Genomic DNA, 72,089 nt, shown 5'->3' on the forward strand with positions numbered 1-72,089 from the left:
AACTTCTGAGATATTGGTAACACTTCAGAAATCACTAAAGCCACCCTTTCCATTGAACTGCTACCCAGCTGTAAACTCTGGCCAAGAGAGATGTGATTTGAAGGCCCTCAAGAATACCAGCGTGGTTCTTAATCATTAAAAAGTATAAAACCTACCAAAACCTCCTCTTCCATCTTAGTCTATAGGAAAATAAGCTGGGTACGTTCATATTTTTATTTTGTTTATCTGAATAGCTGCATCGTGTGTTTGGGAGCACAGAGAAAACACCAAAGGATGGCAGGTTTAAATATGAGTTCATATTGCATCTAAATACAGCCTGATATACTCCGTGAATGAGTAACTGGTTCTGTAGTAATTACACCTCTCTCTGTGTCTTCATTCACAAATAGAACTGCCTCTTCTGACACAAGTGTTGCACAGCACTACATGTCTAGAAAGTTGAGGTGATTTTCTTGGTGTAAATGAGAGACATGGAGTTTGTATGACACTACAGTGCACGTGGTGTTAGTTAAACGCATTTATGTGACAAATCCAAGTGGGTAACCAGGAAAAGGCCCCTTTTTAGGGCTTGGTTGTTCCACCTACTGCATGATTTCCTGAAAGCAGCAGCACCTCACACAGCTCTGCTGCCAGACGTGCAAATTCTTCTTCATAAGGTCACTCTGTCTTGCCATTGCCTGACACAACTGAAGGAAGAGGTGCCGTTTAGGAGCAGTATCTCTTCCAAAATTCAGTGGTTTTTAGCACAAGAAAGTGGAAGATCACAGCAATGGCACCCTCTGGTGACAAACAGTAACACAGTACACTGAGATAAATAATTCGGCCTGGAAAAGCACTCAAAGCTACTGCTGCATGTAAACTATTACATGGAAAGCATCCCTACAGCAAGCTGTGACACGCAGGAGGGTATTTTTAAGGACAAAGATAACAAGCCTTCAACCAGAGGCTACTTCACTGAAAAGGCAAGCTCTTCCAAATATGGCCATCTCTCCAGTACCAATGCACCTTCCTTTCATGGTTTCTAGTCTAATCTGATGTGCTTTAACCCTCAGATAGACAAAATATACATTGAAAACCAGTCCTCTTTGTGTATCATAGACAGCATTTCACATCCACATATGGTTAGGATTTCAGCATGGTGTCTGCAGTGCTACAACAGCTTTGGAGATGGTGAGGAGTGCTGCTGAGGGGTCTGGGAGCCAAGGCTGAACGGGCAAGGGCTGGGGAGTGGACAAAGAGCTGCTCCCCAGAAATCCTTCACCTGGTTCAGGACACAGTGTTGGAGCTGCTCTGCAGCACCGCCAGTCATCCCCACAGCTCCCTGCAGCACGAATGGCAGAGTCAGTGATGGCAGAAAGACTGAATGAATACATAAAAGCATTTCCCTTATCAGTGTCAAAGAATGAGACTGTTACAGAGTGGGAAAAACCTTAAACTAAGCAGAAGTATGAAATACAGGGAAATTAAAAGTAAAGAAAACAGTTGGTTTCCAGATTGCTCCTACAGTATCTAACAGAAGTCCAACTCTGCCAGGAGCTTCCGCAAAAAGTTGAGTGAAAATGGGTAAAAACAAAAAATCCAGGCTCATGAATCAGATTTCTTCTCTGATCTAAGGAACGGAACTTACGGCGTACCTTATCACTTACCACTTAAGAACTAAGTCAAACAAGTTATTTAACAAAAGAGAGCAAAGTAATGATAATCTCTCTTGAAACTCGGTAATTATGGGATTATTTAGTTTCCAACAAGTTCTGTTTCTTCTAATCTATACATATTAAAACTCTGGCACTAGAAGAGCTGAGTAGTTTTCTATCCATTCCTAAGCTGCCAGGTTACCTGAGGAGAACAGTGTGCAGAGCATATGAAATGAGATATTTAGAACCAGTGAAGCCACATTTGTTTGTAGTTTTACAGGTACGGCAATAGGTGTTTATTGTTCTATCAGAGTTCACTGGTGAGACTCAGGCCAAGCTTCATCAATGAACGGTTGACCAGAAAAACTGTGTACTTCATCTAATTATGGCCTAATCAGTGAAGCATGCAAGTCTTTGTAATTAGGAAGATTATTAATAGTGGGATATGCTACATGAGCAAAGGTGCCAGGAACTGGCTTGAGAAGTCTAGAGAAGGCTTTTGGTAAAACTTCACAGTGTTTTGAAAGAGACGACAGAAAACAAACTCAGTGCGTGGTTTCCTGTTGTGTATTTCAGTTTACAAGGGAAATGTGAAATACACTTTTTGTTTGTTTCACTGTGACAGATTTTGTGAAACACCAGGTACAGGTGACCCTTCCCGTGAAGGTTTTATTGCTCATCAGCCGCTCACACTGCATCTGTTAACAAGCTGGATTGACTTCACCAGATACACTTCTCTGTTTTAGGAAAAGGCATTATTCTCAGATAGACTTTGAACAAAGGTGCTGCTGCTTGCTTACCCGGGTGATCCATATCATCTCAGTTTGCTTTACTAAAACTAATACCTGACAAACTGAAGGATGTGCTGGTCAACATGAACTGAATGTAAACTGCCAAACCACTCAGTGCCAGCTACAAGCAACCAAATACCAGGATTACCTTGTTTTTAACCCTTTCAGGCCACCTGAGCAGAGCTGTCATTACCGCCAGCTCTGCATCCCTACTCTAGAGCATCACCAAACACTGTGTACCAGATAGCATTTCTTCAGCTCTTCCAGTAAACCTGTATGTTCAGCACTACTTCCACCACATCATTCTGCTGACCTACACTATGGTGTTACTGGGTTATATTAAAATGGTAACAAATGTTTAAGATTTTACACACTGTCATTTCATATTCTTGTCTTCCACATGGCTTCAAAGTCTACCAGAACCACACCCCCATTCTGTGTCCTTAACCCGCCATCCTGCACTGCACACTCAGCCGTTCACTGGGCAAAGCCGGAGCCGCTGTGCAGTGAAGTCTTTAGGAGTCGCTCCTGCAGTCAGCCCCCTCATTAGCAAACCACTTCCTATCAGAAGTGCCCTCAGGTTTTGAGAGCACATCAAAACTGCATCCACTTCAGAAACCGAGCTTTGATACCGTGCTTAATGACTTTCTAAAATTGTCATTTCCAAAGTATTTCACAAGCTTTCCTAAAGAAGAGCTGAAGTATGCCCATGCAGGAGCCAACCTCCCTAGCACTCCTTCTCCAGATGCCCAGTTGACGCATGATGTATGCAATTCCATTTTCTGGGATTTCATTTAATCCTATCATTTCCCCAGGACCATCTGGACACGTTATCAGATACGAACGGATCATACGATGGTAGCAGCTCTTCCTCTCGTCTCCTCCACGTCTGTCCCTCCTGCTGCTCCCAGGCCCCCTGGGTCCCCCCATTCCCAGACAGCTGGACCAGCCAAAACCACCACTGCTGTGCAACGTGCATCAAGCTACAGCTTCCCTGCTTCTCCTTGTACACAAAACATAGATACACTATCCTACAATCATAGGGGCATATTATCTCTTTTCCCTCAAATGAAGACAACACAGTTCTGCTCCAACTGTACCACCACTGTTCAAACAGGAAAAGTATTTCCCATCGGCACAAGTGAGATTTCTTAGCAGGAATACTTAGGAAGTGTGTTTTTACACCGGTATGTATCACAGAAAGGTTCATGTATTAAACCTCCCAACTCAGCACATCACGCTGAGTGACAGTTTGCTGACAGAGGTGCTGTGATCCATCCTCGCTGGCACCTCTAAGGAAGAGATGGCCAGGTCAAGACAGCAGTGAACGCTGCGAGATATGGTAAGAATTTAGGGCCTAATCAAATCTATGGAAATAAAAGCGTGGCTTTTGAAACCGGATCATCGATAAGTGAGGAAGAATTTTAGTACATCAAGTAAAACACTGAATTACAATGAGTTTCCATTATTTCAATTCACCCATAAGCATCTCAAACCTGCAAATATTTCAAGGTTCACAGAATCCTAATTTATGACTAAATTAATTCATAACAAATCTAGAAGTGCAGAAAACAGCCATACATGTTATGAATGGATTTGAATGGGAACAAAATCATATTATTAGAGCAATTTTTAGAAATTAAGCCTCCTCTCTGCTACTTAGAGATGTACTAAAAGTGACAGAATAGATGTGATATTGGAAGAAAAGTCCTAAGAATGGTCTGTTGTTTCTTGTCCTAAGTGCAGCGATATAAATGGTTACAGCATCCCTGTATTACTAAAATAAAAAATCACCTTTTGGAGCTGAACTACTGTTTTGTAACACAACAGCTGAACTGTGTCAGGAGAAAAAGCTTCAACGGGATTTTAAATAAATTCAGAGGTCCACGCATCACGAGTTCCCTCTAATATTGCTAGGCATAAATGGATAAAATCTCACGCCAAGAAGTGTCTGCTTTATGCCACTATCCTGCAAATCTGGAACCACACCGGAGAGCGCATTTCTCTTGAAGAACAGGTTCTTGTTGCTTCCTCTTCAGGACGAACACCCTGCAGCTATTGATCTGCCTCACTGTTTGCTATGGAGGAAACCACTGCTGGGCACAGGCGTGAGGAATTAATGATGGGTTTGCAAGAGTCCACGCTGCGGTGCTGAACCAGTGGGGCAACTGTCAATCTATATGGTAATGCCTCTCCAAACTTCATGAAACCAGCCATGTGAAGAAGCATTGATTTTTGAGCTAACCCGGATCTGTGAGAGAGCAAAACTGAAGTGCACTGAAGTTAACACCTCTGTACATAATCGTTGCTTCATACTCGCGTGATTTTTTTGTAAACAACCAAACACACAGAAAGCCTCATCCCAAAACCTTCCCAAGTCAAAATGAACTCCAGGTTTGTTCCTGGTGTGCTGTCTGATCGTGTCCTTCTTTATCTTATTAACGTCATCGTTAGAGAAATTCAATACGTTAGAGTATTCAAAATGGACTCACTGCACTGTATTTCCAATTACATCGTAATTCTCTTATTATGAGGAGGAAACGAAATGCAAGCAAACAGACTCATTCTGTTATCAATGTCTATGACCGTGAGCATGGAAGCAGCTCGTGAGTCAAAACAGGTGACAGGGAAATGGAGACCATCACCTGCAGAGAAGTAATTCCTGCTACAGAAATGCACCCCAGTCGTTCCATACTGCCTGCATTTCATTAGTCAGGTTTTTAGTTTGAAATCATGCACAGCAGCCTTATCAAAACTGCACTAAAGTCAAGAGAATTTGTCATATTTTCTGTGGATGGTACTATTTTGGTTTTTTTAAAAGAAAAATCAATCAGTCACTGATTCTTTTTAAAATACTGGCTTCCTTCTATGCACTATTATTACTAAATATACATTTCTTCTTTGGTTTTGATGAAGAAATGTATCCTGCTATGCCTAGGGAGAGGAAATATTACTTAGATTCAATTTAAATCAACAAAAAGAGACCGCTGTTAAAAACCATAATCGCCTGCACCTTTCTGAGCTTTTCCCATCAATATAAACCCGTACTTCTGGTTTGCAGTGTTTGCTTTGACAAGCGGTTCCTTGTGCTTCCAGTGCCTGGCACAACCGGGACAACCAAGTAAGTATGGGGAGGAGCCTCAATGAACACCTCAAAAAGCTCTCTTCTGGGAGCACCAACACGCACCAAGTTGAATTTATCACAAGTAATGTGTGCAGTGGGGAGCTGGCTTCATCAGCTGCCATCAGCTCCCAAAAGCTGCTCTGAGGCATCCCCAGGGAGGTTCCTCCTCAGCTCCTCACAACAGCAAGTACCAAAACCCTTCGTTCATATTCTCACCAAGTCAAGCTTGCACCTTCATCAGCCTATCAGATGGAGGACAAACGCCTGCACGTCCATTGTTACTATTTTTCCTCTTTAGTTTAATTTAAAAATAGGTGAGCACATAAAATTCCCTACTTAAAAAGATTTAGCTGATCCATGTGAAGAAAAGGAACCTGGGTTACATCCACTTGAGAGGACAGCGGGCTAAACGCAGTTTACTTTGTGAATCAACCAGTGCCTCGGGGTTTTGTCACAAATGCTTGCTGCACCATCTAAACTCTCATTTCCATGATTTTAATAAAGAGAGGTGCTTTGCCTCAGTCTGATGCACACCTTGGCTTTCTAAAAGACCACCAATGCTTACCATTAAGCAAATTAATTTCTTTTTTTGGTAACTTCAGAACATGAAAACACACCAACTGTGGTCATTACAAATCATCACTATTTTCACAGCTACTAGCATATTGCAAATTATTAATATTACTTCAAGCTGTGTATAAAAATCAGATATGAGAAACTATTTCTCTTAAGAAATTTCTTTCTGCTTCTCACCACGAAGTTTAATTTAGTGTACTACAAGCACGAGATTATTGCATGGAAGGTAAACTGTAAGATAAAACACAATAGGTATCATATTATATGATATAGATGTGGTAGAGTTTCCTGATATTGATGCTAAAAAAAACCCCCCGGCACACAGAAAAAAGCTTTAGTCAAACTGAGGAAGTGAGCAATTCACCTTCAAGAGTACACTCGTGTATTTGCAGGCATGGCCACACTCTCACAGCTGTGCATTAAGGACATACAGCAGAAAAAGCCCTACCGTTTTCCTCGTCTGACTTGTTGTCGTTGTCGGAGTCGGTGAGCGTGAGCGCAGAGTTTTCCCGGCTGGAGAGCCCCGAGCTGCGCCTGGACTTGATGCCCCGTCCCCAGAGGCGGATGGCGTGCTCTGGGGACATCCCCCCCTCGGGGTCCGAGTCCGCATCTGAGCCCGTGCTCAGGGAGTAGCCCTGGTGCAGGATCCCGATGTCCGAGCAGTAGCCGCTTCGGTGGGGAGAGGGCTCGCAGATTCCCAGTTCTGCCAGGGTGAAGTTTGTTCCTGGAAGGGCAATTGGAAAAAATAATTAAAATGCACAAGACAAAGGTAGGAAAGGTCTCTACATTTTAGGTTACTATTTTTGCCCCAAATAATTAATCATTAAAGGAAGGTGATTAATGACACGTGCTCATGACATGACCTGTTTGTTATGTATCTAACCCTGTATTTGTTGGACCAGACCATGAGCTCTGAAGTTGAGCATTTCATTACTCTAAAAGAGGATATTTTTCTTAAGAAACTCATTTTTCTCAAACACAAGTCTTCCATACAAATAGGATTTTTTAAATTTGAATTTTCATGCAGTTTCCTCTCTCACAGACAATAAACACTTATTTGGCAAAACAGCGTTTACGGGTCAGGATCACCTGAGAGGACGCAAACCTATCAGTGGTGTGACACAAAACCTCGCCACCAGGTTTGCACTTCTGTTTGCTGAGATTGGTGGTTTTGTACCTGCTACAGAGATCAAGACAGAGCTCATAACCATTGCAGTGCTTTTCTACCTTTTCTCAACATAGTCAAGAAGCAAACGTGCATCAACACCAGCTCAGGAGGTCACCAGGTTTGAAGGGAAAACTGAGGAGCAGTGTCCCAGCACGCACCCTGTAGTGGTTGGTAACAGCTCGTGGATGGGCTCATCCATTTTTAATGCAGATGCAGTCCTGCAGGGCTGTCAGAAAGCACAGCCTCGCTGGCTGATTCCTGCTTCTGCTTCCTACGTAACCAACAGGATGGTAAAAGAGTACAGGGAAATATGCACTGGTCTCTAAGGCTTTTAAAGGTTTGGAAAACCAGAGTGATTTTAGCTTCATTACATCGGGCTAAAAATGAAGAATGACTGAAGTCACTGGCAGCGTAACTGCCGATTATTTAATTCACAGGGAAACTGGATCTGTGCCCTGTGTTTCTAGAACAGTAGTTTTATTTGTGCAAAAGCAGTTTCTGTTTTCTCCTCTTCCTCTATATATTTATCAGAATAAAGTTATACAGAAGAAGTTCATACAGTAAATAAAAAACACACTTAAGTGTCTTCTAGTAATAAAAAAGTCAACAGGAATTATTATTTCTAAAGTATAAGAAATACCTTCACAGATTAGCCAGGAAAGATCACTCAGTATTAAATCTACCTGGTCCATCTGTCTGTATCTATTACTATTTATCCCAGTAATCAGACATTTTGTGGTTCAGTCAAAAGCAATGAACTGAACAGTCCTAAAACTGAGCTCCTCAAGTGCACTTCAGTCTAGAGAATTTTGCCTGGTTTTTAATAAGAGCTCTAGCACGACACTTAAATGAAACTAAATTACTTTTAAAGGAGATGTAAATTTTAATCATGTGCCATTTCAGTAGAAGACATTTTACAAATATAGCTTTGTTCTAGCCCTGTTAGCAAACTAACAGACTCATTAAAAAAGGTAAAAACCAACCCAAAATATTATATGTGACAAATGGAGTGACCTGAAGCCCACCAGCACCACAGAGTCTGACCTACACAGGTAGAGCGCACATTAACATCAGGTACATGTTAGAACTACCACGCTAGTCGTGAACTCGTCAGATCCCTCTGATTGGCATCCTGTACTGACATAGCAGTCTGACTACAATATTTAATGCAAAAAGCAATTTTCGGAGAAACTCTTCCTTCATTTGTCTGAGGAAAATGCCAATAGCAGTGGAAGGAAAATTCACCGTTCTCTGAATTCATTCATCCATTTCAGTTTTATTATCTGGGAACCTGGCATCTTCCACAAACATGGAGAAAAATACTTGAAAAGTGACCAAATGATAAAATGTGAGCAGCGGATCAGATCAACTCCGGAGCAGAAATGGGCTCAGCCGCTGAGCCTCTGGGAGAGGATTTGCTGTGCTGCTTCTCCAAAATCTCCTTACTGCCTCACCACAGAAAATCTCAGCCATCCTGATGACAGACATGAAATATTCCCTCTCTAGCAAAAACATGTTCTTCTCTAGTAGACTCCAAATTCATTTTATTTATTAATTTTCAGTGTTTGCTTCTGCAAAAGATTATTTGAGAGTGTTCTGTGAGACAGTATACAAGGGCAGAGCAACTTGTCCTTGAATAACCCCGTAAGGCCATTATTTGGAGATGTTTTTCACATCTATACACACACATATATAAAACCATTTTTTGAGATATATTTTATACCTAAATATTTAAACTGTATCTCTCTATATATATTATACTTCCTGATATCTTCATAGCCCTTAATTCACTGTAAAATCTGAGGAAAAGGAGATAGAAACACTATAGTTCTGTTCTCTAGACCTTTTCTTGATCTGGATCACATTCTTCTCCAGGTCATGCTTCCCTAAAATGAAACTGTCCACATCTCTTGAATAATGTATGAACTGCTTTCACTAATATCATCTCCTCTTATTTGCTCAGCCATTATTGCGCATTAAAGTATTAATGGCATTAGTAGACCGCTCTTGTAAATTCAGATAGAGAATAAATACAGTTCTGGATGCAGATAAATAATTTATCCAATAATTTGTAGCAGAAAGTACTCTACTATTACTTTGCAAATAAAGTACAGTTTCATGAGCAATGAGGAAACACCTAACTCGTTTCACATCCGCTCATACGGGCAGAAGGCTCCACACAGGACCTTGGTGACGCAGCCTTCCTGGCCCCGCAGCCCCTAGAAACCACAGCACCCATGAGCTGGAGCAAGGACACACAGACACTCTCTGGGCCGGGGTTGAGATCTGGTGTCTTCCTCAAGAGGTCTCACCCCCACAGCTCTTTAAGTGATCAGGAAACCAAGCAAATCCAGAGCTCCTAGAAGGAGAGCAGAGGAAGGAGGGCAGTGCCTGCTGCCTCCCGTGCCCTGGGAGTTCCTGTTGCACCGCTGTGCATTCACAGGGAGAAATGGGGTCCCTGAGCTGAAAAGCGCCACGGGCAGCAGCAGCTGAGGCAGCTGGATGGGATCACACAGCGTCACACAGCACTCTGTGCACAGGGGCTGCATGGGGTGGGCAGTAACTACACTGTACTGGAACTGAAAAATGGGACTGAAATGTGCTGACAAATTCCATCCCTGCACGTTCGAAACTTGAGGGTGTTTTCTTTCAGATTCTCCTAGCATCTACTACATTGCTGGTGACACTAAGTGAAAACAGATAAATGACATTACATCTTTATTGCTGGAAATGAAATAAACCCTTCTCTTGAAGAAGAAGGCAACTCACCTAGCTCGGAGGCACCACCAAGGCTTGATCAGAGGAAGCCACACATAAAAACAGCTTCAATTCAGAAAGACAGACGGGTCCTTGTCATAGGGGACTCACTTCTGAAGGGAGTGGAAAGTCCCATTTGCAGACCAGACCCACTTCTCAGGGAAGTCTGCTGCCTCCCAGGAGCCAGGGTCAAGGACATTCAGAGAAAGCTCCCTACCCCAGATAAACCCACTGACTGCTGCCATTGATGGTCTGTCAGGCAGGCAGAGATGAGACGACAGCAAGTAGTTTGAGAGCCATGAAGAGGGATTTCAAGGGCTTGGGATGGCTGGTTAAGGGACAGGGAGCACAAGTCGTGCTGTCCTCTATCCACCAGTTGCAGGGAGATCTGAGGCAACAAACAGAAAGAGCAGAGACTGCTGACACAGGCGGAGTGCCCAGGTGGCCAACGCCATCCTGGCTTGTGTCAGGAACAGCGTGGTCAGCAGGGGCAGGGCAATGATTGTGCGCCTGCACCCAGCACTGGTGAGGCTGCACCTTGAATCCTGGGGTCAGTTTTGTGCCTCTCACTACAAGAAGGACATTGAGGGGCTGGAGCGTGGCCAGAGCTGGGGAGGGGTCTGGAGCACACAGGTTATGAGGAATGGCTGAGGGAGCTGGGGTTGTTTAGTCTGGAGAAAAGGAGACTGAGGGGAGACCTTATCGCTCTCTACAGCTCCTGAAAGGAGGGGATAGAGAGGTGGTGTTGGTCTCTTCTTCCATGTAATCAGTGACAGGACAAGGGCAAATGGCCTCATGTTGCACCGGGGGAGGTTTAGATTGGATATGAGGAAAAATTTCTGTACTGCAAGAGTGGTAAAGCACTGGAAGGGGCTGGACAGGGCAGAGGTGGAGTCCCCATCCCTGGAGGGATTCAGGAAGCCGTGGATGTGGCACTTGAGAACATGGTTTAGTGGGCATGGTGGGGTTGGGTTTGGTTGGACTGGGTGATCTTGGAGGTCTCTTCCAACCGTAATGATTCTGTGATTCTGTAATAAGAACATACCACAAAAAAGGCACAAGGTTTTTTGCTTTTCCATACGCAGCAGAACTTACCAGCCTTCATCTGCAGCCCCTTCATCCCCACCTCAGAAATCACCAGACCATCTTCAGTAAAGAAAAGCAGTTAATACCAGCTGCTCCTCTAAGGTGTGTGTAATCTCTCATACAAAACCAGACCAGTACTTGTTCAGAAATGTACTATGATGTTATGTACTTGATCAGCATTGCCCATGATCTACATGCTGTAAATAGACTCTCAATAGAGTAGAAAAGTTATCTTCCTTTTAATTAACACATCAGTCCTACTACCTTTTGAGCACATTTCCTTTTACAGAAATTCACTACTGCAGTTATTTAGTACTTAAATGCTTACTAGAACTGTGTTTAATTCAACAATGTACAGTTCTACTCATTAGATCAGCTAAGACTAGGAAGCATTACCATAGAAGCAAAGGTTATTTTCATCTAACCTCTAGGCAGAGGTCTCATTTGGGTAATTACGAATTGCCCTTCGCTGCAAGATGCCTCAGAGGAAGAGACTTGAAGCCAGCAATGCACAGACATGACAAATTTGGCTTCGACACGAGATCAGCAGTTCAAAACTGGGTGAGTCTAAAATCAAAATGATAAACATCACTTACATCCTTTGCTACTGTAATCAATTACAAGAAGTAAGGGTAAGAATAATATATTCCATCCTTTCTCCAAATGTTGTTACCTTCATAGCTATAATGATTTTTGCTGGCACAAGCACCACAATTTAGCTCCAATCTGTGGTATTTGAAGAGGTCATTCTTTTTAACAAACTCTGATGCACGCTTAATTTTTCTCAATTCTTTATGCATTCATTTATTATAATGACAGGGAGAACAGATGATTACATTTTTTTAATCTACTTACTGTAGACATTTTTAACATTTACCCTTTTTACTCATCTTCCTTATCCAATAAACTACTGCCATCTTTTCAATCCTTCTTTGTGAAGAACTGTATTAATGTATGCCCTTGCTTTTATAAATGTTCCCTTCCCTCTTCCCCCCTTGATACATATATTCCATTTCTGTAGAAAGCACAGATTCAGAAGGAGAAGCCCAAGGAAAAGCTCAGCTCAGCTTCCACCATGACCTTTCCAAGGCAAGGGAAGGCCCTGCGGCCTGAGACCTGGTGCAAAGGAGCCAGGAGCCACGGCAGCCATGGGAGCCAGCAGCCTCCTCCAGGTTCCCGGGCCAGCTTGTCCTCCCCTCTGCAGCAGTCTCAGTGCTATTATTCCACAACTGGACTGTCCAACCCTACAACAACCCCATGTCCTCACTCTCGACCCATCTTTGCCTAATAGTCCTTGGGTAGTGTGGGAAGGGGCAGTGTCAGCTCCTGAGGAACAGACTCTCCACTATGAAACATTAAAAATACCAGAGAACGGACTCCTCAGAAATTAGGAATTACCAGTAACGACCAAGCTATACCTTGTGCTGGGTTTTAAACTCCAGCACTGGGGGTTAACAACAGAAAGGTCTCCTACACTTTTCTCTCACCATTACTAAGATTCACAGACCATTTATTTTCACTTAAGATCATTAGATTCCAGGTATTTCCAGTCAGGAAAGCTAAACATTTCCTATCGAAGTGAATGTGAACTTTAACCACCTCACGATGATAGATCTTGTTTCATAGAGCACATTTGTGTCAAAGGCATCAGGGAACGCTTCATGGATGTTCCTGAGGGAGGGACACCACAGAGCCACTGCTGCCATCTGACTGTGCCACCCCCCACAGGCCCACACACAGGATCACCACAGACTGGTGGGGTTGTCAGGGCCCTCTGGAGCTCCCCCCGTGCCACCCCTGCCAGAGCAGGATCACCAGAGCAGTCACACAGGAACACGGCCAGGGCTTTGGGTGTCTCCACACAAGGAGCCTCCACAACCTCTCTGGGCAGCCTGTGACATGCTCCATAACCCTCACACTGACAAAGTTTGGCCTCATCTTCAGCTTGAACCTCCTGTGCTCCAGCTTGGGACCATTGCCCCTTGTCCTGGCATTGGCCATCCCAGAGCAGAGCCTGGCTCCTTCCTCCTGACACTGCCCTTTCCAAATGGATCCCCAGGAATGAGGGCACCCCTCAGTCTCCTCTGCTCCAAGCTCCAGAGCCCCAGCTCCCTCAGCCGCTCCTCAGCAGGAGATGCTCCACTGCCTCAGTTACTCCCACGCATACACACCCCACACCGGTAACACTTAGTACAACGTAGAATATGCATGTGCATTGTGGTATTTTGTTACAAATGCTATCACAGTAGTCTGCACACAGAGCTTTTTAAAATTCAAAAGAAACGCAATGGCTTTCTTAAAAGTGAAACTGGCCGCCTCGGTGCCTTCTGCAGCAAACCAAGCAGAAGCAGCAAACAGAAATCCGTACACACATCACAACGCGTGGTTTGAATTTGAAATACATTTTCTAGCTTCTCTCATCAATGACAGCAAAATCCTTTAATTGTCTTTTTTATAATCCTCTTTCTGCCTTGCTTCTTTCTGCCTTGGAGATCCCCAAGTCTAATACCAGGATACAGATGTTTCTCTTTTTGACAATACGACTGTTCACAGTGTTAATACAGTAGAGTCATATCCACTTAAAAAATTATAAGGTTTATAAAACCAGGCATCTAATGAGATTTCACTCTAGCTCACAATATTGTATAATCTGCAGTTATGGGATCGTATTCTAGTTTTGTGTAAAATTTCCTCCTTCTGTGACTGGGGAGCTATTCTCTTTCTTTTTTTCCCCTCAACCGTCCTCATTCAGTCTTTATACACCAAATAGAGACTGCAATATTTTAAATGACTTCACACACTTGCTGTGACTGCTGAATGCAGTCTCTGAGATCATCTCAAACACTACTTTGTTTTTCTTCACTTCCTCATGAGGTAAGCTTTTAACATCCTCATTTACAGCTTTTAAACTCAGTAAAGGAGAAGAGAACAGCCTCTTCCCAGAGCACGCACTCATTTTGGCAGAACAAGTACCATCTAAAAATGGTATTTCTGGCATCACCTGATGGTGATGAACCTCTTCTCAATGAAATGCTGGTTTAGGACAAAGCACGCATTTGCTGTTTTCTCCTCAAATGCCAGTGTTGATTAAGGACAAAATCAGATTTGGGAGGACAAGAGGACGGAGCTAGGCGGAAAGCATGAGTATGTTATTTATTATCTACCCAACACAGCCCTGGCTAAAATGCAATACTTCAGGCCAACACTTTACTTTCTTAGGGTAAGAAACTCTTCCCGGTCTTTCATTTATTGTAAGCTTCACAACTTTCCCAAGCTCTGTATTGAAGTTCTGAGGTGTTATTATAGGAAATTTGTGTAAACTCAAGTATACATGACACACTAACATGCAAATAAGATCTTTCTTTCTCAAAGCAACTTTAGGCCTCTACATGTATCACTTTCTCTCTAATAAAATGTGTAATCTACCATTTAGAAGGCAATGACTGTTTTTTGATCAAAACCACATTAAAAATCTGAAGGGTTTTGTGTGCTAAACCTGCACCATGCATACTTGAATACTTGTATTTGCACAAGTACGTCCCGTGTCAGCAACGGCTTCCTGGGCAACCTCCAGCAGAAGGGAAAAAAACCTGCGTTATTTAGGGCTACCCAGTGTCCAGCAAGACCATGAGTACGGCCAGTAATCTGAAACAGCTCTGATTTGAGTTTCTGCACTTATGTTAAAGCGACAAGAAAACGTGAGAAATGTTCTATATTTAAAAATACAACAATTTCCTGTGTGAACAAGACTGGAAGCGTTTCTGTAGATGTGGTAATGGACATTTTCGCGTTCTGAAATCAGTTGTGCCATGTTACTCAGGCCAAAATACACTCACCAAAGTACCAAGTTCACAACTGGCTGTTGTGCGGGACCAGCACAAACCTACTTCCAGCTATTAAAAAGAAAGACTGAAAGCAACCCACAAAAACAGATTAGGATTATTCTCACTTTCTGCTGTTTGAAACAACGTCACCATTTTTCTAAAACACCACTTTAACAACAGGGCCGGTTCTTGCCCTTCCGTTGTCCTTTCCCTTCCATTCTGTGTAAGCTTTGAGTGACTGCTGGTACTGACTTCAATTTGGTTAATAACAGAATGGAGATGCAAATGTGCCAAGCAGTAAATTAAGCTCCAACCACCACTTCAGCATTGATCCTCTAAAGAGGTGATATCAAGATACTCAAAACTATTACTTTGTCAAATCTTCTATGTGCGGGGAAAATGTTGACCCTCATTTTTTACAACTGGTTTTCCACCAGCAGGTCAACTATACAACATCAGAACTGGTTGTAATGAAAAACATTTTACTCCCTAGTCCTTCTCCACTGCTTAATTCTGCATTAAAACCCCAAATCTTAGTGATGACCTCTTATCAGGAGAGAACCCAGTAAACACTACAAGGAACGCCAGACCATAACTCGGTTCACTTGAAGGAGAGTTCCCATGCGGGCTGTGCTAGCTGACTATTTTTAACATGCACATCATCTCACTCTGTAAGTGCCTTCGCTTGCCTCACAAGTGCCTCGCAGAGCAGGTGAAATGATAAATTCACGTATCACTGATAAAGGTCAAGTGCACCTAGGTGTCATATGATGCCTTTTTTATTATGTTTCTGGTTTTTTTCTTTGCAGACTCCAATTACAGAATGCTTTGGACTTAAAAAGAGGAAGATCAGATTGGATTATTAATTAATTCTCACATTAGTTCACACTTTTTAACCTACCAGACATTTGCAAAGAAGCATTTCAGGCTATCTCATGTATTTCATTTTTGGCTATATAGGAGTCCCAGGCAGTTTCCCACCTAAACTCAGGTTTGTCCTGAAGGAGTATGGAGTAGATAAGGCCAGCACTGAGGACCAGGGATGGAAAAACACCTCCTCTGTCCTGCGTGCAGGATGTCTGGGATGAGAGCGTGTCCATCCATCTTTTCCCATGATGTGAGCAGTGACAGGAACACCGTGGCTGTGTGGATGTCTCTTGCCCATGGCCTTTCCCTTACTGTCTTATCTGAAAAGACTCTGCTCTTAATTACCAGTGTGATAGAGCACAGGAGCTACGCTGGCCAGCAGCTTCAGATGGCTTAAGCTACCATGACAGGCTCTGGACACACAGATTTATCCATCACTTTCACACTGATGAACCCCTGATTCTGCTAAGCATATTAAAACTCGACAGGACATTTATTTAAATTACAGATTTGCAGTTCTTAAAGGCATTTGGTTGCTCTATTTTCTTTTTTGTCATTTCTTTAATGACTTCAGGACAGGGAACGGACATACATGTTGGGAAACTACCCTTGACTTAAGTACTCTTACAACGTTGGCCATGGAAACTGAACACAGTGTATGTTTTACTGTTTTGGTTTGTTTGTTTTTTAATATAGGTTGTTTGGGTTTTTTAACTGGGAATTTGGTAAACAACGTGCATTGGAATATAACCAAGGGCAATGCCATTTCAGCCCTCAACAGGAAGGCCAAAAGCAAGAACCCTAAACCCAACGTCGTCAACAACCCAAAAGCTTCCAGGGATTTCTGTACCGGAAAGTCAATAGAGAAATGTACTGCCAGGTAATCAGAGCGTAGAGCACTGATGAACTGGGGTCCTCTAAGTCATTTTAGGGATAGCTTTAAGAAGTCCCAATAGGGGACCCACAAATCAAGACATTCAATGTCAACCACGTTCTCTGTAGAGGGGAAAGATTTTAATTCTTTTACAGCAGAAATGATCTGCACAAAATCATACAATGGTAAGAAAGACGGCCTGGTACAGATCAAGACTGAACTACTCATAGTCGTGTTGATTCCAGCTCTTTATCTTTAACCTATTTAACAACGCTTGCCTCTTCAGAGCTGCACACAGCAAATGGATAATGCTGCCAAAATGGGTTTCCATTGCATGCTAATGCCGCTGCTCTTCTTATATCAGCTTTTAACACTTCTGTTATCAGCAAATTGCCCTTTTGGGAGGGGGAAAGGAACTCCACAGAAGTCTGCTTTTATGAATGCCTCAAGCCTTCAAAATTAACAGTGAGAATCTGGTGGTCACTGAGTACTCCCATCCCAAGAGCAGATGTGGCGCTGTATAGTTTCAGTATTAAGTACTGTCAAGCTTCCTTTCAAGCACAGAACTATTTATCTACTTAACACAGAACACAGCCAACTTTTGTAAGTTTCATAAATTACATTTATTTCAAAATGCTTGGCATTATTAATCCTTTTTATATTGTTAATATAAAGATTCTGCTCCAAGACCTCAAAAACCCAGAAAGTTTATTTTTTTCCTCTCTTTTTTGCATTGCATGCACTGATGAACCAGCCTGCTCAGCAAGCATTTAACAGATTAGACACTTGAACATGGTTTCAGGCAATGCTCTCTCATGTTTCTGCATATTGCCTGATAAACACTTCAAAGTAAACCGCTCATAAATATGAAATGAAAAGCCGAGAAGTCGTTATGCACAGCTTTGAGATACAAATCTCTTTATTCCCCTCTGAAGTGGGGTTTGATTGACATAATGAGTCATAGATCCTGTCCAGGGACACACTGCCTTATCCCCTTTTCCTCAGGAGATGGGGAGTCTTTAAAGAAATCCACTTCAGAACTTTCTGACAGACAGCCACCACAAAGTTGAACACTGCACAGTTTTATTATTTTGTATTAATACCTGCTTTAACAACTGTGACATATGTCAAAGATTGATTCCAAAGCCATGAACAGACCTCAGCACTAAACCTTCCACACGAGACCAAGCCAAGACGTGTGTTGGACCGAGGTACCACTGCCATGGCATGCAGGCCTTGGAGCCGCCATGGCCGGCAGGCTGGGGGAGCCAGGGAGGGCCCTGAGCTGCGGCCTGCGCCCGGCCACGGCAGGGACTCGCACATCCCCAGGGCCCTGCTCGCTTGCTCAGGCCCAGCCATTCCAGCAGAGCATCACGAGGGCATAGCAGAGCCCTTCTTGCCTGGGCTGGTCCCCTCTTCAGCCCCACGTGCTCCCCTTGGTGTCTGCACAAGCAGCTCCTGACCACAACCACACCACAGCATCTGCGGCACCCAGCCCTCGCTGCCCACCTCTCCCTGCCTGACACGGCCCACCTTGGGCACAGGGGGTGGCCAGAGGGCACTGTCATCCTGAGGGCCCCCACAGTGCTATGTCAGTTCTCGTCAGCAGGTGTATTGCTCAGGTACAGAGCCCTGAGGTCCTTTCCTATACTTCACAGGTCTGTGCTGTTTAGGACACTAAAACTTCCATGTGAGAAGGAGCAGTTCAAATCACCCAGCCTGAAAAACCCTGAAATGCTAATTTAGATATTGCTGTTTATAAATGATAACCACATGAAAATGAGAAAAACTATGGCACGTGTACTTGTTGGCCATTGCTACTCCACACACATCTATTCCATCAAAAGTTGAGCTTTAAGCCACCGTGGTGAAACTGCTCATCAACAGCACCAAAACCAAAATTATGGTGCAATAAACTGCTACCCTACAGTGTTATGTTCACAACCTGTATTTGCAGTGCTTGTGGAGGTTTTTAGAATGAATCCAGCAAATACCTGCCTAAACCAAGATACAACTCCTGGCCCTTCATTAGCTAGCCACACTGTATGCACTAAATTATACACTGCCATTGATTTTTCTTAGTCACTACTCCCTGTGAAATCACCACACATAAAGGACGAAAGATCCACCACGCACAACTTCGCCTTGTTAATGGTAGCACTATTATTAACGTTAGACATGAGCCATTCACGTCATTTATACAAAAATACCTACGTCATTAAGACTTAAAAAGCAACCGTAAAAAAATAGTTTAATTTGTGGCGTTCAGAATGCACTCCAAAATTAATTTATTTTGCCAATAAAAATGAAAATTTTTATCTATTAAAATTATACTTATCAATAAAAAAGCATACAGTTAAACAATGAAATTGAGAGAAAGCTAAATACTAAAAGAACATAATTTTACATGTAAATAACAAAACATTCAAGCCTAGTTCCGCAGCAAAAGGTTGAAAGGGAGATTTCAAAGCTTCAGATGATGAAAAAGCCACAGTCTGGTATCACCATCCGGCTACAGTGAGGCACTGCTGCCTCTGCTGAGTCCTCAGTGACTGAGATCACCCAGACATTATCTTTCCCTCTGGAACATCGATTGTTAAACCCTTTACTGCTGATGCTTCTTGGTTGCCCACGTTGATCCTGCACTACAGACTGCGAGCACTTTTCCTTCACTGCTGGACATGATCACTCATCTTAAGAGTCAACAGTCGGCACTGGCTCTTCTAATCTTCTAATAAGCAATACATATTTACATCAAAATGCAAATACAGAAATTGCAACAATGCTGAGCAAAATGGGGAAGTGCTGAAAAAACCAAAAGCTAAATCAAAGCTTATGACTATAAACAGGCAGTCTCCAATTTTCCAGTCTTTGATTATGGATTGCCTTTTCTATGTAAATTTAAAATCTTTGGCCCAAATTGCAGCTGTCTGTAACTGTTTTAAGTATTTGTGAGGAATCATTATCATACATACAATTAAAGAATTAAGGGCGTCTATCTTGGCATATACGTGAAAAAACTGTTATGCACAAGTCTTAATTTTAACACTTGTATTATTCCAGGCTACTGCTGATAAATGGACACAATGAAAAGCAAATGAGGCATCTGCAATACACTGAATTCCTGAAAGTCTTCACAAGATCTTCTGCAGCACTCACAATTCATATGCGATTTAATTAATAATAGACATGAGTAAAATCGGATATTTCAATAAGAACTGGATCCTAAAATAAACAAGCCGTTTCAATGTCAGAAATAAAGCGTGTTTCCATAAGCTCGTGTTATTTTAAGAAGTTAAACCCCTGTTACAAGACGTGAAGCATCCTGACAGGACTTCAGGAGCAGCCGCACGGTGCTGAGGTGACAGCAGCCGTCGGTCAGTGCCCTCGGCATCCCCAAACCCCGCTGCCTCCCTGGAGAGCTGTGGCTGCTGCTTGACCCACCGAAAGCAAGAGCTTCCCTCCCCGGATCTGTCAGCCCTCTGGCTTCACCCATTCACTCGCTAACAGAAATACACTGCTAAAGCAAGCCTTTAACTCTGTTCCTTTAGAGACTGCTAGGTTCTTGAACCTCTACTATGACTATCCACAGAGGCTCCAAAACAGTCACATAAATAGCTATTGATTATCAAATTGCAGCTAGAAATCTGGTAAGAGCCACTGACTTTTCTTCTTTTCACATTTCCCCCAAGAACAACCTTTCCTTACTGCACCACAGCTACATTTAACATAGAAACCATCATCCCCCTCTACTCCTATGCAGTTATCTTTACGCTGGATGCCTGTTCAACAAACCATCACCTTTCCATTTCTTGTCCATGCTTTCCAGGTTCAACATCAACACAACAGCGCAAAAAACAGCTTAGTGTTGGTGCTAAAGGAACATGATTTCCATTAAAAACTGCAGGAATTAGACAACAAGAGGAGCGCTTCCCTTTCGAAGCGGCTGGTAGTGCAGACATCCACTGTCAGCACGCAGCTTAGTCCAGAGAAATGAGCAAGAACATTTCCAACTTGTGCATATGTTTGTATTTACAAATAAATTCTTCCCACTCATGCCAGTAGTGAAAAAATAATTAAATTAGCTAAAAAGTTCTGATCAATAGTAAAACATTTAGCAATGTTGCAACTCAGAGGTTATTTGAAGGCTGGCAACCAATTGGAAGAATATGTTTTCGAAGTCAAACTAAAAAATAAAAGCTACATAACTATATACACACGGTTGCCATTTTCAACAAAGCAACATACATCTATATCCATACCTATACTATACCTATGTATTTTCTAGAAATCAATTATTGGTAAACAATTATTTTTAATTAAAACTGCTCACTGGGATGAGCTACAAGGCCCAGTTTGTGCCTTGGGCAGCCACAACCCGAGCTCCCCATCACCTAAGGATGCCTGCAGAAAGGCTGCGTTCCAGTGATGGAAAGGCTGGACCCTCCCACAAAGCATGCACTGCACTCTGCATTTAGTCCTCTGAGAGCTTTCAGGAGGAAAAGACTATAGTTATTACTAGCATCATTATTATTAATGAAAAACACACATGTAAAATTAGGTTTCGAACACAATGTTTTATAGCCCCTATTTATCCCTGTGGACACGCGCCATAATGGCTTTAACAGACCTTTAACGCTCTCTGACTAATTAATCTTTACACCCAGGACCAGCATTGAGTTTTATTCAGGAAGGAGCAGCAAATAGCATCTGTGGATTGGGCCTGCAAGGTCCAGTGCATGAATAAATTGCGAGGCTACAGGAGAGATGGCGTTGAACAGCTCCTCTCCTCCCTCAGCACTCCAACCACTGCCTACACCAGCCAAGCTTCTCTTCACAAACTCCTGACATATAGCTTATTTTATTTCCTACAGTCTTTTCAACCTTACAGAGATTTGGTCTTCCAAATGCATTGACAGCGATAGAGAAAAATATCACAGGGACTAGATATCACTTTAAAACAGGACTGCATTTCTGACACAACCAAGTACGCACCAGCAAATTCAGCTTTCCTATGGAGAGCACAAACGAACTGTACAAATTAATAGGACCCAGCAATTCATCAGGAAAAGCTTTAGGCTTCCATTTCAAACTCCAACATCTTCCAAATATGAAAATATTCTGCAAAAAGAAACCACTAAGAGGAAATACACCATGCAATTTCTTAATAGAATAAATTCAACCTTAACTCCTCTCAAAAGATTTTTAAAGGTACCAGACAGTGCAGACTCCTGTCATTACCCTCCACGTTACAGACAGGAAACTGAGCTCTTCCATGAGTGCTTACCTGAAGATGTAGGATTATCAGCCAAAGAACAACAACAACTCAAACCCTGCATTTTAACTTGATGTTTAAAGCACGTTTGGTTAGATCATTCTCAAGGAGGAGTATTTATTGTTGACACTGAGCTGTGCCTTGGATTTCAGACAAACAGAAAATTGTCTTGTTTCAGGTTTTTAATGAATGCAATGCAAGATTTACATTGCTTATGAGCCAGCCTGGAAGTCTTAGTCCCTTCATTTTTTTGCTAAACACTGTAAACATCACACATGGAACTGCAAATAATACTGGCACAAGCAGTGCGAGTTCTTCTTCCTTTCCTTTGGTTTTACTGCTCATCTCCAAGGTGTGAGGGTCCTCGCTCAGCCTCTACTACTGCATCTCTCGAAGCCTGCCTTTCCCATCTCTTGGACTGTCTTTTACTCTCCCCATCCCAGCAGTGTCAGACTTCTTTATTAAATAAATTATATTAATAAAGCTGTCAAACTGCTTGAACACGAGTAATTCTAATGTTAATAAAACCCAGTAAAACCACGTCTTTGACTTCACCTTCATATTTTTAAATTCTATTTTGTAATAACAAATAAAACACACTAAGCTTTATTTTTCTAAATTATTATTACATTTCTGTGATGGATAAAGGCAATATGCATTTGCCAGAAACACAAGAAAATTAGATGAAGTTGGGAGACACGGAATTAACTGAAGTGAAATTCTCCCCTGTGATGGATGGCTTGAAGTCTCTCTAACCAGAGGAGTTTGCTTAGAATCAAAATAATTTCCGATTACTCAAGAATCCATGCAACACAGACAATAGATAAGGAAGGAAAACAGCAACAGTGAAAATATTAGATAAAATAAATAAGAATGGATTACTAATCTAAGTGCACAGATTTTTTTTCCCGCTCACAATGTTATTCATGCCCCTAAGCAACTCACTTCCTCTCATGCACTTTGTCTGTAAAATGGGAATGAACCAACGTAATTCATCCCAATGGTATAAACGTGAGTTAGAGCAAGACAAAAATAACAAAACCCAAACACCTCATAATTATTTAAACAGGATTTTATACATCAGAATGACAAATACAATCTTAGCTTTTGCTCTCTTCAAGAAAAAACCTTATCAATCACCTAAAATGTAGACATTTTTCACTTTCAAATGTTCAACTCTTGTCTTCCTCCAGTTTATATCATTTTCAGCTCCGTAAAAGATGAAGTAGATGCATTTCAAGTTGCTTCCCTTGACTTTAAATCTTGGATAACTCTGCTCATCTACCACCTTTCACCACAAATTAACGTGCGTATCAAGACAAGTTCGTTATCATTTAGAGGCCTGTTAAGAAGATGAAAAAAGAGCTGCACCTTAAAGTGCTCTGGATTATTTACTGGTTAATAAAATCATTACTGAATGATTTCAGAGCTCACAATCATCAGTTTGCTTTTCTTCCTTTCTAATCAAGAAGCTCTGAGACTAAATTTTACACTCTAATAAATGGCTCCTTGTTGGAAAGTACCATCATATTTGCTTTCTGAAGGTAAGAATGATGTCTCTATAAAATAAATAATAAAGACAATTAGATAGAGAAAACTCTGATATGAATGCATTTTGGTGCCTCTAAATACAGTACTTTTGGGAGCCACAGGTGAAGAATTACTCTTAGCATGTAAGAGTCCTAATACAGAGGAAAATGTCATCTTCATCTTACAGATTTATATAAAATTGCTATTATTAATACATTTCAAATGTTCATACACTACCTAGGAGAACAGTATTTTACATTCTTCTGGAACAAATCACAGAATCACAGAATATACAAGCATAACCCAGCTTAGCACATGCACGACAGGAAGCTTCCCTGCACATTATTGAGGTGACAGCTCCTCACGTGCAGGTCAGTCCCCAACCTACACTGGTCCATGGGGTTGTTCCTCCCCAGATGCAGACCCTAAAAAGTGACATTTGCTTTCCCGAGTCCTCAGGCACCTCTCCTGTTGCCCACAACTTAGCAAAGATGATGGAGAGTGGCCTAGCAATGACTCCCCCAGCTCCCTCAGCACCCCTGGGTGCATCCCATCAGGGCCCAGGGATTTATGGATGTCCAGACTGCTGAACTGATCCCTAACCCAGTCCTCCTCAACCAAGGCAAACTCCTCCTTTACCCTGACTTCCTCAGGGGCCTCAGGGCTCTGGGGCTTCTGAATCTGCAGCTCATTAGCTCTTGTTAAATCAGAAACTCACAAGCTGAAGCAGAAAGGAAGCAATGCTAAATACAGTTCAGTGGCATCACCTTCAGGTTAATAAAGGCACCCACTCACATTTTGGCCATCTCTAAGCATCAGCTGTGCCACACACACTAAGCACAAGAGCAGAGGGAGAATCAGAAGTACGATCACCCGTTGGCCATCATCAGAACATTGTACATCATCATCAACACAAACCTACTTCCCACCATCACTCATGGCCTGTTCTGGGCTTGGTCCATGGACACCCCTGGGACACCATCCCCCTTGTCCCTCCTGATATTCCAGCTAACACTTCCCAGTGGCAGAGCACACAACCCATTTCCCCATCCCAGCATGGTGACAGGCTCAGGTAGCAGCAGAGGGGGTGCAGGTACCGGGGTACGGCAGCAGCTGCCCGTGCTGCTGAACGTCCAGACAGGGCTGATGAGCTCCCAGGCACTGCCAACGCCTGCTGCTGCACTGCTGGCTCCCATAGGTCCAGCCAAATGTTGGCCACAGCAATTCTGCTCTGCAGAAGCAAACCCCAACCTTGCACCAGCCCCACCAGGCGATGCTCCCCAGCCGTACACGGCAATGCCCGCTGATACCATCTCACATCAGCCTTTCCTTTTGCCTCCTTCCAGGTTAGTTTGCCAAGCTGTATTTCCAGTTCTCTCCACGTCTGGAGTGGCCGCTTTATTGATAAGACTTTGCAGATAACAGCTAGCTCCCAAAATTGTGCTAATGCTTTCTCCTCTTGATGCTTCTGCCCAGAGATCGCACTCTAAAGCCCATGCCAGTATCTTCCTTCCTTTATCCCTCTCTCAACATTGCTCCTGTCCAACTCTACTCATCTTTATCTTGGTAACTCTCATCCATATCAAACCTCACATCTCAAAATTCACCTTGCCTTTTCAGCATTGAAGATACCAACACTTCATTTAGCTTCACTGGAAAATCTTTTTCTGGGATCTTAAAAGCATTTATTTACCACTATCATCCCGCACAGGTTAGGAGTCCCTAAGAAAGGACAACCAACATTAGGAAATCATGTAATTGGTTGGTGAATGCAGAGAAAAAAGAGAAATCACAAATGCATCCAAAATATTTTGCCAAGAATCAAAAGCTTCTTGCAAATAATTCCTTGAACGAAAAAAGAAGTAGAGAATTCGACACACTCCACCACCTGCACATCCCAAAATACCTACAGATTTCTGCAGAAACAGAAAACTTCAAGCATAACAGTCTCCTTGACAGGGAGACAAGGAGCCACTTTGCACAAGTGCCCTCTCTTCCCCCATCTGCATTTCAGATTGCGCTGGGTGTTAATCCACAGCCTGGAGCCATCAGAAATGGGAGCCAGTGCACACAGAGACTTTGTTGAGGGGAGCAGGAGGAAGGGAAAGGAGAGGTGCACACGGCACAGGGGCACACAGCACAGGGACACACACAGAGTACAGGTGTGCACACGGCACAGGGGTGCACACGGCACAGGGACACACACACAGTACAGAGGTGCACACGGCACAGGGGCACACACACAGCACAGGTGTGCACATGGCACAGGGGTACACACACAGTACAGGTGTGCACACACAGCACAGGTGTGCACACGGCACAGGTCTCCTGTAGCGCTGGCTGCTCACACCGCTCACAGATTGCCCTCAGATTTTGGGGTGAACTCTGTGGCTGCCAAGGATCATGTGCAGAATCGAACCACAACACTCTCCTCAGAGATGCTGACAACAGAAAATATCTTTTAATAGTAAGGCTGTAGGAAGATAAAGTGTGTGCAGATTGAGCTCAACTTCACCCAGTCTTGAAAGCTGAAGTGAAAAGGCCTTTAGCTGGGTCATCTCTGCCAGGAAGAATCTCTCCCACACGCACAAACCACAAGAGAAGTACTTATTTTAAACATCTCATTACATATTCTTTTAAAACAAACAATGTGGCATTTTTTCAGGCATATTGCATAAGTACACTTATACTCTAAGTAAACTGTACTGCTGCACTTAATGTAGCTTTTCAATATATTAAGTATAATACTTACTTTAAAAAGGCACACTTGACATTCACTGATGCTACCAATAACCACGGGCTTCCTTGCTAAACAATCCAGAGACATAGATTTTAATTCCTATTCTGAAAAATAACAGCATAAACATGACCAGGGACTTCATTTATTCAACTGTTTTGTGGCAATTTACTGTGCATTTTGGTAACAGCATTTTCTGATACGCTACCGCATCTTCTCCATTGCAGAGCATTATTTAAGTCACATGAGGAGGATCTGAGGTAAATCTCTAACAACCTGAGCCATTTGTTTAATGTCTGCACATTCCTCTGTGCATGCAGAAGCCTTTCCCATGCCTGACAAATACACTAACTACTGTAATTTCTGTTATCTGGAGGATATAAAACAAAAGAGGGAGAAAAGGAGTATCAGCTACAGCTTAAATAATAAGGATACAAATATAGTGATACTGGGGTAATTAAAATACTCTTAAAATAGTGTTCAAATCCAATATATGCTAGGGAAACCATAATTTTGAGGAAAAAAGTGGAATCTAAATTAAATTCCTGTCCTCCCAATCCACTACTCCACAGCTGAGCAAACGGACACTTTAGGTTCAAGAACTGAACCAGTACTATTAGTTAACACTGGTATATTTTACAACACAATATTACAAATTACCTCTCGATTTTGGGTTTCTTTAATCTGCCAAGTCATTCCACTTATTCCAAACTGTTCCAATGCACAACCAGCTCACCTCGTTCTATAGAAAATCCTCACCTTTTGGAGTGCCAAAGTTTCTGTTTTACAAATACCACATCTGTATGGAAGGAGTATAGGATGCCACACTTCTGAATTTTTTTTGGTGTACCCTGAGTTCCTCAGCAGTACAAGAGATACTGAGGGAAAACTGGATAAACCCTATGCAAGTTGCAGAAATAACGAGGAAACACAGGTCAGCAGAAACCCAAAACTTCAAGGGAATGTGATGGATGTGGGCTGCTTTGCCTGGATCAGTGATGTCCACAAAAAACCACCTCGTAGGAAACCCCATGTGGGACAGATATACTTGGATCAAGGTGTAAAATCATTAAGCTGTCAAAGAATGGAAGGAAGAAGATTAATTTAAGAGACTGAATTTAGAATGGAGAAGACTGTCAGGCAATAACAGCTTCTAAGAGTTGCAAAGCCGACACATAAACAAAGAGCAAAGCTGACACCTCTGATAACCACAAAGCCTGCTTATTCCAAATATACCTCAATTAGAGTCATTCTGGATTGCACAAAACAAAAGGACGCGTGCAGGGCAGCGCAGTGTGGCACTGCTCACCTCAGTGCCCTGCTGGTGCCCCCACACGTCCCCGAGCATCCCCAGCCAAACGCTGTGGGAAGGGAAGGGCACTGCATGGCTCCCTGCACCCAGAACACAGCAAACAGGTCCTGGCAGCTTCCTGTGCTCTGAAGCTGAACGTCCTGATGGAAGTTGGGTATTTTCTTTAAGGGCCATTGGGAGAACCTGTGCAAAGCCATCTCTCAAAGGCAAACACTTGTGGGGAGCGGATTTTCTTAAGAAGACGGTAAAATATGAAGCCAGCACCTCACCTGCATGGCTTTGCTGCAATGGCCCCAGAACAGCCAACACACAGCAACAGTAGCTTCGTTACAGCTTGTTAATGGTAAAAACAAACACAAAGGTTCATTTTACTTAAGAAAGGGGAGAGAAACGGGCAAACACAGACGAGAGATTGTTGTGCTGCGTTAACGAGAGCGAACCACACAACTGAAGTACTGAAGACATCCAAACCCACAATCTGCTGTGTACACTGATTTCAGAGAGCAAACACCACTGCGTTTGTCTGCGCTGTGTTCTGGTTGAATCGACCACATTTAAACACTCCTGCTTAGGTACAAAGGCACAGGATTTTAGCCCTCTATCAATACAAAATAATATGTATTTCCCTCAAATTTCATGTTCTTTCTTCTAATTAGACTGCTGCTAGATGTGTAAGCAGTCTTATAAACACTTTAACCTTACTTTAATTTTCCATTATGAAAATTATAACTGTTCATTAACTTCGGAAGACGCAGCACTACAGCTGCGATACATCATTCCTCATATTATTAACAACCTACTTTATACGTTCAGTGCTTGAAGCAGATATTGGTAATAACGCTTAAGTGTTTTGTTTTTGTGTTTGTAAGAATTTAGAAGAAAAAGAATTAAAGGAGCACAGATGCATAAATTGCTGTCTGTACTCAACACTTATTCACTGTCATGATCTTAAATTCAGTGCCAAAATAGTGCACTAAATCTAGCAGACGTGTTAGAAACTAAAACCCAAACCCCCAAACAAGAAACTCTCTCACATTACCCTCCCACCTTTCCAGCTCCTTGGTAACATCAGATAGTCAAGAGTGACATCCAGATCATCACCTTTCGTGCAGTAAACTCTTAAAATATTGTGAATAGTTTCATCAAATGCAATAGTTTCCCACAGAGACTAAGCACCATCTTAGCTTTGCTTCAGTACTTAGGGATGGAAAAACTCCACGAGACAATTGAGTAACGCTATGAAATTAAGTGGAATATTAGTTATAAAAACTAATAAATAAAATAAAATCAGTAAAACTAATTGCAGGGCTGACTGACAGGGCTTTAAACTGGATATGAAGGGGGCCAGGGATAACGCTGTGTGACAAGCGGCAGGATGACACCGCAGGTTTGTAGGGATGGGTGACAGTAAGGGCCTTCTGCACCTCAACACCATTTCAGATACTCAAAATTAAACTTGTTTCTAGCCAGCAGTCACCAGAGGACTTGCTAATTTCTATGTGAAAACTGATCAAATGCCATTCTACCTTTCTCACATGGAGCACTGGAAAAAATGCTACTGGAGTTGGATATTGGTTTCCATTTCCTTAGCATTAGCCATTTCTGAAGTCTGGTGGGTAATTCCTCTCTCCATTTTCTGGACTTGCTTAAATTCAGCTAAAATGAAATATTCTACTTTACTTTTCACTACACTCAGAAGAAATAAAAAACTGAGTTTTGTGTGGGGTTTTCTTGTGTTTCACCGTGCAAGTTTTCAGCACCAAATTTTAACAAGGTTCTACAGCACACACACACAAACATCTGAGACTCATTCTATATCATGGGTAAGAAACAGCATTCGTCAGAGAGGCTTCTCTCCAAAAGGTTTTAAAGATACCTTCTGACTCTGAATTAAACAGGGTGCAGGGATTGCCACCAGTGGAGGAGCAGGAATCACAAACAGCCATAACCCAAATATTCTATGGAAATGTAAGCAAGTAATTACAAATAAAACTGCTTACATCCATGCAACTTGTTTGGCAGCAGTGGTGTACCATAAGGAAAGCTGCTACAATTCATAACAGCATCTTGTAATAAAACAGCTTTATGCATCCCTCTCAAACTGTTCAGTGCTCGGATCTCATCAGATGGCTGAGTAAGCATTACGCTTTGGGACAGTAAATCTCTGCTTCCAATATGGTCCACATTCACAGACGGGTACTTCTGCATTCGCTGTACGGCACTTCCAGCTAAGCACTCATATAAAACACAGCAATATATAAAAATATCTGCACGCTATTTTGTACAGTCAGCTATCCAGCTCTGCAAAGATTCAGGAACCTTGAAGGACCAGCAGCTTAAGAGGGACTGACTGTTACCTGAAAAAAACTCATGTCAGGTTTGGATTTGGAAGTTAATGAGCAACTGGCCAGCAGACCAGACAGGGTGGAACTCACAACCCTGAACTCTGAGTCCAGAGACAAACAATACAGAACAAAAAGAAGAAACGAAAAATGCTGGGCCCTGCTTGCCCAATGATTCTTGCTTCTCATTTTCTTTTCTGTTAATCTGAATTCCCATTTATAAGCTTGAAGTGAATTGGTCACAGCACTTTGACCCAACTCCAAAACAGCCATGGTTCTCAAGGCAAGAAAATGAGGTTTGAGTGATGGGTTTTTGTTTGCTTGTTTGTTTGAAAGTTTCCTTATGTTTCTCTTCCTAAGTTAACTGTGTGTATTTGGGTATGGCCACAACATCAGAAAAGCTTCTAAAAACAAAGTCATCCATTTGAGTTATTAAGAGAAGAAACAGGAGCAAGAAAACCAATATAACCAGAGTAACCATCCCCACAGCCCAACAAGGTGTGCACTGAGCGTGCAATGGGTTCCCGAGCTCCCACCAGAAACAGAACAGTACTCACTACTGCAAATTCTGGACTGATTCTCTGGTACGTGCCTAGGGTGCAGGGTCAAAGATGACCAATTCAAACCCAGATCAAGCATAAAAGCTTTCTAAATCTGAAATGTTCATGGCACTATGTGTATTAGAAAAGTATCTGAACCTCTTCCTTTCATCAGTTTGAGAACACTCACAAGTAATCTGTCTCTTTTCCAAACTCTTCTTGCTGGAAAATACGCCCTAAAAAATACTTGCGTTAAACCACAGATCCTGCAGAAGTTAAGAACCAGAGAAGGTGGAGTATCTGCAGAATTTGCACAAGTCAGTAACTTCTGTTAGTTGGATTAATCAAGAAATACTCTTATTTAGAGTATTTTATTTTAAAAAGAAAAATACTGTCTCATCTGCTAGGCGTACATTATCTCATTTAATGACGAATTTTAATGAGAAAGAGCATCTACGTGGACATGCTTAAACATCAGAAACCTCTTAGAAGAGGGTGTGCATGTGTGGGTATGAGAAAATGGAGAAGGAATTCTAGGATCAGAAATTCTTATTTTCAGTATCCGAAGTCTCAGACTTCTATTACATGGCTGAGAAAAAAAATTAGGGAAAAAAGTACACCAAGAATAGGTTTTCCTCAGCATCCAGCAAGGCGCTGGCACTGCCGGGCGAGCCATCACCACTGCTCTGTTCTGAAGAACAAGATCTTGTTGCTTGATACAAATTTGTAACTACAGAGCACAGGGAGTGTAATTCCTATTAATTTGGAAGTACTTTAGAAAAGGCGTTTGCATTGGAATGGTTACTAAGCCTATTCTAGGGTAGACCTATGTTTTTTAAAAAACGTCTTTAATTCACACTGTGCGCTAAATATACGAGTTGATAACGTCTACTTTTTAGAAGTTACCCTTTCACATCTACCTTCCATGTTCATGTAACTTTGGACATGGTTAAAAAAAACAGAACCTGGTTTAACTTAATAATCAACGAATGAGGAGTCCAAGTACAGCAGCAGTAAAAAAAAGCAGAAATTCTTTTAGAAAGACAAATAACTGTTTTGAAAAAAGGGAATGTAAAGCTACACATACCTATAGATTTGCATTGGAAATCCCACATTTTGATTCTCTAATTCAAGCTGTAAACAAATGCTGATTTTTAATAATGATCACTAGAGAGAAACTTCCAAGAATAGAATTCTTTTCCCCGAGAGAAATCGTGTGTGTACACAGAATCTGCTTATTATGTCTGTTTGTTGTTTATTGTAAAAATACGTATTAATATTAGAATAGTGCTGTGTTTTTCAGCACTGGTTATATTAATTATTACTGGAGCCCTCTGTCAGAATCATAGCTTCTCCACATCAAGTTTCAGAAGATGATATTTTATTAAAATCCGACTACATCTTTATTATGTTCACCTAGGACAAGATTCCTGGTCGAACTTTAATTGATTACATTAAATATTTAGCTTGCCAGTTGATTACACCCTTCCCATAGCAATGACATTTCAGAGATGTCCGCAGGCTGCATTGCAATGGGCTGGAACATGACTTCTGTCGCTGAGGAGGGCCCGAACCAGCCAAGGGGCTGATCGAGCAGGTCAGCCAGGCCAACAGGCAGGAGAGCAAGAGTGACCCCTCCAGTGAAAGTGTCCACGTCAGCCGGGCTGATTTCTCAGTAGTCCAACCACCACCAGCAAGCTCTGAATACATGAAGATACGACAAGGTGAAACGCCAAGAAAGGAGGATGGAAGGGGAATGAAAGGGAAGTGGAAAGTGAGAGATTATCATGGTTGAGTCACCATCCATGGAGGTATTTAAAAGATGGGTAGACAGAATCCCAGACTGGTTTGGGTTGGAAGGGACCTCACAGCCCCCCCAGTCCAACCCCCATGTGCAGGGACACCTCCACCAGCCCAGGCTGCTCAAACCCCGTCCAACCTGGCCTTGGGCACTGCCAGGGAGGGGGCACCCACAGCTTCTCTGGGCACCCTGGGCCAGGGCCTCACCACCTCACAGGGAAGAATTTCTGCCCAATATCCAGTCTAAATCTGCCCTTTCCAGTTTAAAACCATTCCCCCTCATTCTGTCGCTACCTGCCCTTGTAAAAATTCCCTCTCCAGATGAGGTGCTTAGAGGTGGTTTAGTAGCAGACAGGTTACTGGTTTTTCTGTGAGGGGTTTTTGGTTCTGTTTTTGTAAGCTGGGGAGGGCTATGGAGATAGCCCTGTAAGAAGCTGCTAGAGAAGCTCCCACGGCTCCATTGTCAGACCCAGGGAGCTGAGATTCCACAAGGTTTCCCTGAAAAGCCACTTGTAAAAAGATTTCCTTCTGGTTTTGTGTTACTGTAACTCAGCTCTAAGATACACCAAGTTTTAGTTTCATTCCCATTTACCAGCAGGTCTTAATATCACAGCTCAAAAGGCCACTTAACTGATGCTAGGGTACAGACAAGATGAGGCATGTCAAATTTGGGGTTAGACTTTCTTACAGTTTCCTTTCCTAAAAGTGTATTTGGGGAAGTATGTTCTAAAGTTTTGTACTTTTATTTATTTGCTAGTCTAGTAACGCTGCTCCATTATTAACAGCATCAACACAGATAACAGCACAGATAAAAAGTGCTTTCATGTTTTCAAATCACAAAACAAGAACCACCATATGATTTTTCATTATTTGGGGAGGGAGAAGGTAGGGGAGGGAGTTTTTCTTCAACATCTTTGTTTTACTAAATAAGGTATATGTATTAAAACATGTGTCTTTATTTCTCACTAATGCCAAGCTTTATAGAGAAAATAAACTAAATGCAGCTGTCTCACCTTAATTAACAGATGTTTTATACTGGGATGAGGTGTCTCTCAGGTAACCTTTAAAACCAAAGTGAATTTCGACTCAGCAGCAGTGCCAGCTCCCTGTGCATACAGGATATAACAGGAAATCTGCCCTGAGGCCTTTCCCCCCTCAAGGCACCCCAGATCTGACCCCATGTTGAGGGCTTCCTCCTCAAGCTTCTGCCTCCTGCCTGCACCTTGGACGCTGTTTGACTGTGCAAGGGGATGGACATAGCAAAAGGCACTGCAGAATGGCACTCAAAACCTAACATGACAAAGCAAAACTGAGAATGTGCTCCAACACCAACCAGAATAACAGGAAAAGGTTTTTTAAATGTCTTTAATACAAATCTATATATAGAACATTCCATTTTCAAAAGGTCACCTGTTCTGGAAGGAAATATTAAAACTAAAGTAAAAACTGCGTAAAACCCAGTTGGATTTGGATCACTAATTTGAGCCTAGAAGTTCAGCATGGCTTGTGTGTGGTGGCAGGGTGACCACAACCCCATTTAGTGCTGCTGGGAACACCAGCCCAAGAGCCCGTGACAGCCACCGTCCCCTCCGTGCAGCAGCGCATCCATCACCACCAAGCACACGGTACCCACCACCACAACTTCAATCCGAACACGCTTCATCCCTCTCGTGACGTGTTCTCGCTGCAGCGTGGCTCCTCAAACGTGTCCCAGTACATTATCTGGTGACAGATTTATGATGGGAAGGACAAGACGAGAAAACAACATTCGTTCTTCTCAGCAACCAGAGCTGCCTTAGCCTAGGCTCTAAAAAATGAAATGTATATTCATCCAGCTGGATTTCATTGCTCTGGGTTTGGGGTTTTGGAGGGGCTTTTTATTGATTTTTTCTTTTTTCTTCAAGAAACCTATTGAATATATATGGAGAAAAGATATAGTGTGAAATAGCCAGGAGAAAATGAGCAGTAGGGCACAGAAACAGAAACTCATATGAAAGAAAACTGAGTGCATTACACTTCCCAAGTGCCCCTCTCTGAGGATTTTACCGCAATAACTTAATTTCCTATTTGCTGTTAATAAAAATACTGGACAATCTTAAGGGACACTCTAAGGGATTTATTATAATCATTGTCACTACTTCTTTCTAACTTCTGTTAATATACCTATAGTGTTAAACAGGATACAACATGCCCACATTTTTAAGTACAGAAGAATAAAAAATGGAATTTGAGCTGACATACAGAGAGATACTGGCCATTGTCCTTTACTGGAATTATTTCACCATATGAAAAGAGATGATGTGACAAAGCAATTCAGCTGTGGTCAAATAATCATCAACATATTTCAGAAGACTGTTGGGTCCAGTTTAATATGCTTGCGGTTTTTAGACTTAATTTTAATAATTTCAGTCATATACTCCAGTTGTTCTAACGTTTCACAGCAGAGATTTACTGCTAGACCTGACCTGAAGTGAGTCAATTCGCTGTAACTATTGGTTAATAAATTCTGCATCAGCTGAAGGCAGGCGTTTGGCTGAGGCCAGGGACACAAAACCCATGAGCTGTGAATGCCAGGTTTGCAATCACCCCTTGAAATCCAGTTTACAGCTCCTAACAGCTCAGAGTTTGTTAAAGCTCGATCTGGTTCTGCCACGTTGTGTCACCAGAAAGAAGTTACTGTAACAAAAATCTGATAAAGATTGAAAATTTGTTCTCCTTGGGGGAAGAGCATATGGCACATACAGAAAACCTTGTATTAACAGAAGACTGTAAAATATTCCAGATATTCAGAACTATTGTTAACCTTTTGATATGTACTACCCAAAGTAGAAAAGTTTCTATTCATCTTAAAATACAGCATTCAAAAAGGACTCCTCAATGTGAAACAAAACCCGTAAAGTTTGAATGCTCCCTCAGATCCACTGGACTGTGTTTTTCAGATCCACTGACTAACGAATATCAGGTACTGAATTACCAATCTGTTTTGTCTACGTTAGGGAAAATCTAAGACACATCAATAGCTCAAGCATGCACTGGACCTGTCATTTTAGCCATGAATCTGAACAAATGTTTTGAAGACCATCAGAAAATAAGCTTGACACAAAGATACCAAACCTATTCTGAATGGCTTTGGACAAATATTATTATCGACATGGTAAAAACAGACCTTAAAGGGGAACTTTATTACTTAGAAAACCTACAGGTAAGCATCTCAGGAAAAGCAGAGTAGAAATAACACCAGAGCACAGCACTTCAGGTCACCCACAGCCACATCATCCCATGGCTTTATCCCTAAACTCCCAAATACTGCACCAAAAGTGGCGTCTCGGACACAGAGGAACTGTCTTTGGTAGGTGCATTTGCTAACGATCAGCACAAAAAGCTCATTTCAAACCACGCAAACAATGACTCAGTGCTTAAGTTGTATTCTCAGAGCTAAACTCCCCCATCGCTCATTTTTCTACCCAATGCTTTATTCGCAGCAGCTCAGAGCTGTGTTTCCAGCTCAGAGATCTGTCTTTTCCTGAAGAACGAGACAACCCATCCATAACAGGACACGGAAAGCCGAAAGCAAACCACGGAGATGTGTTTCAGACCTGTGAGCTCTGAATACAGCTTTTGTTATTAGCATTTCACTGCTGAATCACCATAAACAAAAATGGCCTTACCTTTAACAGATTTTCAAACCTGAGCAATGTATGATCAGGCAGCAGCTAAAAACGAAGCGTGGAGCAGCTCCAGCGCCATGGCTGAACCAGACACTTCTCACTAAGCCAAATGCATCTAGCTTTGCTAACAGAAGAGACAAAACACTGAGGAAAATACATCTACAATTGCTTAAAATACGTCAAGCTTTTTATAAAAGAAGAATAAAACATTCTCTAAAGACTATTTATTTTAAGGATGTTTATTTCCTACAGAATTTCATCCCATCAAAACACCCACTCAAATTTCGAATACATTTACATGCATAAATTCCTAGATGACTGCAGCTGGAAACCACACGCATAGGATGTAATGAACAGCATTTCCTACTGTATGAACCACATTTTTATCCATATAATATTAATGTAGAAAGTGAAAACATGTTCCAAGTCTTAATCCAGATCTACTTGCTGCATTATCTGAAGTTTCATGACCGCAGAGGAACTTTACAACCAGAAAGATCTGAGCTTTCAAATACGAAGAATTATTTTCTAAACAAATTTGCTATCTCAACTTTGCAAAAGCAGGAAAATAAGGAGTTACTGCTCATATTATTTAACAAAAAATGTATTTTGGCTCTCTAAAATAAACTTTATTCATCTAGATATAACAACAGAGACTAGCGTGGGGGAGAAGTAATAATCATAGTAATAAAACCAAATCTTCGGAGCATGGCAATTCAGTTACCAGCAAGTTACACTCCCCTTCACAAAGAGGGCAGACAAGAAGACATGAGGAGCAGGAGGAGGATGAACAGTTGTCAAACCAGCAATCAAGAGAAAAAGAACATGCTCAGGAAATGCCGAACAACGACCTGCAAACTCCAGTGAGGCACTCGAGCTGGAGCACCAATCACCCAGATAGGGAACAGCAATATTCAGATGACTCCTGCATGCAAAGGCTGAGCAAACCCCAGAGAAAACGGCTGCACTTTGATGCGTTATCTCCCCGTAAATATCTGCAAGCAAAGAAAGACCCTACCAGAACAGAGATTACCCCAGCAAACAGAACCAGATGTTGGACAGACCAGGCACAGCGTAAACCCTTCCAAATGTCTGTACGCAAATGTGAGAGAAACAAGGGATTAGACAAGGGTTGAATTGGTGGTGCTAATTAATAGATACTTTGATTTAAAGGTGAAGACAGACACCAACTGTTGGCAGAAAGCTTTGAACAAGTTGCATGACATGATAGCAAGGATAAAAAAAATGACCTCTCAGTGAGTGATCTCCACAGAAAAGTGTGATAACTTAGAATTTCCTGAGTTGCAATATTAGAAATGTGTGGTTGAGAACTATCATATGCCATTAACAAGCACATATATAAACCAGTAGAGTCCTAGCAATTAAAGATGTACCAGATAATTCACCTTCCACTGAGAGGGGAAAAAGAGCTATACAGTTATGTCTCACAACTGCCTGCATCTTGCTTGACATAAACCACATCTGATTCTTCAACTGAAACTAAATCAAGTAATTTATTTGTTAAAACATATCCAACTGCTGACTGAGTGACAATTTAACTGGGCTGTTTGGTCAAGTTAACCAGATGATTAAACACTGTTCCTGAGAAGCAGTGCTCATGGTCTCAACTCACAGACGTATGATTTATTGAGACAATAAATACCTGAGAGTAAAACTAGGTGTGTGTGTGCTGCAAAGGCATAATCACATTTTCTCAACTATAAAGACTGAGACTGTTAATTCATTAATTTATTGGACATAACAGGTATTTAAAGCAAGGAACATTTCATAGAAGAGATTATTTCATCCTGCTTCACACAGGCAGGTTATTTCACACATTGTTTCTAGGATCTTGATGCTGCAGTAACGTACTAGAGCCAATTAAAAAGGTAATTAGATGGGTTTCCTCCTTCCAGTTTTTCTGAGGTGAAGGGGAAGCAGTAAGGGGTGAGCAGTGGCAAAATGAAGTCAGCAGAAACAGCGTTCCCATTCCCACACCGCAATCACACAGCAGCCAAGAACAGGAAGGAATTCCCAGGCACCCGACTGACCACGACCACACCTTGGCCATGCGGCGTGTTACCATCACAGGGCTCTACTCTGCAGCAGAGGCACTCTGCTAAAGACAGACGAGTTCAGGTGAAAATGTTGTTGTTATTTCTAGAATGAACCCTGGAACAGGAACACAAAGTCAGCACACTGCCCAGCCCTGAGAACCACGACAAATAAAGTGCGTGGGTAAGGGTCACTGGTGTTGGTGTTTATCGGGTGCTTTGAACAGCAGAGCCTGGTTTGCCTCAATTACACACAGTGAATGTTGTCCGTATCAGAAATCTGAGAAGAGGAAGAACTTTCTAATTGAACACAGAAGTATTCAATTAATGGTAAAATCGCATCCATCCTCCGACAGTTCTCTTATTATACTCCTTATAACGCTGGTATACTTTAGCAGAGATTGTTTACTGTACAAGAAATCAGTCCTGACTCTACACGTACCTTGTCTGGGAAACTCATCCGACTCCCTGTGAACCAGGTCCGAAACGCGGTTCCCGTAGTGCATCCTGGTGTCGTGGTCGTACGCCTTCAGCGTCTCGCTGGAGCTGTACGACTTCTGCGTGGGCACCCTGCAGTCCTCGCTGTCCAGGGAGGAGCTGGTGTAGCGACACTCCTTCCCGCACCGGCCCCGCGTCAGAGAGCGGTGCCTTCTGTCCTTTATATCCATTGCTCCCAGCCAGGCAGGACGTGCTCAGCAAAGCTGCTCTTGTATTTGATGTCAGTCACTGTCACCTATAAACAGGAAAGGATAACACAAGAGTGAGCCACGCTGCTACAACATTTTGTTTCATTCTGCTTTCCTTGACTTATCCTTGAAGAACAAAGCGGCACCGATCGAGAAGAAAGAGAAGACCCACATGATGCATTCTTAGAAAATGAAATAATTGACCTGAATGGGCGGGGGGAAGAAAACCAAGTGCTGTAAGAGAATTGTATTCTATCCACGTGATCATCTCACTGAAGAGTTTAAAAAATAACGGTAAAACAAAAGCAGAGTTATCTTTTGATTTCTGAACGAGCACTGACAACGGCGCAGAGCTGACAGAGCAGCGCCTGTTCCCGTTATGCAACGGCACAAAGAAACAGGCTCCAAGCAGCCGCAATCATCGCTGTGTCTCCTGCAGGAGGGCTTGCCATTAAGACTGAAGAGTGCAGGAGAGTTGCAGAGAGGAGCCCGCTCCTGTGCAGCATTAATGCACTGCAAAGGTGTGTGTTACCCGTTAACAACGTGGTTACGAGCAGCAGCAACTGACTTCACTGCCTCCAGATAACAGTGCAAGGTTGGACCAGGCCCCTCCAGGGGTCCTGTCCAGCTCTGCCACTGCTGCATTTTCACAGCTCTCTGGAGGCACTTTGGGAACTGGCTGCTCCTGTGCACCACAGACCATGACCATGGCTCTTCTTCATGATCCCTCGCCATGACCAGTTCATCCAGCTTGGCAGTTGGAGCTCTCCAACATGGTGTAAACACCTTCTTGCTCACTGGACTAGAAAGAGAGATCTTTATGGCCTCCATCGCTGGGACACCTTTACTGTGGCACAGACACTTCAATACACACCCAGTTAGCATGCATAACCTCCAAAATGAAAGGTACCGTAGAAAGCAAGAAACACACCAAGCAGGAGCACCCTGGGGTATGCTGGGGTACACTTATTTCACGTTGGTATTGTATAGATCCCTTTCTCTCATGGCATCCCATGCCCAGGTCTGTACAAGTCCTGAGAAATCCTCACGATCACACTTTCTGCTGGAAATTACATCTTGCCCCACAGAAAATACCCAGATTTGCTAATGAGCAGACATGAGAAGAAAAGCTCTGCTTTTCTATACACGGCTAAGGAGGTGAAAGGATATTGGTGGCACATTTGGCTGGGAAAGTTGGAGAAGCCTTTCCTGCTGTCCCCTCTCGGTGCAGGTGCCAACCTGAAAGCCCCCCCAGCAGGAGGGGGCAGGTCCTGCACCCCAGTCCAAACCACCCGGGCAGGAGCTGCCATGTCCTTCACTGCTGCAGTTCACACCCACAGGAGAGGGCACAGCATCAGTGTAAGTATGGGCTGGACCACTGCTTTCTGGTGGAATAGCTGCTGTCCTAGGAGAGGATACGTGTGCTGGGCCAGAGGAGCCGGTGAACTTGAGAAAAGGCTTCTTGGCTTCATTGAGACTCTGACATTTAGACTTGTTGTGTGTAGTTTTTTTCCTGTCTATACTTTAAAGAGGAATGTTAGGTAACCAGGAGGAACCAGCTGCTCTCAGTCTCCCACAGGTGCTCTGCAATCTGTGAGCGAGAACAAGTGCAAACATGCTTACTTTCTTCTCCTTTTTCCTCTTATTTTTAACTGTGATGGCACATTTCAGAGGAGGGGGGGAGAAAACCACTAAACAATACACACAGAAAAACCAAACCAAACCAAAACCAGAAAACATTCAGCACTGACTGGACTGACAGGAGAAAAAAATCTCGTAGATTCTTCTCTCAATGTCATCTCTGCCTTGGGGATTTCTGCAACAAAAAGAGTCGGGCAAAAGCCGTTTCATAGCCCTGCCAGCAAACCACTCCTAAAATCCAGACACCAGTATCACCACACATGGCTTAAAACACGGTGACGTAAACTGGTCACACACTGCTAGAAAACTTTTCCCACAGTTGTTGTAAGCAGCTGAAATGCTGCTTCGCCTTCACGTTACCCCTTCCCCGTCAGACACCAACATCTTTATGTGCTGGATTCCTGGAAAGGCAAAGCGCGACAGCTTTGCTTAAGTGCGAATAACGGTGAGATTCAGTTTGAGTCTGAAATTCCCCATGTTCTTCGACTTATCTGTCTCAAGGGCACTCCATGAATGGTTTATTTTGAGGAACTGACCTAAATAGGGACTGATTTAATAATTCCTTTTGTTTCAAAGGATTTCACTAAGACCGCTCATACTGACCCACTTATAACACACAGAAGTACAAACTAACAACTGATTTACACTGCTTTTCCCATCTGTCATTGTTTTAAATCCTTACAAAGCACAAACAGCACCTCACTTTGGGAACTGGGCACTTCTGGTGTGCAGAAGGCAAGTTTCAGAGGTGCAGGGTCCCCCCGGCTCCAGTCCTGTCCCCCATAATAAAGCAAAAGCAAAGTAAAATCAGTACGTGGCATGGGGGAGGACTCCAGATGAACGTTAAGGGCTCCGCTAAAACTCTATTTAAATGTGAAGCTGACTCGTGCACTGATCTTGCGTTCTGTGCTTATTTCTTGCGTTCTGTGCTTATTGCCCCCTCCGCTGTTGGGGTGCACGTGGCCATGGGCGCTGCCCCTCACAGCACAACGCGGCGATCACCGTGAGTTCAAGGGGAAACAAAGCTCCTCACATTCACTTTGTGCCCCCAAACACCCCAGCACAACTGCATCAAAGCATTCACAACACTGGGTACAATCTCAGAAATTTAAGAGCAGCAGCAGGACACCACGTACCAACCTGTTCATTAAAAGCCTGCACTCCTTTTCATCATCCACAATTGGCAATAAGCTCGTGACTTACAGATCCAAATGCTGTTCGTTATTTTATGCAAAGATTAATCTTGAAATGAGAAAGTTCAGTAATTCAGCACAGTACAAGTTTTCGGGGAATAAATAAAAGGGTTATTTAAGTCCTGTATTTTTTGCTGATTTTTATATTTGTGAAGAAATGAATCTCCACTTCCGGATCACCTTTGCCTTTTCAAAAACGCAATAAATACAATGCAATTTCTTAATGAAATACTACTACAGTACGTCTGCTTTGTTGCATGAAATGATGTTGATGACGAGTATGGCCAAAAATCAAAGTGCATTTGGACAGTCAGGTGTAGCAACGCAACCTCACTCTCCATTGATAACTCTGTCTGCTGAGTTTTTATAGCTTCTCTTTTCTCTCCAAATACTGAATTTCCCTTTTACTGTAGCTACTCTATGTCTTGCACTGAAAATTAGTCATGTTTAGTGTAAGATGTGAAATAGTTCATTCAGAACAGTGTTGATGAATGATTCAAGTTGAAGTAATAGAAGCCATACAGTGCTCACAGACACTTGTCCTGTGCTCTACTGCAGAGGGGGAAAAAGCTTCTTTTCTTTTCTTCTAAAAATAAATAAGTAAATAAAGTAAATAAAAGCTATAGGAAGTATTTTCAGACTAAGGGCAGTCAAAATCCTAAGCACAACAACAAAATCAAACACCGTGCCAACATTTATATCACATGTGTATTTTTTTCCACACAGCTTTATTTCCTGACTGTCCTGTGAGATTTCTGTACCCCAGGACGTTCTCACAAACCCCAGCGCTGAAAACTGCTCCCTGCACCACTACCTGGCTATGGACAAGGGCTTTGTGCTTGTGCAGGCAGCCAGGACTGCAACCAGAAAGAGAACACACGGTTTGTTAAAGCAGAACCAGTTCTAACACCATAACAAATACACTACCTTGGTATCCTGGTACCACTCAATAATACCTGTAACTGCTGTCCTGGGTCCAAAATGCACTAACAGACCAACCTCTGTATCTGACAGAACGCTGACCAAAATGATGAACTCCTAAGTATGCTGAAGATGCCTTAAAAAGGGAAATCTAAAGAGCTGGAAGGTCAGGTTTTTCTACCAAGACTCAATTCCCTTTAAAAATAAATAAGATTTCACATAGAATTGAGTTTATCTGACACAAATCGATAACATCATTAAAATCAATCAGTTAACCAATCCGATCATTATTACAGGTCTTGTAGGAACACAGTTGTGCTGAATATGACACGCACTGGTCGAAAGGTAGTTCGGAAGGTTTTTAGGCATTACTGGAGTGCTTTTAAAACATGTGCAGCCACTTACAGAAGTATTCGGGTGCTTCCCCCGGTGTGAAAGGGGTGTTTTTTCACAGCATTAGCTTTTTGAGTCTTTTCAGGCCAATTTCAAAGAATGTCTGGCGCACAGACTTTAAACTGAATTCACTTCTCATTCAGCATTTGACGGAGCTAATGCTCAATTGTTTCTAGAGAGTTTACAGAGGAAAATATTTATCTTCCCATTCAACAAACATTTAACTAAAATTATGTTTTGCTTTGTTTTCCCACTGAGGATTGAATCTGACACTGTAACACAGAAAAGCAGCCTGCGCTCGTTGATGTGATTTTAATTATTGCAGTCACAGTTCTCCTTGTTTTGAAGTAGGAAGAATTTAATAAAGCCTAAATTTGGGGCTCTGGTGCTAATGCCAAGAGGAGAGGATTTCTTCCAACAAATCCTGTTTCGTGGTCTGAGCAATGCAAAGAATTCCTGACAGGTGAGTTAACGCCAGCAGCGTGCGGGTGTGAGCCCAAACTGGAGACAACCACATCTGCTTTCCAGAGCCCGGTTATAGCTGTAAGTACCGTTAACGAGAAGGCCACAGTTACTGTTTCTTTTTCAAATGCTGTAAATCTGAAGTTTTCTTTGGTACCAAAAACTCCTTTCTGTTTAACAGTGCAAGGTTAATAAACACTTTGCAAATAAGGCCATGATCTACAGCACAGACCTTCAGAGCCAGCTTTACCTGTACCGCTTGGCCACGTGAGACTGAGCACGCTCGAAAACGGCACGGACGTCATTCTGGTAACAGAAAGCCTCAAAAAAGAAAAGGCAGTGGAGGAGTCTCACATAACCTGGAGGGGTGGGCCAGCCAACCGCCAGAGATCCCTCCCTCAATGCCTCAATGCAATTCTCTGCTTTTTATCTCCAAAATCGTGTGTTCTTTTACAAGACCACTATGAGGAACTGTCTGCAATTCCCTGTGTATGCAGATGATGAGGGGAAATGCAAAACAAGAGGTAAGATGTGGACCCCTAATTTGTAGAGAAATTTGGAATCAGTTGCCTTATGGATCTTCCAAGGAGACAAGGACCAGCATGGAGACAACTGGTGAATATTCACATGCAAGCTTTAGCTTAGAGTTTTGTCGAGTCCAAAGGTTTTGCTCTTGATTTCCCCTTACATGTGATATACACAAACGGCCAAGGGCAGCACACACTCGTTTAATTACAGAAGAAGATGGGAGAGTAAGTTCTGCAAGCAGGCCAGAAGGAAAGGGAAACCACGCAGCGATTTGTAAGGGACCAATGCAATGGCATGGGTCTTGTTCACGTCTGTAACCGTGCACTGCATGCATTTGGGTATTTATTTATTTCTGCAAATGTTCTGGGTGCTCTTTGTAAAAAACCTTCAAGTCGGTTGTTACTGGATGGATGTTATCTCTGAACAGATAGGAATACTCTCTTCAGATTATTTTCAGAAGCTATGGGAGGCTTTAAAACCTCCAAAGGCAATTAGAGCAGAGTTTTTCAAACTCACACCTGACTGAGATGGAAAGGTCTGTGTACATCAAATATTAAAACCAAACTCACTATAAATAACCTCTAACTGAAGCGCAGCCCCAGCGACAACTAACTTTTCTTTTTCCTTTTTCTCTCATTTTTGCCCCTTGACACTGCAGTGTGAAAACAGCAAAAGAAAAGATGGAATGTGCATCTATAGCGTGACCTAAAATTTTCCAGTTCTCCTGAATTGAATTGTGAATTGTCCAGTGAAGGAAAGGAACCGGTGTGTACGTGGTCATTGCCTTCACATTGCAGGTCAAACAACATGGACCAGAAAACACAGCAGTGTCATCTACAATGTAGTCCTGATGCACGATTTTTAATAAGATATTTGATTTGTAATACTATAGAAATAAGCCTGTTCCATATCTCTTGTGAAATATTTGTAAAATACATCATGGATTAAGAGGTGGCCCTAACTACCTGAGCACCACTTGATATTTGCTTCATGTTAACAGACATCCTCTTGAGTAGCTGTGCTTGAATGTGTTACAAAGAATAAAGGGAAACACTGTTTAGCAGTGTTTGTCAAACCCTGAATAATTCCGTAATTGGTGACAGCCGGCAGATTTTGATAGTATCTCACATTGATTTTTGTGTTTAAAGATGACAATCATTCCAGCATTATCTGCAGTGTGAGCACTGGAACCCAACTTCCTAATTAGAATGAAAAACTGCTCCAGCTGCACCTCCAGTAGGTCACACTAAGTCAATAATCTTAATAACAATTAATTTTAAAAACTCTGCAAGGTAATATTGGAAGTTATTCTGGCACGTCTATTGATTAACACTTGGTACTGCACCCTAGAAAGGACTCATTAAACACAGCATCAATCTAAGTGCAATACTTCGGTGTTTCTTTATTTTTTTCTTTTACTTACTATAAAGTGAAATAAACAGAAGAAAGCACTAGAAGATTATTAAGGTAAAGCAGCTTTTTGACTGGATGCGTTAACTCCACACTACACTTGAGACGAATACAAGGGATGACGTCCCACGCTAAAGGCTGCGTGACGGAGAGCTGGCACCTCCCTTGTCTGTCAGCATGGAAAACCTCAGCAAACCTCCCAGATTTCCTAATATAAGACACCGAGTTGCTGCCACATACAGGAACAGTCGTGTCTTGATCACTGTGACCCTGAGTACTGACACTTCACCGATATTTTTATTTGTAGGAACATGGAAAACGGGGTATGGGCACTAAAAACATGAGATTTCTTAATTTTCTGTTTTCTGCTTCATTTTGGAAGTGCATCGCTAATTGAAAATGCAACATTTTATTTTGAGAGCTGTTAAAATAGCAACATTTATTCACACAGCATCTACCAAGACAAACTTGGAAACCATTACTATGAGCTATAATATTATATCTATTTAACAAAAAAGCTTTTGCTACTCTTGTTTCCATCTGTCTGAATTATAAAGCTTTTCACGTCAGTATTTGAGGTTTGCCATGCAGGAAACGTCTTTTTTCAGCGCAGACATTTGTACTCTAAGAGCTCGTAAGAGGGTTCAACAGAAATAACAGTGAGTAACAGCCGGGGAGCGATGCAGCTGCAGCCGTGCGAGCACACCCGGACCGGGAGCTGATGCTAGGTGGCACTACTGCGTAATTAAACCCCAGGATCGCTTCCCTCTATCTGATCCACTTCAGGCATTTCTCAAAACAACCACCTTGAACGTTTGGAATCATAATTTAAACAACAAACACATCTCTCTTTTCCCTTTAGTTGTACCTCCTGAGAACTACGCTCCCTATACACACAAGGTTTCAGAACTCAACCTCCTATGCATAACCTGTGCACAGCAGCAGCGCAGAGCGGGACCCAGCCCTTGTGTCCGTGCTGCTCTGTGCCCCCCGACCCCTGCTCCTGCACTGCCCCGTTCCTGTCTGTGCGGTTCTGCCCTCGCCCGTCCCCACGGGTCAGCCCCAGGCACCCCCTGTGGGTCAGCCCCAGTCACCCGGTGATCCAGGGATACGCTCCTGAAGCCCGTTTTAGTCTCAAGACGTGTTTGATTGAAGAGCTCACTTGTAATCATTTGATCCCCTTAAATGCTACTGCTTTTAACCAGTTGCGTGCTCACCACAGAGCAGCCACAATTACCTGTGGCCACCACGGGCGAGGAAGGGTTACACACACTTTCCTACACAGAATTTGAGGAACGTGTCTCCCTCTGTACAATGTTCATTTCCAGAAGGAAAACCCATTCAGTTCCCACAGTCACCGCAGGCAGAACTCAAAACACCTTCCCAAGCAAGGCGAGTCAGACTGTTCAGAGAGAGCACTGACAGAAGGGTGCTGGGGAAGGTCTGGCTGTTGCGACTCCAGCAATTACAGTAACGCACAACGTCAGTTAGACTCAGCTTGTTCAACAGTGAGCACTGCTTAAATGTTATGCAATGAATGTAAATAATACAGTGAGGATTTCTTCTTCATTTAAACGCACAACCAAATTGGGATACAGAGGAGCTCTTGCTATAATATTAATACAAGAACCACGTATTTGTTTTTACTGTGAAACAGACTGTGGACAACCTGAAAGTCACCGATGTATGAAGAGGCACCAAATCTCTTCCCAGACTTTACTAACGATGCACATACATTTACAGTGCTCATTACAGAGTATCAGCAGAGATGGACAGCGTCCCAGCTCAATATAAAAAGCAGAGCAGTCCATTACCAGGTCTCAAAATCACCGCATTGAGACAGACGAAAGCAGAGGACGTGTGGCTGCCGCCTTGCTAGAACTGAACCTGGCCAGGAGCCCTCCAGCCCACTCACAAACTCACCCGATCAGCTGCCTGCCCAGGGAAGCAGTTTGCTGGTCTAACTGACCTGACCATTTATTTCTAGGTTAACTGGATGTTCTAGGACTCATAGGACATTTCCCTTTCTTTCCTGTTTTGACCATCACTCCACATTACTATTAAAAAATTCTGCTTATTTTGAAGTTTTCAAGTGTGGCACATGGACACTCTGGTGCCCACACAGACCTAATGAATCCCCCACAGGCACAGAGCCCAAGTGCTTCCGATGCTCAAACCGGTTTGTGATTGTACAGCACAGAGTGAAGCACCCAGCTGTGCTGCTGGGATGCAGTGAGGAGAACCGACCATGACAACACCCATCCGTGACAACAAAACAACCTGCAGAAACGTCAGACAGCAGAGAGCGCGGGTCTGTTGTGGTGTGTGGTATTACCATCTACAGGGAAGAACGCCGATTTCTGACACGGCAGTTCATCACCAGGTAACTTCAATGCCTGAATTCTTCTAAGGCACAGGAGGAAACTCGCTCAGGAGCAGACCCCAGCGGTTTGTACACATCCACAGCTGCTGGGGAGCTGGTCCATCCTGTAACGCCAGGCTGTGCCCCCCAGAGCAGTTTCCCAAAGCACTTTTATCCCCTCTCTGGTCAGACAGCAGCGGTGCCCCTGGGGCTCTGCACAGACAAGGGCTCTGCGTTTCGGTCCAGCATCTCCAGCACCGTGATCCTGGCACACAGAGAACTGAGCCGAGGGACGCTGAACTCCCCAGACCCTCTGAAGGGAAAGCAACTCTGCTTTCTTCCTCCCACCCAGCAGCTTCTCTAGATCCTTCCCACCCAGCAGCTTTTCTAGATCCTTCCCACCGAATTGCAATCAATTCTGGTTTTTTTTAGCAAAAGGTTAAACCCTTTCTGGAAATGCCAGCAAGCCAATGCACTGTGGTTTTTTCCACAATGTAACAGTTCCTAATTGACTGCTTCTGTAGTAATTGCTCTATTTATAGTGATTATTTGCATGAGAGAAGTGATTGACATCATCTGGTATTAATGACAGAAGGGGTTTATTTCACATCCACGACCTGAAGTTCTTACAGAAATGATTTTCCCTTGCGGAAGATGCTGATGTTCTACATCTTAGGAGTAAACGTGGAATTAAATGCCAGCCTTGTCTTCTGTACATTAAGTGTCTAATAAATGTTGCTGTTCTTTCAGAATTACTTTTACGGTCTTCTCTGTCTGTAATGGTCTAAAAGTGACGGAGCAGCCGGGATCTCTGCCTCCTAAGCATCCCTGTTTGTAAAGCTGTTTGTTCTGTAGGTATTTGAGCACTGTATGTACTGCACATTCCTTCATTTTGATGGACAATGCTCTGATGTGCTGTTGAGCAATAGCATTTGGTGACCATAGAATAAACCCATTGGCAAAGGAACGAGGGATGGGTGGAAGCTCCTCCTTCTGCTAAGCTCTGGTGCCCCAGCACTGGGAAATGTAGCAGGGGAATTAAAAAAGGAAAACCTACAGAGGAATTGCAGCCGTTTTCAGGTCTGTCCTGCAGGAAAAGGAAAGCTGACAAAACTGATCAGAGTGTTTCAGACTGTAACCAAGTCAGCTCCACCTCTCGCAGCAGTTCACCGAGGTCAGTGAGACTGAGCTTCCTTTGCAAGAAAGCAAAACATCCACAGAAGGATTATAAACTTGCAGTGTAATGCAGGTCTTCATTAAAACGACAATAAAGACCAGGGCCTTTGAATTATTGTATTCCTTTTCCATGCCTGGGTCCTAGAACTGCAGCTTATAGATATTTGTACTGTGAATGGTACCACAAAGCCACATTTTACAGGAAGGACTGAAAATACTGCCTGTCCTGCACTCATCTGACAAATTAACTTTTAAGAGGTGAGAATTTTAATGTGATCACAATTAATCCCTGGCAACACCTTCTTCTTAGCAGAGCCCACACCAATAAGCAAAAGGAAATGCTTTTTAAAATTTATTTTAATACAACACACTTGTTCTTCCATACCGCAAAAGGCACTTACATTATTGTTAAATAAATCATTTAAATAAATAAAAGTCAAAGACAGGCATCTGCACTCGTGTGGCACTATCTTCTTAATGCCATCACAAATCAAAATTTTCCATTTTGGGTTGCTATACTGGGATGTTACAGCAGGGATTGATAAGACTTGTACAAAGCTTAACATCTTAATTCAGGGCTTAGCTGCACATTTTTCAAGCTACTTAGAAAGCTGTAACACCTCTGTTGCTCACAGCAAACCTTTGAAATTTATCAAGGAGATAGCCTAAGGGTTAACAAAACCATGCTTTTTCCCTATAAGGGTTTATTCCGTTTCAGCAGAGCTTTAGGACAGAATTTCGCGTCCCCCTCTCCACTGCCTCCTCTTGGCTGCACACAGCAGCGGCCAGCACCAGGGGATCAAGGACAATTTTGGATCAACATCCTGGAGATGGGTCCCTTCTGATGCCCCTGAGGCCCTCGGGTGCAGAGGGCACAGACGGATGGAGGTGCAGGACAGACTGACAGAGCTGCCCCCTCCTCTGGATGTGCGCTGGGAGCCGAGCACCTCGCGGCGCACCAACACAACCCATTGCAATGCACCAACACAACCCACTGGCCGCTGTGGTCTTCAGCTGTCTGCTAGCATCCTTCAAGGCCACACCATAACATTACAGCTCTCTACTGGAAATTTATTGTCCAAATCATAAGAGCAAAGATCAGGTATAAAGCAAACCAGTTAAAGCAGTGCTTTAAGTAATTAAACACACATCACGACCCTAACCAAGTGTTCATCCTGGAGAACCAGAAGCAGACCAGATAACGTTTTGTCTGTGAGTACTGGCAAGCCATGAAGAGAAACCTTTGCTTCCCTCTTCCTCCACACATTTTCTATTTTTTTTCTAAAGGCAATTTTCATCTGTTACCCCGTATGGAACCAACATCCATTATACGAAAAGACAGCGTCTTAATAGAAATGACTTCTTATACAAGTCTATTTAATAAAAATTCATTGTTTTAATCTAGTAAGTGTAATATTAATGAAAACTAAATGGTGTCTCTTTATTACTCAGTTACTGATGCTCCTCTGCAGCTTACAGAGCCAGTTCTCTTAAAGCTGAATATACTTTGAATCACAAGAAAAAACTCAATGGCGTTTTCTAATGCAACCCAAAATGGGTAGGCCAGTACCACCACAGGCTGTACTGCTCTGTACTGCTGAAACATTCCATTTATCCTACACAAAAAACTCAGATACAAAAACTACACTCTCATCGCTAGCATGCTTAACAGTTGTATTATTGCTTAATAAAAATCAATATACCTTAGAGTGACCAAGCAACTTACATGTTGAATGGGTACGCTTTATATGACAGTTTTAGAGAACATTTCACTCAATCTGAGTGTTCTGAAAAGAACTAAAGACAATGGAAATGACCACAAACAAACAGCTGTTGGGATCCTGCATGAGGCGTTTTTTTCTTACATTGTACTTCAAAACATGCAATCACAGAGCAGTTTGGTCAGCGGGATCCTGCTCCAGTGCACCAGTCCAGAGCAGAGAACAACAGGCGATGCAGGTACACTACTGCAGCGTACACCCATTGGAAATGACAGATCTCAATAAATGAAGAGCTGATCGCTTGTGGCTGTTGAGAAAAGACTGAGAACGCAATTCAGATTTTTCATAGATCAATGAAGACTTCACCTGCACTGACATCCACTGAAACAACCTCCTCCGCTGAGCGGGAGCTCCAGGTTTCTCCGCTAACGGAGACTCCTCGTTCCAACCAACGCCTCCCCCGGCAGGAGCAGCTCGGCTCCTCTGATCTCCCATCCGAACTCTGTTCTGAAGATCAAACCATTCTTTGGATTTCTTCCAGAGCAGAGTCCCACAGATCTCCCAGTGCTCCTCAGACCCCCAGCCCTGCATCTTGCAAATGCACTGAATGAGACCAAACTCTAATTTGCACCTTTAAGAGCTTCCCCACTGGAAGCCCGTGTCCAGCAGCGCACCCGAGTAACTCAAAGAACATTCTTCCTAACAAATTTATTTATTCGATCAAGCCCACAAAGGACTGCTTTCATTCCTCCCAACGGCTCCCAGCACTCACTGAGGGTTAACCGCCTCAGAAACACGCCACGTCGCCCCATTTTCAGTCTCTGCCCGCCCTCATCATTGGGCCGCGCTCCCTGGTTAGGAAAAGGTTTGTTGCTACTTAACAAATTTATCTCTTGCCCTCAACCTTTGTGTACAACGCGAGTGACACCAGGACACAGAGGAGAAAAGAAGAAACAATGAATTAATGATCCAGACGTGGCCCTAGACACTGTCGTGAAACTACCCTGAGACACTGTACCTCTGAATGCTGTTTCATTCGGTAAGAGACTGGAAAATGGAAGCAAAGTCACTGAAACGCACTTGATAAAAAACAGAGTGCAGGCCTCTCCTGCACGTGTCACAACTACTGATGCAAAAAAGGCCACAGTCTTGGGACGAAAAGCAACAGTTCTGCAGGGGGCAGAGAGCAGGGGGCACCTCCCAGACCCAACATCCCACCAGCACTTCTCAATGCTGAAGCTTCCCACCCATCCAAGTGGTATTTAACTTGCTGGTGGAAACAGAAGGTGGCTGAAGTCCTCTTTTAAACATGGTTTTGTAAGGGATTTTCTGATTTCTCTCGTCTTTCCCTGTCAAGGCCTATTCCTGCCAAGTCCAGCGGCCAACGTATGAGAGGGGAGGAGAGGCCTTTGGGAGGTGTCGCCACGGTGCAGCCCAGAGCTCGGCTACTTCCGTAACAGGAAGGGTTTTTCCCTGCCCTCTCTGCCAGCTGATGTAAAGAGAGCAACACCAATACCTCTTTACGTTTCATACCACACACATCAGTCTTTTCTGGGTTACGAACAGCAATTTAATGCTTACATTTGTTTAGGAGCCTTTCCTTCCCTAACTCCTTTATTTTCCTTCAGCTCTGGTACCATCTCAAATTGCCCATTATCTGCAAAGCCTGCACCAGATTAGGGCGGCACTCACCAATTTGTGATGGTTATCCTTAGATTTCCTAAACTGCACAGAATCAAAGGAAGCCACACTTCTCTGGTTGTATTGAGTGCATAGGGAGAGCTGACTTCGATTCCTTTCCCGACAGCCTGAGGAGGAGGAAAGCAGGATTTATGTTCCCTCTGCAGGGAACTGCCGTGCTCAATGGCTGACAGAAACGTCTCGGACCTCTTCCCGCTGCCACCGGGCTGTGGTGGAGTTGTAAACGTCTGAGGATACAAGCAGGAGAAGTCACAATAACAGCTGTCATTAGACCAAATCATAGATTTTTTTATGAAAGAAACAACCGAAAACACCCAACCAAAAAACCCCACAAATGCTTTGGCAAACAGGCTGTGATTTTTAACAAATTCCACATTCCTCTTGCAACTAAGAAGCTGTCACTGAAACTTCATCCGCATGTCCCACAGTAATGCATAATGCTCTTCCACTTCCCGCTATCAGTTTACAGGAACGCACATTTTCTTTCATGTGCAGGCCAAACCTTGACATCTGTAAGCGCTCAGAATGGAGATCTCACCGAAATCCAACACCAGAAGCGTGCGTGCCCCTCCAGACGCATTGCTGGCAGTCAAACCTGGGGCTGCTGACACCTGCACTACGCGACAGAGCAATCACTGCGGTGCATGACTACAGACACTACCCACACTAAAGTAATATCATCCATTACAACCACAATTCATGGAGCTCCACGAAATGCCAGCTCAAGATTATCCGAGTGCCATTTTACATTCTAATATTTACAAGCCAACGTTTCACCAAACGAGAAGGATATGCTCAGTAGTACCACGTTTACTTCCTGTGGAAGCACTGGCTAAAGCACTCCTAACTCTCATGTTAAGACAATAGTTGAAGGGTGCTGATAGTTTTAACCTACACCCTTTTATTCAGAAATACTTCTATTCCTGCATCTCGGTCCTTTGCTTTAAATCAGGGCTGTATCGATTAACTGTGAGACCGAACGTCCCTCTGTGGTGCTGAGTCGGGTACCCACCATGGAATTAGGACAGTTAAACACTGCAATCGATCCTCGCATTGTGGAGCCACAGCTGCTGTGGCAAGCAGCTCCTCTAAGCTATTAATTTTATTATTAGCACACCTGGAGACATTGTTTCCCTGAGGGAAAAGCAATTCAATTGTGTGCGCCGCACCGACGAGTGGCACACGATCAATGAGGCAGCCGGGACCACAAGCGTCCTCGTGAGCCTGGGTCGGTGTGACAAAGTGGTTTGTAAAGCAGTGGCGATACAAAGGAAAATTGCTTCATGTTTTATGCACCTTGCTGTAAGCACACAGAGCTCGCAGGTTCCCGTGCTGGCACCTCCAAGCCTTTTCGGAGCTGTTCACCAGTCTCGGTGTTTCAAGGTATCTTTGCTATAGCCTCTGTATTAATGGCTGATCATCCTTTTCCTGACCACAGCACCACTGTGCCTCTGAGGCAGCAACGCGTCACCCTCTCTTCAAAAACAACAGCAACAGTTGTTCAACGTAGAGAAAGACCAATCACAAGTTTCTGAATGTCTGGTTTTAATTCATGTTAGCAATGAAAAGACACAAAGCCCAGCAGGACTGGCAGCAAAGCATCAGCTACAGCTGACTTTCTTACCACTAAAAATAATTAATGTGTCTCGAAAAATCTGGTCCAGCAGTACCTGAAATTTACTCAATATTTAAACTTAAGAGTCAGCAGAAGTTAACAGGAAAGGAGGATAAGGGACAACTCAGGTACTGCAGCCATATATAAGTGATGCACAAACATTTCCACATTAAAAAAGAGACTCACTAGAGGAACCAAACCTCTCATGAACATTTGCTGAAGACAACGCTGCATCTGCTTGAAACTGTACAGCTCCAGCACCCCTTGCAAACCTTACAGGAGCTTTGGGTCATCACTGGTTCCTCCTGAACAGCCTCTGCAGCTAGAGCAAGGTCTTTGTTGGGATTGGTTGTAAAGACAACACGGCAACAAAATCATTTAGCATTTAAGAGTTCCTGAAAATCATCAGGTCAAGCTGGCCCCAGACCACTGTCCAACTGATGCTTATTTGACCCCGGTTTGATCTGACAAGGTGACATTTCTGAAGCCAAATGCAGTCCCTACAAACCATCAGAAGGTGTGCTACACTTTGGAGAGCAGGAGGAGAAACCAAAACAAGAATTCACTTCTGGGACAATCCAGAGTTGTTTTTAACAAACAAACTCATACGTTTGCTTTCAAGATGCTGCTCTACCATCTATAAATGTGGCCAACTGTCTTATTTTCAAAACTAAACCATTGTTGAGCAGCAATTGGATGCTGCTCTACCATCTATAAATGTAGCCAACTGTCTTACTTTCAAAACTAAACCATTGTTGAGCAGCAATTTAACAGCAGATTCTACCATTTTTCACAGTTATTTTTCATAGTTATTCAAAAACCGTCACTGTCTGAAAATGCCCCTCTTGCTCTTCCCCCAAAGCACAAAAACCCTCCAGACTTGTTGACTCCACAGGCATCCCCACTCCAGTTAGAATAAAACCACCTTTCTGTTCTAACTACCACATCTGAACTAGGATTTTGTTTCTGCTGTACAACCCGCACAGAGGAATCAATCAGGAACTTCCTCAAACACAGAATTGTTAATTCTTAAGTTCCCTTTTTCCTCCTCCCATTAGCATTAGGCAGAATGTAATCTAAGAGGATGGACACACAGCTACTGAGCCTCTTGCCCTCCTGCCTGCTTGGACTGGTGTTGGTAGGTCTGACTGGCAGCCGGTCATCAACACTCTTCTATCAAAGACTTCCTGACGTGTTCTGGGGCCCTTTTCAGCATCAGGCTAAATGCCAAACGGTCAGGATCTGTTTGTACACACTTCCAGGGAAAGACAGGGAAGCACATTTCTAACCTGTACCAGTTATGTTGTATATCCACCTTGTTTATAGAAGGGTCTTTTCTCGGTAGCTCCGAGATGCACACAAAGCAGCCCAGTGGCTGCATGGTAGAAGTGCAGCAATTCCTCCTCCCTTTGGCCAGCTCAGGCCCTGTCTTGACTTGCAGCCTTCGTCCCTGAGAAGTCAAAAAGGAACCACTCCACTTTCTTCTTGCCATCCTCAACCTTCCCAAGGACTTCATTCGCCCTTGTCTGAAACATTTGCGTTAAGTGTAAAGATTAAAAGATAACTCCAACTGCAATGTAAAAAGAAAAAAGCTGGCAGCCATATAAAAGCATGCAGATCCACACAGAATTCACTCCACTTGTAGTAATATTAATAAAAAGGCACTTGCTAGGTTCCTTTGTTTGATTCCCATCACCTGCACAACGCTTGAACTGAACTGGCGAGATACGCACAAACTCAAACAAAAGGCAACCAGGCTCTTACGCCAGTGGCTCTCTTATCAAAACACCAGTTACCACTCTGCTGAGGTACTACTGAACAAGGCTTCCATGAGACAAAGTACCAAGTCACACGTCAAAATACATCTGCAAATTAGGCAAATATTTGAGTTACCACAAAAAAAACAAAGTACTGAAATAAAAACAACTCTTTTGCATCCCCTGGAAGGCCTTGAAAATCCTTTAAGAGTGGAAGGAGTTGTTTCACAGTGTTACCTGCCCTAGCGAGGCTGAGAGAAGCGTGTGTAAGTGCTGGCCCTGCAAACACTTCACACAAACACTCCACGGACACACAGCTCTCATCTTAAATGGCACATCTCATCCCTCACAACACAGCCCTTGTACTGCCTTGACCAGTGAAGACATAAAACATAGGTAGTTTTATAAAGTACATAATCATTGTTCTACTTGATAACTGTACTATTTGGGTAACTGCAAATGAACTTAAAAACTTTACAAAAATAACGTTTTTATAGCCATCCTAGTAACACTGGTTTATTTTTCACATGCTTTACCATGTTATTAAAGTACAAGGAGTTGGGGAGAACACTAACACATTGAAGAACGAGATGTTCTATATAATGTGTATTTGTAAGCATACATTTTAAGATTAAAGAAGGAAGACTAAGAAGGAAATACATGAAACTTTGCAAACGTGAGAAACAACAGTTTGGATTCCTATGAGTACTGCAAAATGACTACTATTAATAACAAAGACTCCTGCATAATTTTTTACTTATCTATGCGTTTCCTTCCCGGTTCTGTAGTGTATTCTTGCTGCATTCAAAGCACACTCCAACGTTCCAGAAATACATCTTTGAGAAAAGGACTTGGAGATGTAATTCCTACTGAAACGGTGCAAGTGCTGCACTGCATGACAAGCTGAGTGTGCATAATTCAGAGGCTAGAAGCGGTCTAAACTAAAGACTACTTGGATGGATGTAGGAAATAGGCAGCGCATAAAAAATGAGGGTATGCCTTTTAAAAACACCAAACAACAAACAAGGTGATAGCAAGAAGAGTAAACATCCCATGTAACTAATGGAAAAGGACACTCAAACTAAGAAAATCAAATTCTGATGTGAACATGCATAACCTGATCCTGTGCCCATGTCTGAAGTGCTAACTGTGGGTATGAAACGCAAGGAGATGCCTAAACACACGGCTTTGGTACCTTTCTAACTATCTGAAATGAGGTTGCTTTATCCTTTGATTGTAGACATCAGGGACAGTTATGCTGCTTCCTTGGTCCTGAACACAGCAATTCTGCCCTTCCACTTGTAAACCATCATTTCACTGTAAGTTGCTTCTGCTATTTCCTATAGATCTAACTTATCTGAGGTAGAGAAACAAAGAATGAGCTGGAATCAAGGTACTCTTATTGCCCTAGTCCCTGGCAGATGGGAGGATAATTCTCTGTGTCTCAAGTAAGACAGTGTTATCTGTATGTGGAGAGAACATGTACAAAATGAAAGCTGGTGAAGTCCTTACACATTCGATGAAACGCCAGTGAACGAGTGCAGATCGCACTTGGAGGATCAGTACTTTCCATACAGTCAACTGCTGTCACCCCAGGAACTGAAAGGGGGGAAGAAGCTAATTCCTGACTGCCTTACTCAGAGGATGGGGAAGATTCATCAGTGCTGTGGTAACGGGTGATACACGAAGGTACCATGGCTGCTGCCACATCCCCGCTCTCCTCCGCAGGGACAGTGCCTGCCTGCCCTCCACGCCTCGGCTGCTGCTGGGTCTGCAACCCCTGCGGCCTCCTAAATGACAACAAACACAGAGAGGACATTTGGCAGAGAGAACAAACTGCTGTTAGGATGTGGAGACAAATATGTATATGAACAAACAGATCTTTAATCTCCACAGACACAAAACGTACACAGGCTCCCCTCCACAGGAAGCATCGGTGGCTGTGAGCTGCACGTGGCTCTAGCAGCCAGCGGCTCAGCTCTGTGGGCAGACCTCGAGAGCCCTGCATGGCATGGAAGTGACCCTGGCCAGAAATGGGGTGTATCTGAGAGTTACATCAATCTTCCCGTTGTGCATTTTACAAGCTGTGAGCCAGAAGGGTGTGTTTGGAGAGTGACACTGGTTATGGGCCACAGACCAGCTCTGCATCAATCCCACCACAGTGTAGGGATGACTCCTAACCTCTGGCTTAAAAATTAAGAGCCAGTAATGAACACAGCACACCCATTTTTGGCAATATATAAGCAAACTGATGCATGTTAAAGTTTTAATGCTGTAGTTACCACTTAAGATTGCTTATAACCTTTGTCTGTATTACTTCCTTGAAGTATAACACACACTGTTATAAGACCTTTCCTATCAATGACAAGCAGACACGCTCAGGATACAAGTGAGCAGCTGTTTAATAACTCAAAGCATTATTATACTGTAGTTAAGAACAAGCAGCAAAGAATTAAAACTGCTGGGGAATTTAAACCAAGTCTAATTTCCCGAGCTGGAATTTATCCAAGGCGCTGCATTTAACACCTTTACTCCTGTGAACAGCGAGCGAGTTCTTTAATGACCACAAGTGGTCAGGACCTCAGGTTTAGATCTCACCTGATAGACAGCCTAATGAGATTTCAGTACTATGGGGTTTTGCTCAGATTGACAGCCACTGTGCCATAATGTTGCTACACTTCAAATCCCTAATGGAACCAAATAGCAAAGCTGTGCAAAAATGATAATACAGACCTTTTTTTTTTCACCCTCCAAATCTCCAAAGCAGTTTGACTCAGGGTCAAGATAAGCTTTAAGTATACGCACGCATCAGTTCTTTTCCCTTACATATATTTGCAACCCTTGATATACAAACATGTATAAATATCTCTCTGAAAGCCACCACATCAGAAAACCCAAAACATTCTTTCAATATATCATGACTATAGAATATTCTTTACAGAAATTTAAAGGATTATTACTGTATCTATGCCTTTCATACATAAAAGCCTAATACATACACAATAGACTGGAAGGTCTCAAAAGGATGTGCCTTGTGCGAGCTATAAATAATTCAGAGGGAAAAAAAGCAAACTGGTATTAACCAGAATATCAGACCTGAATAATTATGCAGAACGCTTCTCCAAAACACAACTCTACCATTTATCCAGTGGTTATCACCTCTCACTTTATCAGATAACCATTAATACTTTTTTATGTTACGAGCATTAATTTTAAAAAAGCCCCAAACCCCAGACACAGGTCTATGTAAACCCCACCACTTCTCAAAGTTAATTCCTGGCTTCTTCCCCATGCACTGCTGGATTTCTCAACTGGACACGTCTCCCATGGGCGAGCAGTCTCCATCACAGGCCATGACTGAGATGGTCAGAGATTTGTCTGCACCTGCTATTTCCTCACAGTCTTTGCATTCTCACTTCCACAACACCAATAGAGAATACCTAAAATACAGGTCACGTCATACTTGCTGGCATATTGTTTGGGAGTACAACATTATTTTAGTAAAGGAAGTCGAGAACTAAAGATATGTTGGTATGTAGGATATGGTTTTGGTAGGGTTTTTGGTTGTTTGGAGAGAGGGTTGTTTTTTCTTTGCCATGGGGTTTTTTATGATGCAGACGTTGGTTTTGGCGGGTCTTTTTTAAAAGAGCCTTCTCTCCAAGTCAGTCATTGAAGTAACTTTAAGCTAAACCGCAGTTCAGCACCTTGTGCTGAGGGTTGGCTGCAGAGCCAAGACAAAGCTGCAGAGCAGCTCCTCCACAGCAGCAAAGCAGCATCCAAACAAAAGCAGCACAGCGAGGCCGTGCGGTGCCTCTAGGGCCAGATCCTGAGGCTGGGGTGGGAGGACACCCCAAACCCCACCACCAGCACCCGAGCAGCACAGGTCACAGCCCACCCAGGTCACTTGGGTTTGCTGATCCCAGCTCCACCTCCATCCTCCAAAGATAACGTGTGGTGCCGTAAGGCATGGAGGAGGTGCCAGCATCCAGTCAGATCTGCAGCACTTGGCCATTTCCATTTTGAAAATCACCAGAAAAGCGAGATCTGTCACATCAATGTATTTCTCAAAAGAAACAGGCCAGCATTTGAAGCAAGAATCTGCCCCTCCGAGCTGAAAGCCCTCCAGCAGTCTATGGAACGTCTGGGTACTGATGCTCTGAGCGAGCACAAGTGAAAAATTCCATAAGGATCTTTTGCACCTGCTGCAGCAATGGAATTGTGTATAACAGAGGTGCAAGTAGCACAAAAACGTTCATGAAAAGATGGCTGACGGCCATTTGTTACATCTTAGACAACCTTTGTTCCCTCCTACAGCACAAATAACAAATTAATGAGTAAGTAACAGATCCCATAATATGGGGAGGAATGGGAATTTAAATTCCCTAGGAAAGCTGACTGGTCAAATTCAGAAATAATTTTTCTTTTATTTTGTACGTTATGCTTTATAAACAGTGACGTTGGCCCTATCACCACCATCCACAGAAGTAGGGCTCAAAACCAAATAATTATTCCAATAAATGTGAACTTCCACTCTGTGGATTTTTTATCATGTATATACTAAAATGCCAACAATATGTCATGCCTAAGAAACAGCCTTTTATCCCATTTTAAAGCCAGTATTCAACTTAAATGGTAAGGCATATCTCTTGATCTTGTTTTGTAAAGGTTGTACTTGCTACAGGCTTAACACAACCGTGGGAGTCGGTAGCGAAAGGATCGATAACGCAGTATTACCCTTTGCGAGAGGGAATCTCTGCAGGACACTCCAGCTTAACTCTGCTGCCTGCACTTACGCTTTCCACCTTCCCACCGGGAGAACGGGCTAAAATATAGTAATGGAATAACACGGCAAGCCGAGGTGCGTAAAAATTCCTGTCTTGTTCCTGCCCTAGAGTTGCTACCTTTCTGTAACAGCCATAAAGTAAAAATATATTCACTTAAATTACAGGCGTTGTTTATTACGACAAAAATAGACTCACAAGCCCTGCTGAACGCAGGTCCTGGATTCATCACAGTGTAGATGCAACAGTTATCATTTCAGTTCTAGCAGCACAGTTAAAAAAAACAAAAGAAAGAACAAATAAAAAAGTTCAGTGCACGAGAGCTACACATGATCAGTGTGAATTTACCAAACGACAACTCTCTTTGGTACCACAGCAGCATACAGCACGAGAGAGATCCAGCTTCAGCACAAACGGGGCCATTAGAAATCACGTGCGGGTGGTTTGGTTGAGGCCAGGAGGATGCACTGATCACAAGTTCTCTATAGGAGAAGCTGACTTGTAAGTGAAGAGGGTTCTTGCTGTCTGAAAAAAGATCTGAAGAGACAGGGGTATTTTGGGCACAAAGCAAAGTAAACAGCTTCAATTATAAGCTGTAGCATGGAAAAAGTCACAGGCACTTAAGTGGGTCAGACATGAGACGAAGACTGGAACAAAGTCAGCAGAGAAGAAAAGAGGAGGATGCTAAAAAGGTATAAAGTTTTAAATACAGTTTAGAATAAAAGTTTCAGAAATTAGGACAAGTGTTTTAAAGTGGAGTCAGACACGAGGGTCTGACAGATAGAGGATACAACGGCGGAGCTGACATCGCTTGTAAAGCAGAATGGGAACCTTCTTTCAATACAGACAAATTGCTGCAGAACCACATTGCAGAGCACTAAAAAACACTGGTACAAAGGCCAACACTGGAGCCGAGAGGCAGTTGTGTAACAGCACTTCATCAAATGCGCTAGAAATATAAATACACGTATAAAGAAACAAAGTCAGCTATCAGAATCTTTGTGCCCTTCACAACTGAAACACTGTGGAACGATGACAGCCAGGCACTCGCACAGCGCGTCCCTGACCAGTGGCACGCCACGTGTGCCGTGTTCTCACCAGACTGCTGGGCGTTCAGGATGAGAAGTGTCTTTGGAGCTCCTCCGAAATGGTCATGCTGATAAAGAATGAAACGTAGGCGTGAAACAGGCATGAAATTGAAACAGAAGAGTTAAAAACAGGTGATAGCAGCAGGTGGAAAAAGTAAATGAGTCACTTGGAGAGAGAGAGACACAAATGCCAAGGCTGTCTGCGTGAAAGGGAACGTGGAAGTAACGCCGATTGAGTCAAGAGGCCCTAAGCCTACTGAATTTGGTGGGAAAGCTACCACCTAAGTACGCATCTCTGCTCTCACCAACTGCAGGAGCTGCATTTCCCTCTTGTATCTTCTTCTGTCCTCCCACATCACCAAATCAGTCCCACAAATCTCTTCACCCTTCCCTTTTCCACCTTTACCTCCCCAGTTCAAGAACAAGAAGGAACGACTGCAGAGAGTCCCGAGAGATCCAGAGAATCTTGTAAAGCATCTTCATTATCAGGTATTTCTGCACTAAACATATCCAGAATTTAGACTTATGATGCAAGTTTGTGCTAGTTACACAGAGCCATTGGTGAGTAAAGTAACCTGGAAAAATAAATATAATTACATGCAAAAGTACTGCATATTATTAATGACATATAGAAGTGCTTTTATTACACGAGACTAATAAAGACTAGGGCTAGATGATGAGTTTTGATCATGCTCAAAGTGTTTTTAATACACGCACCACATTTAATCATTTTCAGAACACAGAGCCCATCGCAATGGCAGAAAGCGGAAGGTATTTTTAATACCAGCTCTTCTGCTAAGTGTTATAGAAGAGCTACTGCGTGCCTCCTCTCGCTGGCTTTAGCTGTAGGAAATATATTGGATATTGCACACATGAATCATTCTTGTCCTTTTTAAGCTGCCCTACAGTTTCTTACATGTGCTGTCAGGTGGCTCGAGAATATTTGGTCATTTAAGCATATGCAGAACTCTCAGTTTGTGAGCTTAAACTTCCCATCCAACCAAGTGAGGTGGCATGAGCAGCTTTCTTCAGAGCTGCTGCAAAATCCTACGTGTGATATGATTTATATATGGAACTGAGTGTCATGGGCTCGCTGAAGATGAACTGTGCTGCAGGTAAAACTAAGCCAGAAGTGCCGGTAAAACTCCAGCCATTGTATCTTGTTACAGACCAATTAAAATAACAAATTACATAAAAATACGGTGATGAGTGAAATAACTTCATACTCATGTTAGTTAGTACCCAGTTAGACTTCAGAATTCATCTAAGGTTTTTCCTATGTTAAACAATGCAGATATGTATAAAACTATACATATTGCTGTGCACATATCTATATTTTATGTATATAAATATATACTTACATGTAAGATATTTACCTATTTCTACCTTTACTTGAAGTGATTGTAATACAATAATCTTGTCAGTCCTTAAGTACCGAAGATTTAAATGAGTAATTCCTCATTTCCTAATAAGTCCAGACTGATTGATGGAATTTCAGCAAAAAAGTGGTTAAAATTCTTAGCTTTTCAATGCAAAATTGGATCCCACTTTATCAGAAAACTTTCAAATGCAATATTACTTTTCGTTACATATACAGCCTGCAACTTACCTAGGGCGCTATTTGTCATTCAGACAACTTAAGTACAAGAGAAAAAATCACCTTGAGACAAATGAGAAATTCTCTCTTGGGAAACCCCAAACTGTATTAATATGATAAGCAGTGGAGCTTCACTTTTCCTTCATTAACTCTAGCAGATATTTTTGATACAGCCAAATCAGAAGTTTAAAAAAAAAAATAAAATCACAAAAAACCAAAAAATCCCTCCAAGGTTCAAACATCCTTCTGGTCATATCAATCACCTTCAGCACAACCAGCTTTATTCATTGCTATGAAAGCCTCAAAATCAAGATGGAAATCATCTGAAAAACTCAATGTCCACAGGGAACCCAATGCTTAGATAATCTAACCCACTTGGGGAACAAGAAGTTCCTGTTGAGCATTTAGCAACCAAAGCAATTATCAGAAGCTGACTACTGAAATTGCGCTGAGTAATATTTCATCAGATTTCATCAACCCTGCTGGAACAGAGCAAATGATGGGAAAATAACCCACACAGCGTTGGTTATGTAGCTGAGATAAAGATGAACTGGAAAAACATGCTATTATTGCAGTAATCTTTCTGTCAGTGTTTCCTAAACACATTGTTTAATATACACTACAAATTGTATTTTCAAACAACTGAAATACGCAGAGAAGAGTTGGCATTTTGGTTTCTGTATCTGCAGTTCGATGATGTTACCCAAAGCTTTACGTGCACCGCGACTGCGTGCATCTCTCACTGTTCCCAGTCTTACAAACAGGAGAAAGATCCACCCCTGAGCAAGCAACACGTGTAACGTCCTAGGACTGATCACACTGAGAGCCAGCAGCTGGGCAGTTTGTAGGAAACCCGGCTGTTTCCCGGGGCTCTGAAGCCGATGTTCACCCCCAGCACGTACCAGTGAAAAAAGCACTTGCACTGAGGAGTCTCTATGTTAGCATCTCTTTACATTAGGATCCTTCAAACAGTTAACACTTCGCTGAAAGAAATCATCAAAAATTACATTTTTAAAAAACTACACTGTAAAAAAACACCATATTTTCAAGCAAATAACATCAAGTTTCAAAAGCAATTTCTACCGGTGAACATAAACTAGCATCCATGCAAATGTGGTTTATCCCTGCAGAATCTATCATTCCAGGCATTTCAGTTTGATTAAATGTTTTATGCTCATAGTTTAAGGTGGATTTATATTTAGTTTAAAACAAAACCCCTCATCATCTTAAAAGATCATCAAGTAGGCCTTGAACATACAGACATTATGTAAATGCTGGTTAACAGATAGGCCTGCGTGCGTAGATGGGTGACGATTAGACACATCTGCTTTGGAAATTCACTGAGTCATACTTGAAAACCCAGAACATTTCCACTCAGAAGAAAAATTCTTTGGTATCCTAAGATCCCATCAGCAGAATGTGAGTTTTCACAGCGAGCCGTGTGCTGAGGACAAGAGCTTACTCATTTTGCACCGGCTAATCTTACATCTCTGCCTAATTCAAGTGAGCAGGAAATTCAGAGTCGCAGAGAAGTCTCTATCGCTTCCATGGCCCCCAAACCATTTTATACCTCAGTGCAGTGAGACACCTGAGGCACCACTGCAGCTTTCCTTACCCAACTGACACTGAAGGTGACAGACCTGACAGACAGATGGCTGCTGAGCAACCACCACAACTGCTCAGCTACCACCAAGAGTCAACTCCAGCTCACCCACAGCTCCACTGGGAAGGGTTCCCTGAGGGGCTCCTATGCAAAACGATGCTGGGAATGGTCTCCTCAAAGGACAAAACCAGCTCATCTCCTCTCAAGAAGATTTTCAACACTTTCCTCACCTCTGTCTTTACCAGCACTGCTGGACCCCAGGCCTTGGGAACCAAGTTCCAGGCTGATGCACAGAGCCACCAGCAGTCAGGGAGGAGAGGATATGGGAACTGGTACAAGGGCTTGACCCCTACATTTCGATGTGCCCTCATGTTGTCCACTCGAGTGTGTTAAGAGAGCTGGATAATATTGCAAGGCCGCTGTCCATAATCATTGAGAAGTCATTTCAACAAGGGAACGTCCCGGAAGACAGCTAATGTCACCCCCAGTCACGAGTAGGGTGTAAGGGAGGATGCAGGAAATTACAGAGACATCAGTCTTGCTTCATTCCCTGGAAAAGTTACGGAATGAATCCTTCTGGAGGCTGCCACAAGTCAAACAGCACACAACTGGGAAAAGCCAGCAGGGATTCACATGTTCAGCCTTGAGAGCAGGCAGCCTAGGAGAGTCCTTGAGGCCAAGCTGCAGTATTTACAGGGTGGCTACAAAGAAGATGGAGACTCCCTTTCTACAAGGGGTTGGGTTGAAAATGGCAAGGGGTGAAGGGCATGAGTCACCCCAGAGAGATCCCCATTGCACACCCTAGTACAATATATTGTATATATTACCTTTTAAGGCAAATGATTTGTGTCAGTGGTCTCCACATGGCAAACACTTGCAGTTTTTGTACAAAGCTGTCAGACTTCAGGGAGGCAGTGTAAGTGCTAGAACATCAACGTATTTTAAGCAAAATGCCAGCTTAGAGAGTATTTCCAAGGAAAAAGTTGATCACCTTCAACATACCTAAAACCTTCTTGTAGGCTAATTCTCAGCCCATGATTCCCACTTGCTCTGAAGAAAATCCTGACACATAACAACTAATAAAAAAATAAGTATCAGGATATTTATGACTTGCTAACAACCCTAGCAGGATGGACGGAAGTAATTTAACTCTGCCCTGCTGAGTCACTTTGCCTGTCCATCTACACAGAATGAGCCTAATTAGCTGGTATCAAAAATGCCACAGCTTGAGCAATCAGCAGAATGCGTGAGGGAAATAAAATCAATCAGCAGGAGATAATATTTAGTAAATGGAAATGAAGGTAAGTGCAGTATTTTGTTCCAAATTAACTAACAGCTAATGAAGGCCTTATTTAACAGTATTCTTCTCAAACTCGGAATGGAAGAAAGATTATTTCTGAGGGCCCAAGCTTATCTATCAAACTCTTACAGAGCACAGGATATAGCAGTTTATTTCGGCTTGCATTTGTAACAGAACATTCAACCACAGAACACTGAATTAAAATAACGTTAATGGTCTGACTTAAAGAGATAAAAGCAGGGACAAAAATTCATGCTGGCACTTTATGATGATCTGCTGCTGCTGTGCAAGGTACATATCTTCCCCTTCCCAAGAGCTCAGACCAGAACAGCAGTATCTGTCCAGATGTGTAACCTCTGCCCAAAGTGCTCGTGCTGTATGCACGTACACAAGCACCAAACACCCCAACGCCTCAACGTTCTCTGACTGCAAGGAGCAGATCTGGATTTAAAGACGAAATGCATAATTTTATCTTTTTAGCTTTTTTAGCTTTCACACAACAGCACAGCAGCTAGTAAAGATATATATATATATTTGAACTAAAATGTATTTATATTTATATATATATAGTCTCATTGATAACTAAATTCATTCCATTAAGGTGAGCGTGCCGAGTGCAATAAGCGGATCTATTCAGCATACATTGCATTTCTCTCTCGTTTTCAGCTTTCACACAGGTTGTAGCTGACATTTCCACCTACACCACACAGCAGAATTTTGACCTTGCTTTTACAGGCTCTCTAACATAAAATAATCTTTGTGCTCAGAACCTGCAACTTACCCTGAATCGTCGGTATTTTACAGTAAGGAAATAAAGCAGCATAGGCAAATGCTGACAGTACTGCAGCGCTTTTCCCACCAGCCCTCCGCAGAGCCAGGCAGTTACCCTGCCATCGACACCAGGGACAGAAAACGCATCCTGACTGCTAGCATTCGGAAATTTATTTGCGATTAGCTCATCAAAATTAAATGTATACTTATTACAGACACAAAGGCAAGTTTAAATCACATTAAAGGGAGAATTTTACGATACTTGTAATTATTTTCCAAAAAGGTGATTTTTCTATGCTGTTTGTAATAGTCTTCTGCAAGCTTTAAACCTAAATCTGTTTTCGACCAAACTGCTTTCTTGCAGTGTACGCGCACACTGGTTTGCTCTAACAGGATTGCTCACCAGCATCAGGCTTCTGGCACTGAACTTTATAACAGAAAAGGGAACACCAACACTTGCTCCTGGGGGTGAAAAATGCACAGAAAGGACTGCATGGTGTTTTAGGAAAGCGTTACAAAAAAGGCAGCAGATCAGACTTGTGACTGAATCAAGAATGGTTGCATCCCTTTTGCAGTCAGGACAAACTGTCAAACATTACTGACATTAAAGAGCTCTCTAATAACAGATCGTTAAGATCTGGTATCAGGTACCAGACATCTCTGGTAGAGGATGAAAAAGGCAGAGAAAAGGCGATGAGAAGGGGTAAGAGCAGCACTCCTGACTGTCCCATTTTCAGCTTTACTCAGCAGTTTATTCACAACGTTTGTGACTCGTTTATCCGAGTCTTTCATATACATGTATTTATGGACACACAGACACATCCTATTCCTCCTTTTCCCTGCCTTTTATTTCTCTAAATAAAAACCTGACTTGACAAATACAGAAAACCGTGGTAGTCAACACCCTGGATAACTCCATTTCCATGAGTTTTGTTCCTGTAGGCTGTGTTATTACTTCAGTTAAGAGGGTATTGTACTTCTTTATAGACAAAATGTACCTTATTTCCCAACAAATAAAACTGCATCAGGGACTGCAAGCATAATACACTTTTGAAAAGGCTGTAACTGAACGATAAAGAAAAGAATAAAATGAATTAACATTTAAGTTACAATCTGAAATAGCTCCTCTATCCTTCAGAAAAAAATCACATTTAAAAGCCAGGAAACAAACTATTTAGTGACGAGCCATATTTAAATATTCTCCAACAGCCTCAAACATTCCAATAATTTTTTAAGCTTTACTCTTCATCAGTAGCAACACGCAGATCACAGGTATCAGAGTTTTAAAAGCTCATTTTTAACCAAACCATAGCAAATGCCAAGCTTTGCCATTCAAGCCCAGACCCCACCCTGTGCCTGAGTTTTCTGCTTTTACAGCAGCGGCAGTTCCTCAAGTGCTCCCCAGAACCCACATCTTCTGGTTTCCACCCCAGTCACCCTCCAGAGCTGACGCCTTTTGCTGACGAAGGCTCTTTCCATGAGGCCACACACATCAAAACTGTCCCAAGCACAACTCAGACTGCTCTCCTAGGCGTAGAGGTGGTGTTGGTCTCCCATGTAAACAGCGTCAGGACAAGGGGAAATGGCCTCAAGTTGCACCAGGGGAGGGTTAGATTGGATATGAGGAAGAATTTCTGTACTGAAAGTGTGGTCAAGCACTGGAGGGGGCTGCCCAGGGAGGTGGTGGAGTCCCCATCCCTGGAGGGGTTCAAAAACCACGTGTATGTGGCACTCCAGGACATGGTTTAGTGGCCGTGGTGGGGTTGGGTTGACTGGATGATCTTAGAGGTCTCTTCCAACCTGAATGGTTCCCTGATTCAAAGCTCCTACATCAGAAGTCTGTGTTTGAAAAATCTGGACTTGAACTGCTCCAAGTGTCCCTTCAAGCAGGGGACAGAGGAAAGCACTGCTGTCACAGCTGCTCTGCCCAGGAATGAGAAGGTTCTAGACCCAAGCAATAGGTTCATTTGTGAACATTTTCCTGTCCTCGCAGATTTAGTTACTCATGTATTTATTTTTGTTTCCATCACACAAGAAACACAATGGGATGATGTCTCTTAGTCAAGTACAGAATAATTGTAATCAAGCCTCCAAGCTGTGACATGGCCAAAGCAACTCCTGATTGTTGTGGGTTTCTATATATAAACCATCTGAATTTAACGCTGATCTCTTAGTGCATAAATGGTGTCTCACTTGCAAAACACGACCTCTGAAACACGGCGAAGCAGCCGCAGTGCGAAGGGCACGTTGCACATGATCCAACAAAGCCACTGGGGCCAGCGCCAAAGATTTTCTCCTGCCACAACAGACTGTCAAATTATCACATCGGGGTAACGATTTCACACCTCACTCAACATTTCGGTGATGTTAGCCCCACAGACATTTGCTGCAAGGGCAGAGACTTCAACCGAGGGGAAAAGGTTGTAAATGACTGACTCTAGAGGTAAAGCTTTGTGGAGACGGAGAACACCCTGAATGGGAGCACGAGGTGTTGCAACTGCGCAGGATCTCACGGGGAAATGAAAAAGCCTCATCTCTGGTCTTACTGCTTGAATCACAGGGGAATTATGGTGCTACTTAAGCAGTCCACCTTAATCAAAAGTGAAAAGACAAATACTAACTCCACAAATCTGGTCTAATTCCTCACCCAAAGACTGATTACTTGAGGTCTATGCACAAAAGGGTAAATTTAATCTTTCATCTAAGTTGTAGCAGCTAGATAAATTACAGAGGCCCACATAAAATTGACCTTCAGCTACCGCTTTCTGATAACAGAGGAGTTTCTCACCTTTTCTTTTATCAGATCTGTCTCACAATGTCCTGCAGCAAGATTTCCCTATATTTAGAAACCTGTCAGTGCCAGCAGCTGCAAGATTTGCCCTGCAGGCAATCAAGGGTGGGAAACAGCTAAGTCAAGAAACCCAGTGAGGCAGAAATCTGTGACCAGACTTCAGAGGAAGCTCTTTGGAACTGACATTCATCTAGAAATTAGGCAGCAAAACCCTGATGCCTGCAAAGCACGACGACACTTTGAGGGACAGTTCTGAGGTTGGGAGCTTTCAGGCTAAATTTCAGAACAGGAGTTTGGGCGAGTGGCATGAACCCACCAGGACTGTCAAAGCCTCAAGTACGCGATCACTACAAGCTGCAGAAACAATCAGCACAGCAGGACACAACGGAAACAGAAGCTGTTCTGACGCACGGTATCATAGTCCTAAAATGCACTCAATCTGGATGCAAGGTGGTTGATGCAGCAGTGGATCTGCAGTGTTTGATCCCAGGATCTCCAACACTTGCTATTTCAGAGACTCCAGAACCTGGATTTTACCATGCACGCTATGCAGAAAGGGATGTTCCTAAAAGGAGATGAAAAGCCAGCACGATGGCATCACTTCTTGTTCTGCCTCAGACTGAAACATGGCACAGTGGGAAATACTTCCTCACAAACAGAAGTCATGGTATTGCCACAGGAATCCAGAATTACCCAGTTCATCTGGGGCAAAACGAGTGGATTTCAGAGTCCCACTGAGGCCAGAGAAAGGGTGAGCCCTGGTAAGCAGGGTACATCAGAGCAGTCAAGTCAAAGCCTGGGTACACGTTACAGATGCTTTCTCACCAGCTCAAAGCCAAATATTTATCTTGTTTTTTTCAGTGACAGCACAATAGACACTATGGACATGCCCATCACAGCACTGAGCACTGCAGCTACACAGGAGCCAGGTACGGCCCAACACCAAGGCCATCTGCAGTCACCTGTACCCTGCACTTGTACCAAGAAAACCCTTAAGTCACAAACCTCTCTCCAGACAGACATGATCACATTAGTTCTAACATTTATGTTCTGATTTACTGAAATGATGATTCTCCAAGTTGTTCTGTTAAATATGAGGAGAAATAATAACAATTAACCAAACTTATAATGGATTTCAGAAGAAAACTGTCTGGAACTCCTACATGATTTAGAAAGTATGCTTCAAGACAGAGAGCTGCCATCAAAGCAAAGGGTATGCGGCAAAGTTACACCAACGACCCCAGCTACGGTCTTACAAGACTGTTGTTCTGCTAAATCAGATATTGTTAGTGTTTTTAACAGATCATTTAAAGACACAACACACATTTAGTAACTGCAGCCTGTGACCTACTAGTGCCTTTCTGCAAACTAAGATTTTTTATGTCCTTTTTTTAAACAAAACAGAGCATTATACAACAGTTGTACTTGCAAATTGCTTTAAGGAAGCTCTAATCATGAAAACCAGGCTAATTCACTTGCCTTCAGCAAAGCATATACTGACAGGAACCTCTGCTTGCTTCTCATCCGTTACCACTCAGCTTCCCATTTATATTTTGATATTGGCAAGCTGTTCCTGGTTTAGCCAGAAGAACTAATAACTGTTCATTCTCACTTAGAGAATCAGAAATTATCAAAGTTGTTTTCTATTGATTTTGCGCTGCACTGAATTTAGGTTTTAACGTCATTCTCAGATATGCAGAACTTTCCCACAGCCAGAAACACCCACCCAAAAATTGTCAAGTTTTTCAACAGAAACACCCGATGCATCTCCTTTCACAGCTTCTCATGCAAATTCCAGACCCTGAACTAGGCAGATCAAACTTGTCAGGAAGTGTAAATAGTTCAATGTCACCACAGCTTTTTGATACTGCTGGAGACACAGGCAAAGTTCTCCCAATAATAAGGGGTAAGAGAAAGAGGAAATAGAAAAAAGGGAAAGCGAAAGCACATAAAGAAGGGATAGTTTCCTAACTAAAAAAAAAATCAGTTAAGGTCATAACTGTCAAGAGGCTGAAAATATATAAATCTGTAATCAAGTTGTGAAAAGGTTTTAATCTCTCTCATATTATCTCTCCTACAGCCAAAGAAGAAAGGAAATCCTCAGCCCATCAGCAAACCCCCACAATGAGTTACTGTGCATGGCTGATGAAGCTTTATTTGATTTAAAGGAAACAAAAGCAAACTCTGATCATAGCCGTGTTCCACCTTCACACAAGAACCATGTTTTTACAACTCTGCTGCTGTAGTCGTAGTGCAGATCCTGTTTACATCGAGCAACAATAATACGTCCTCCTCCTATAACATACATCGGGTGCTAAAGCAATCTGGTACTCATTGGTGCTCCCAGCCTCAGTAACACACCTTCCCACAAGAAGTGCACGACTGACTAGCGCTGGAGTTTTGGAGATAAAGCCCTGACTCCTGCTCAGTCGCTTCAAACCACAGCTCGGTGTGAGCTGCACCGTTCAGGAAGGGGCCAGAACATTCTGCGATTCCTCTTCCCTGACACGTTAATTGTTCTGCCATGCACAAGGAGCACAGAAGCAGCAGCACGCCAGATTTATTCAATGGAAGTTGAGCCACAGGGGTTATGGTACATTCTTTCTCCAACATCAGCCAAATTATCTCAGTGCC

At 42.8% G+C, this 72,089-nt stretch overlaps 1 protein-coding gene across 1 annotated transcript; it reads right to left on the reverse strand.

Annotated features, from left to right (window-relative positions):
• Positions 1-6,573: 6,573 nt before the first annotated feature.
• Positions 6,574-38,626, reverse strand: LOC104547136 (teneurin-2-like; the record flags this gene model as incomplete). The annotated part of the gene is made up of 2 exons (XM_010192719.1): positions 38,401-38,626; positions 6,574-6,849 (listed from the first exon to the last, which is right to left on the reverse strand). Coding segments are annotated over exons 1-2 (502 nt in total), but the record flags the coding sequence as incomplete, so codon positions are not given.
• Between the last annotated feature and the right edge of the window lie 33,463 nt (positions 38,627-72,089).

Source organism: Mesitornis unicolor, unplaced genomic scaffold (genome assembly GCF_000695765.1).
Source record: "Mesitornis unicolor isolate BGI_N332 unplaced genomic scaffold, ASM69576v1 scaffold1639, whole genome shotgun sequence".
In the NCBI taxonomy this organism is placed as follows: Eukaryota; Metazoa; Chordata; class Aves; order Mesitornithiformes; family Mesitornithidae; genus Mesitornis; species Mesitornis unicolor.